Source organism: Caloenas nicobarica, chromosome 8 (genome assembly GCF_036013445.1).
Source record: "Caloenas nicobarica isolate bCalNic1 chromosome 8, bCalNic1.hap1, whole genome shotgun sequence".
In the NCBI taxonomy this organism is placed as follows: domain Eukaryota; kingdom Metazoa; phylum Chordata; class Aves; order Columbiformes; family Columbidae; genus Caloenas; species Caloenas nicobarica.
This window is the reverse complement of record NC_088252.1, coordinates 22,406,752-22,477,951: the sequence shown is the minus strand read 5'-3', so window position 1 is coordinate 22,477,951 and position 71,200 is coordinate 22,406,752. Positions and strand designations below refer to the sequence as shown.

At 45.7% G+C, this 71,200-nt stretch overlaps 1 protein-coding gene across 2 annotated transcripts; it reads left to right on the top strand.

The window, feature by feature from the left end:
- Positions 1–17,748: 17,748 nt before the first annotated feature.
- On the top strand, positions 17,749–66,554 carry IL1RAP (interleukin 1 receptor accessory protein). Of its 2 annotated transcripts, none has more exons than XM_065640375.1 (11): positions 17,749–17,822; positions 34,803–34,870; positions 46,664–46,949; positions 47,703–47,895; positions 49,630–49,795; positions 50,580–50,651; positions 51,732–51,861; positions 52,822–52,970; positions 55,776–55,925; positions 56,638–56,781; positions 59,492–62,842. In XM_065640375.1, the coding sequence occupies exons 2-11, from the start codon at positions 34,804–34,806 to the stop codon at positions 59,887–59,889; spliced, it is 1,755 nt and encodes a 584-aa protein (XP_065496447.1). In that variant the 5' UTR covers positions 17,749–17,822; position 34,803; the 3' UTR covers positions 59,890–62,842. The 2 variants fall into 2 exon arrangements, with proteins under 2 accessions (XP_065496447.1, XP_065496446.1); XM_065640374.1 differs by lacking the exons at positions 17,749–17,822; positions 59,492–62,842 and adding exons at positions 18,060–18,171; positions 65,830–66,554.
- Positions 66,555–71,200: the final 4,646 nt, after the last annotated feature.

Below are 71,200 nucleotides of genomic sequence, written 5' to 3'. Positions count from 1 at the left end.
GTCCCCTAAAACTCACTCTTAGATTTCCCTACTGACTCCTGTTTCTGCTCCCTCAATTTCCCTCTGGCCAAGCATCATCCTAACAATATAAACCTTCCCAAGCTCATCTCCTCTCCCTAGAGGTCTAGCTCAAATCCACCAGAAAACCTCAGCCTCTCCTGAAGCAGGTTTTTATAATCCTCCCATCTCCCACAGGCCTTTGCAGCTCTGGAAGCAAAAGGTGCAAACAATTAGAGCTGCCCTTAAAACAGGTGAGGGTGGTTATGTAGGACCTATTCATTAGGAGGGGAGAATGATCTCTTTCCCTTTTGCTCTGATTATAATCTCTTTCTTCTAGAGTAAACAAACACCAATGGGACACTTTTGTAAACACCTTCCTTATATTTGCAGCTAGGTATTTTTGTGCTGTAATAGTATTAATAAGTGCAGAGTGCTAGGGGCTGTGTAAATGTAAAACTCCTGATACATGTAAGAGTCTGGATGTCAGAGAAATTACAATCTTCTCAGTTCCACCTGGATAGCAATCAGCATTAGATATGGATCTATTTTTTAGATCTCCTCATTCTTACAGGGTATTTCTCCTGTTCCACCTCTCCAAAAGTCTCTCCAGTATGCTACAGACATCAAGTAGCCCCAATCCTATAAGAGAAGAAGAAAATACTTAGCTTATGTTGCCTCTTGGGATGCCTGAGCACACTGTTTGAGGGACTGAACAGAGCCTTCCAGAGACTCGGTGGCAGTGCTGGGGCTGGAACCCAGGAGTGCGAGGTTCAGCTGTGTTGTGTTAAGCATCATAGCCTGCACACCTAAAAGGTGTGTCTGAGGAAGGCTTTCCAGGGGAACATCCTTGGAGCAACACTGGTATGAACACTAAAAATTGCACCTCAGACACCCACCTAGTGTCCTGTGCACAGACCTCATGTTCCCATGCCCTTCTTACTCTTGCAGGTTCTGGTGTCAGGGAGAGAAAGAATAGGTCTAAACCTGCAAGATGCAGAGCTGCCAGTGCCTGCAGGCAGGGTGGATGGTGCTGGGTGATCCTTGGCGTTAAACCTGGGCAGTTTGCTCCCACTAGGGAGGATGATGCACCACAGGCCCAGCACTGCACTGGCTACAGCCAGTGTGAGCAGAGTGGACCCTGAATGGAACACAACCATCTGTGAATTTACTATTCCTTCTCAAATGCTAATTAGTTATTTACATAAAACTTTGGAACATTTTAATTAGTTGCGTTAATTTAGAATTCACAGAAAGAGAGCTATAAAAGTCTATTATATGGGATGCTTATTCAAATGAAGCTTGAAATGGCACATGGTGATGTACTCTCAAATCTCTGCCAACACAGTGAGAAAAAAGAAAGGATGGCCAGGATTTGAGTGAGGCAGCAGGGAGACTGGCATTTCTGCTGCACTGACTAAAGCCAGTCCTGGTTAGGGAGATGGTCCTTTCGCACTCAAGGTCTCAAGTTGATAGCCCTAGACTCCTGTTATCCCAATGTCATTGTATTTGACATGTACTCTTTCTCAGGGAAGCATTAACACTTTTCTCTTTTCTACTCGTCAGCTATTTTTCCTAAACTTGCAGGAGGTCACTATTATGTTTGAGTTGATCTGAGATGGTTCAAATCAGACTGAACACAGCCAGCAGTTTGTGGAGCCACAGCAGTGAGATGGATGGATATCAGTCCATAAGTCATACGATCACACTGCCCTGATTCTTTAGGAAATGAAGTGATGCAAACAAATGCACTTTCAGTATGGACTTGCCAGGTGGACTGTAAGATCACCTTGGATTGCTTCACGAGGTTTTGCCATTCAGCTCAAGCCCTGGGATGGGCACCACAAGGCAGCAGACCTCCCTCCTGCTCTGTGTACATCATGAAGGCAACCCTCTGCACGACCAGACATCATTCCCCTGCCATCATACCTGTGGTAACCGTCTGCACTGGCAATAAAGGCAAAGTGTGGTCCTGCCTCAGCTGGACATTTATTCTCAAGGCAGGTGGAGAACGACTTTCTTCCATCAAGTTCTTGTTTCTCCATCACTAAATTCAATTAAAGCAATGCCACCTGTATGTGGCTAGACTGATAACTCTGTAAATCCATCTGTCTCAAGTTGTTACAGAATCTAAATTACACCATCAGCATTAATCACAAGATAAAGAAATGCCAAGCAGGGCATATAAAATAAGAGACACTCTGCCTTTACATTTCATCTGGCAAGGAAAAAGTTTTCTTTATAAAATACAGTACACGTTACCTCTTGAGGTTAAAGACTTGATTCAATAAATCTAAAATTACCCCAAGTATACTTTTACTTGGAAACTGTCATCCTTGAAAGAAGGTAAGTTCCAGCATCATACTCAGTTGTGATGGAGCTGCTATCTGCCTGAAGAGCCTGAGGACAGCATGGAGTGAGGAAAAAGCAATACTATATGCAAAACATTACAAACAGAATTCATGGGTGGTGAAACTAAAAGCAAGAGGGAGCCACGAACTCTTCTCTGCTCCATGACAAAACACCTGTTCTCTTGGGGCTCACAAGAAGTCTTGGAATATTATGTTATTTTCTAAAAATCAACAGAACATTGCACTAAAACAGATCCACTCCACTAAAATCAATGGATTACCTGGACTTCCTGTACTTCTTTGATGACCCATAGTTTGGCATTTTGCAAGCTGTTGGGCAAATAATGCTTGAAAGATTGTGTTTTCAAACCAGAAAGAAGGGTCATCTATTACTCTGCACAAAATGTAAATGTAAACATAAACATAAATGAAAGTGTAAATTTTCGCTCACAGCAGGGAAAGTCACAGAGGACTGTCATGAGAAGCAAGAGGTAACTATCAGAAGCAAATGACCTGTTCATCTGTCTATGGGTTATGCTTGCAGGACAAGCAGCAGGGATAAGTCCTGCTATAAAACCTGTTAAGAAGAGGAGTGAAGAAGATGTGATAAAGTTCAGCTCTATGTTGTCTGGGAAAGCAGGTGGACCACTTAAGGATGGACTAGTTCACCTGGAGATGGAATAACTGACCTGAAGGTAGCTGCTTCTATCTTTAACATCTTTGGCTTCGGGGGAAAGGATTGGGGCAGAGCTCAAGACTGTGCAATCCCGTGGGAGTAAATATGTTGATTTGATGCAGGCCAGCCTAGGATTGTTGTTTCAGTCTTTGTCAAAGATGAAGAGCCTGAAGATACTTTAAGAATCACTGCCACCATCAAGGCAAACTTGGAATATTCTCTGGGCACGAATTTGCTTGATAGCAACAATGGAAGAAAAAGAAGCTAGAAAGCACGGGCAGCCAACTGGCAGGTAGTTCATGGGTATCAAATTCCTTAATACAATCTTTCAAAGCCCATCAAAAGATTTTACAGCCAGTATACAAATGTCCCATGAACATACAATGCTGCTGGAAATTATCGAGGACAAGAGCCAAGCACAATTTAGAAAGAAATCAGACATCAGCATGGAAAAGGAGAATTTGCAGAACAATTAAGTGGTTTCTGGAAAGCCTTTCCATTTTGGATGCATAAACTAGATCCATGCTAACAGAGGTGCAGAAGAAACATAACTCATAATTACACTTTTACTTTCCTCTGGCTGTAGTGGGAGCCAGGACACCAGAACTGTGCTCAGCAGAGCAATCCCTATGTCCAATTTTGGGCTCTTGCTGTTTATTCAGAGCTCGCCCATTGACCCATCTTCCTGTCACAAACTGATTAAGTGCACATGTCAGAAGGACTGCCTGCAATAGGAAGCAATCAGTGAAAAGGAAAAGGGAACTGGAGGGCACAAACCAAACAGCTTTTTACAAGCGACTTCACCGTGAAGGAGCTGGAAGTCACAAAAGGGCAGTGGCACATGTCAGGATAGTCCAGACAAAAGCCATGGAAATGGTTGAGGAATTCAGCCCAGAAAAAGCACCTGCAGCCTTGTGTTGGCCTGAGCATTGATCCTCTTCTCCAGGTATATAAAGGCAGGTTCCCAAGGTGGGCTCGGAAAGGTAGGCACAGCATCACCTCATGGTGCACGAGGTCCACCCCAAACCTCATTCCTATCACCCCCACCCCTCACTGGTCTGTCTCAGCCTTGCCTGACATGAAAGCCTACATAGAGGACCAGCTCGTAGGAGGCAAGGACACTTTACCTGGTGGAAGGAGCAGGCCCTCTCTCATCACCACAAAATTAATAGCCTTGGTCTTAACACCTTCCACGTGCCAGATTCAAACTAGTTTTAATTAAACTGAGGAGGAAAGGACAGAGGCCAAATGATAAAACAGGATTTCAGGTGTGAAGGTTGTGGTTTTGTTTCGTTTGTAAGTTCAGTATCTTGTGAACGAAGAGAAGTGGAACAGCATGGCAGAAACTGTCTCTGGAAAGTGTTGGTCCATAGCATCAGTGCCAGGGGCATTAGGAGACAATGTCCCAGTGCCTGACATCTGTCCTGTGCCTCGAGTGACAGCTTTGCCACCTCCCAGGCTAGCCAGGACTCCCCAGGGCTGCAGCAGGGTGAGAGGAAGACCTTTAACAAAAGGGTAGATCTTTCCTCATCAGCTGTGAAGGATGAGTAAATCTAACTTTGCACTTCATCAGAAAACAGTTTCGCAAAGCTTGCGTACTCAGGTGATGAAGAATCGCACTTGGCAGATAGCAAATGCACATCACATCCCGTAAATCTTTCCTAAAAGGGCATCACAAATTAATCTCTCTGCTGGAGTTCTTCATTTTTTTAAGAGCATCATTTATCAATTTAATGTAACATTACTTCTGTTGCTAAGGAGCCATGATTGGAAACCACCAAACAGGTTTGAACACTAATGTCTGGTCATCTAATTGGAAAATATGGAAAAAATGAAGCTGAAATCTACCCTGTCCAGCCACACTGCACACAGAGACATGGCAATGTTCCCTATTATATATAATAACACTGTTTATCAGTCAGGAGTTGTAATTGTTGGAGAGAACAGCAAAATCACAAAAGGTTCAATAAAAGTGACTTGCAAATTAATCTCATTACATTTGAAATTGAACTGCTTTCCATGCTCTTGGCAGAGATTCCTCAAGGATACCAAAATTGCCTGTGCCTCTACATTGCATTTCATATCACGATCCTTCTGCTTTACATGGTAATGCGGTAAATCTCCATCAGGCCAGTGATGGGAAGGGGGATGTTTACTTACTGATGTGTGAAATAATGAACAAAACTTCAGGAAATTTGGAGGGGAGAGGGCAGTGACGGGAGAGCTTTATTACATTATTGAGTCACCATCAACTCCAGAAATCCAGAAATTTTGCACACCTTTCAAATAATGATCATCAAACAGGAGAAAAAAACTAAGGTTCAATGCTGGTTCGAACTTCTGCATGTCCGAAAATATATCTTCATTTCAGTTAAATCTTGACCTATTTTTAATCAAAAGACCCTGCTGTGTCTTGCTAGCTCAGAAGACTGGCATTGCCAGCAGGATGCTGAAATCTCAGCTCCTGGCTCATCGGGGCAGCGCGGTGCTGGGGCAGCAGGCGGGAGGTTCGGCTGCATCCCACATGTGTACGAGTGCCTCTCCTCATTGCCATCGCTGCAGGGGAGAGCTAAGCAGGCACAAGGAATTAAAAGACTTATCTGGTGTAATGCAACAGGTCTCAGACATACCAGCAACTGGAACCATGAGAATGAATCAGGCCCGTGCACAGCACAGGCTGGGGCATCGTGCTGAAGCCCACCTTGGGGTCACAAAAAGGGACCTGAGCTGTCAATGAAAGGGACATGATAGAGAGACAGGTCATTAACTTTTCTAGATAAGTATTTTCAAATAAAAAGATAGAGCGATGTTTTGAATAAGTTCCTGTGACATAAATCATGAATAAACAATATAGTATCTAAATACAGATATACACACATATACACATGCATTACAAAGAGCTTTTTTCATTAATTCTTTTGGGAGTTAGAAAATCACAGCTGAAAACAATTATTTGTATGCAGAGATAGAATTTTCTGGTTTTTACTAAAGTAATACTTTTTGGGAAAAAAACTTAATGTGGACCATAATAAATAATTTTGTCTGAAAAAGAAGGAAAAGATATATTTTTTAAAAGCAAGGAAATAAAATGCTGATTGATTTTCCTATTTTCGATTTCATGACTTTTAGTTTTATAACACCATTCTCAAGACCTGACCAATTCAACCTTCGCATAAGGCTTATAAAAAAACTGACTGTGTGTTTTGCTAGGAGTCGTTCAGCATGAAATAGGTGTCAGGGGGCGCTCACCAGAAAAAAAAGTCAAACTCCCCAAATCTGATTTTTAAGTGGGCTTAGACCAATGATTCCGCTTTTTTGATTCATCTTCAAAGGCAAAACACTCCCAGTTCTCCCAGGCATACTTGTGTGTCTGACGACTGGCCAGGTGGCCACGAGACAGCAGCTCTGCTTGCTCCTGCCATTCCCTGCTCGCACCTCCAGTAGTGGTGGACACAGGCAGTTCCACTTCTGCCCCACCACTTCCATTTGTGCGTTGCATCTTCGAACCACAAGGCACGAATCCTTGAGCAATACTAGTTTATCTGCTATTGCATAATCTGTTGAGTATATAAAAATTGGGAAGACCAGAATCGTGTCTACCAGCAGAATGAATTTGATGATACTGAATGATTATTAAAAAAAAAAAGGATATTAAAAAATTAAATGCTTTCCCTGGGCATTGGGAGGATGAAGTGCTCCCTAACATTTGAAGTGACTTTGAGTCAATATTTCCTGTAGTTTCCCTGGCCTTTTGCTGCATCCCCCTGACTTTATTTCTGATCTTAAACACTGGAGATTTAATCAATCATTGCTTCTCCTGCTCTTGGAATCAAAGTAGTTCAAAGCACTTGCATTTACTGAATGTCATTAGGTCACAGTGACGAAGTAGCTGTGCTTGTGTCCTTAATCCACTCCTTATTACAAAGCAACACAAGATAGAACTGTCTTTGCCCAGTACCTCTTTACCAAGTAAAGCCTCAGACATTGTACCAAAGCACAATGATGGGAGGTGGAAAGGACTGACCTTCCACATTTCTCTGGGATAATCTTAAAGGTTAATGGAAAGAGCACAACAGATTCCTTGTGAATTGTTGCTTTGCATATGAAACCTTCTTTCTCATGTTGAATGCAAGGCTGAGATGTTCCTTATTTTGCTACAGAAACTAGTAGTCATTGATTTTATGCATAGTGCCACCAAATTTTATCTACTTCATGCCTAGAGAGTTGTTTCAGGAGGAGATGACAGGTGCTACTGGCAATAACAAAAGTACATGCCCTTTGGATAGGTAACTGAAATGTAAAGCGCTCATCTAGCTGCTTCCAGAAGTACAAGCACACCTGGATACAGCTGGAGAGAAACACAGAGAGCTACTCCCTGGGGATTTGCAACAGTTCCTTTCCTCTGCAGTCAGGCACACGGGAGGCCTGTGGGATTCACCAGCTCTGTGACACTGGGTGCACTTACTGCTGCTTTAAGCAAGTCTCTAGCAATCCACCTTGCTTGGTTTTCCACTATCGAGAACAAGCCCCAGTGAAGACTTACATGCTGTTTTTTCCAGAGACCCTGTTCCACGGAGCCGCAAAACCTCACGGTGCCAAATACTCCCTTGTTAGGGCTCATCAGGAGCTAAACTAACATTAATAACTGCCATAAATACTTTCAGGGATGACAAAACTTCACCCTGCGTTGCAGCTGTTGAGTTGTTGGCTGTGCCTTGCTGTTTGTAAATACGCACTGAATATTTTGAACAAATAATTTTTAAACTTCAGGTTCTGCCCTTCAGGACATTCCCTAGTGACCATTTGTGCTTCACATTGAAAGAAACTGATTCTTCATCCAACGAATGAGGTGTTTGCCGGAATGGCATATTAAGAAACCAAAGTCTCTGGCCCTTTATCACCAGGCACGACCTGGCTTTACCATCCTGTGGAAGAGACCCAGCTCAGCATCCTGCAGAAACTCCCCCGAGCCCTCCCCCTGTGCGCTCCTCCCCTGCATCACAAACAAATACCTCCACAGACAACGTTTCTGAGGTAGCCATGGCCCTTGGGGACCAGACCTGAGATACACAGAGCAGAGGTGTCAGCCCAGAGTCATTTAGAGTCCAAACCACACGAGTTCTTTCCCAAGAAGATGCAACATCTCTGAGCTGTTTTGCCTCGAACACCTGGAACATTTATTTTGCTTGGACAAATAATCAAATAGGTGATACCCTCACTGTATGTAAAAGAGCGCTTAAGTTTGTCCTTAATTTGCAGGATAGTATTTAAAGTTAAAATCATGTTTAACAATAAGCAATTTTTTTTCTTTTAATTAAGATTTATACAGGTTCCCATCTGTAGACTAAGCGATGAAGTCCTAATGAGCAGAGAGTCTAATTATGATCATTCTGTAATTGAAATAATGGTGTGCCTCAGAAGAAGACCATTATGTTGCCAGATAATGGACTAATGAGCTCCAAAGAAGGACTAACAAAGGCCTGTAAAAGACTCTTGAAGTTCTTATGAGGACATGCCTACTTGGAAACACCTCCATAAAGTATTCAAACATGTATAATGTAATATATAGTGTGATGTGTCCAAAGATTTCTGTCAAGCTGTTTGTAATGGCTGAAGGTCAAGGTCATGCCAAAGGCAATAGAACTAATTATTATTGCAAGATAGAAGAAAATAAGCCAGAGAATGCTGCATGAAGTGGTGTAGGAGACAGATTAAAAGTATTAAAAGGGAAGTCAGCAGGAGTCAACGCCAGGAAAACAATCAACATCTGCCACAATATTGGTCCCATTAGTCGAAACCAGCTCCCTCCACGCTCTGATTGATGGAATACATTGCAATCCAATATTTTGTCTTGCCTAAATGACCATCTCTAATCACGAGCTCCACACATTGCCGCTTTCTTCATCATTCAGCTGGTCAGGAAAGAAAAGATAATTACAGAATGTTTGTTTAGTAATTGTCTGGTTCTATTTTGGAGTTTGCTTCTGGTGCTAACAAATGCGACTCCATTATGTCATTTATCATGTGAACAGCCAGGTTGAGGAACATTTTAAATCAGGAACTATTTTGGTTTGCATGAGAAATAACCCCACAGAACAACTGACAGCATGTGTGAGCAGAAAAATTCCATCCCTGAAAATGATAGGTTAGGTGATTTCACCAGATAAAAAGCTTAAGGAAATATCTTTTTACCAGCAGATCAGAGCATTCATGGGGAAGGGAAGAATTGCAGCCCCACATTTATCCTCATGAGGAAGTCTGGATTACAAGTTAGTTAACTGGCTTTCTAGGAGACTTTTTTTTTCTGTTACCTTTTCTACTATCACTCATTGCAAGGGAGAGCTTTTATTTAGATCTTGAATATGTGAAAAATTATACTCTAAGCCTAACTTAAGTGCAGGTGACATAGGTCGTCATTATATCTCAGGTGTGGCAAAAGCAGGAAAGTGGAGTTAAGGGGAGGCACCAGATAGACACAGAACAGATATTAGTACATCTGGAAAGCGATGGGGAGTCACAACTCCTGTCCAAAGAGCTCCTTCCCCATAAACCACGTTTGAATCAGAAACACTAAATTCCCCACGTTATACTGTATACATCAGGCACACAACTTTTTCCTGACTTAATATGGCCCAAGGTATCTCCCATGTATCCCCCATCCTATGGACAGGTGTCATTCTTGGTGAACCTGAACAGGGCAATGTGGGCTCAGTGAAGAGAAAGGCAGCTGAGAGCACACAACCATGTGAGAACAAACTGGAAATTTCCTCTAAGGGTGTTTTCAACCTCAAAATAATGTGCTAACTGATTGCACAACTGTGGGTTGAGAAACCTGTCTGAAGTGACTGGTCAAAGAAAAAACATCCTTTTAATAGGGTGTCCTCCCAGTAACAGTGGAACAGAAGTTGTTTGACAATACTTTGGGCAATATCTTGAAGACTGTAGGTGGCTAATAATAGCAGTGCCTTTTTTTTCCAGAAATATGAAAGTCATAAAAATGATGGTTTAGAGGGACCAAAACTATTTATAAACTGAAGAAGAATTCAGTGAAGAGTTTTGACTAAAAAGGAGTGGAGGGGGGAATTTTAATGTGCTTGAAATAGAAGTCAATTCTTAAAGAAAAGAAATGCAAATTTAAAGTATTTTAAATTGTTTTTAAAAAAGTTGATTGGCTCAAACATGAAAGGACACCTTTCATTTCAGTTCAGATGAAGATTTTATGTTTACCAGGGTGAGCAACCTTGCTTTGAAACGTCCTCTAATTTCAGCCTTCTGAGCATGTGTAGAGGGCTTCAGTTCACCCAGGATCTTTCATCCGTGCTATACACAGAGAAATAACAATACAGAGAAATTTAACTGGAAAAATGATATAAGTTCCCAGGAGCTTTGACTTCCATCATACATTTTATTGTTCCTTTCCTTTTGGCCAGTTACTCTCTTCAGAAGTTTCTCTGGCATATTATGAATCCTCAGTGTTAAACCTAGGAGGTTGTTTAACTTGCAACCTGTCGAGCACATCTTTACATTGCTGGTTAACGACTTGTGAACTTAATTGTCAGATGCTGCTTTGCGACTTTGCATCTCGTGGTTGATGGCTCTCTGCCATAAGCCGAGCAACTGCCAGGGCTCGAGGGTGCCGCTCGCCCTTGTGAAATTCAAGTTCACTCTTTTACTGCTCCCCTCGCTTTCTCCCTGCAAATTAATGACTTGCTAACAAATGTGTTGCTCTTGATTCCCTCCTCTTCAGTGATCTTTAAGATCTCTCTATTTCATAAGGAAGAGGCAGGTGGGTGATCTGCTTAAAAAAAAAAAAAAGTTTCCCTAAGCGTGGCTTGTGTCTTAAGGCTGCCTATACATCTAGCCAATTTTGGTTGAATTAATTCAGTCTTTTTTTGTCAAATTACAGAGTGGTAATTAACTGCCCTAACCAAAGTGTTTTCCTCAAGGTGCCCACATTCCTGTGAGAGCTGTAGGTTGTTGTACCCACACACACAGGCAGCACCCTTTCATCATTCTTCATACAAATTGAACACTTCCTCTGCTGATCTTTATAGCTCTTCTCCGGATACCACCCGCAATTAAGGAAATATTTCTATGGCTTACCCATTTCTTAAAAAAACCTTTGTCCAAGCTTGTTATGCTCTAGGAAGCTAACAATATTTATTGCACCTTTGCAAATTTTGGCTCATTCCCTCTTCATGCTACAGGAAAGAAAATAGTCTTAAGGGCTTCTGATTTTCCCTTGAAGATAGACATGGAAACCCAGGACTAGAAGCTATCAGGAGTATCCCCGAGTCCTGCTCTCTGCTTCCACAGAGCTCATGAGCACATTTATAACCAGACCGATTTTCATTTAAAAATTAATCGATCTGTTAGGCTTTTTTACCCTTCCTGCATCTGCCAGCAGGCTGCTCCAGAATCTTTCCTCCCTGGTGCTTCAGGAGGTAATGATGAAGGGGTGGGGTGCACCTTTAGCAGAAGGCACCCACGTCCAAGCAGCACCTTTGCTGTGACAGTGCCAGCAAGGCCAGCACGTCCCCCTGCTCCTGCCACCCAGCTGGACCACCGCAGCTGCACAGGGCTGCGTTGTGCTGAGCCTGCACCTGGGGAATCAATAGCAGCCGGGGTGGCAGGAATTACAGCACGTTCCTAATTATTGTGCAAATGCAAATTTATTACTCCAAAGTCTTCTCTAATGTAAATCCACTGAGGTCAATGGAATTAGGGCAAAACTGGCGACTCTGTTTTGTCTATTACACTCATTTTTATAATGATAGATAGCAGCTATTGAGGGAAAGAAGCTTTCAAATGCCTGGAAATACACGAACCAAGGAAATGATGTGCAAGGATGCCAGGAATCATTCCTTGTGCAGATTCTGCCTAACCACAGCGCTCAACATTGCCAAAAACCTCCAGCAGCGTGAACTGCTACAGCTCCATTAGCGCAGCACTGCTTAACAGGAACAGAGGGTCCTGCCCTTTGGTCAAAACACTGTTACAGAGGAATTCCCAATTTTGACAAGTAACAGCATCTCCCTACATTAAGGTCTTGCTAACCTGCAGCTGCACTTCCCAGGGATTGTGTAAGGTTTTTTACATTTTCTTGAGTTTGCTCCTAAAATATTCTGTTGCTTGTGTAACCCTTCTAAGAGTTACACAAAAGGATTGTTTTCCTTAAGAAATCCTTAACTTATGCACAGATAAACCGAGAGTCTAAAGGTTAATGTTGCTTCATCACTGCTGAAGTGAAATCAAAGATTGAAAAGGCCATTCTGCAGAATGATCTTGCATTTTTAGGGGAAAAAGTAAACTGTTATTGATTATAATAATAAGCTTTTGGAATTTGCTAATGGATTTTTTTATTCACCAGGCACGATGCTCTCTTTTTTTCATAACCATTGCAGTTCATCACTGGACAGTTTTTCAGAAAAGCTGGGCTTTGTTCAGAAAAAAAAGACTTGAAAAACTATTAAACCATTGAAACATCTGTATAAACTTATGTCAAGACAGGAAGAGCATTTACAATGAGGTGGGATAAAAACATGATGTATTAATGCTTTTCTTGCTTTCTTAAGATCTTTTAATTGGCTCCATTTACTGAGGAAAGACAGTGTGTTACTTCAGTGCCTTTTCCCTTTTGCAAACGGTGTCAGCAAACCATCAGCCAGAGGAGCAAGGTGTCTGAAAACAGCTCCAGAGACCACTCCGTGCAGAAACGCTCAGCAGTAGGGAATTGCCTAGATGACCAAGGCTGTACTCAAACCACCCAGCTTTATTAGTCTGCTGACAGCCTGACGCTTCTCAGTGGCATCAGTGAGCAAACGAGGTAAGCTGCAGCTAATTAATGCCCAGGCTAGATGCTTTCTTCAAAGACTGTTTGAGACAGATGCTGGTCTTGCCCAACTGAAATGCTAGCTCAGTTCAAGTGTTCCTGCAAATTTCACATTCAGGCAATTTACACAAACTTGGTATGTTGGAATGTGGTTTGCAGAAGGATGTTCAGGCATCTGAAACACAAACCGTGTCCAATTTATGTGTACTTGTGGGTCAGATACCTACCAAAAATTGAAGCCTTTGGCAGGATGAGAAGATATTCCTCTCCATGGATGACTTGAAATGGTTTTAGCTTATACGAAACATGGACTCATAGGACTAGAAAATATCTCCAGCCTTAGGCTGCATCAAAACATTTGTGACAGAAATATGAATGGACTTAGGTGCAAGTCACGTAAGGTCAAGTTTCCATTTGAGAAGCATTTGCATTAGCAGTCCTACCACCACAGTAACAGGGAAGAAGAGACACTAATGATATTTAGCACATGAACATGGACAACAGCTATTTGCTACATCCTCAGGAATAAACATAGATGTACTCATAATGGAGTTGTGCCTCCAACCCCTCCTCATTGTGCAGGGTTTTTATAGAGGTTCACACACATACCTCACTGGGGAGTGAGATGACTTGAGATCTAGTTTGGGCTTAGTCAATATGGCAAATACACAATCTGTGTTAGTCAAGCTCACATGATACAGATAGAATTGCAGCTCCTCATGCATTTTGGTGAATGCACAGCGCATACCTGTCTGAAAGTCATGTGTGCCTGCACAGCCAGGCACAGGTTTCTTACTGGAAAATGGTCTCAGCAGAAAATATTCAGCCCTTACACCCATGTGTGGGTAACCTCAGCTTCCTTGACAGAAGCAGATGGGAAGTCCATGTGCTGCAATTTTAGAAATGTCTGTAATTCTCCCATTTCTTCTAGGTCCTGTATCTTAGGTTATCAGGCGTGCTCTTCTCAATGCCAGTTAAAACGTAGGTGTAAAACACAGAAGGCACGTTCATTTATAACTACACAGACTATAATTATATGTAGTCTAGGGCTTGTTTCCTGAACTAGGAAGAAGGAAAAATAGGTTAGGTGGGTGTGAGTAAAGTAACAAGTGGGAACATGTCTTTTAGAGGTTATAAAACTACATTGATCTCCCAGTATCAGAAATGCTGGCTAAAAACGAACAAATCAGAAAACTGTGTGCAGGCTGGGACTTGGGAAAAATGCAAGAGAATTGGGAACTAACAAGGGAATAGTAACAAGTTTCTGATCCAGCCTGGAAACTTAGCATTGCAAGCAGAAATGGTGCAGAAATATGAGATTGCTACTGCAGATCATTTGCGGAAAGATAAATGCAATTTTGGAATTACCAAGTGAGATATTCCAATGAGAAATGGGGACTTTAATGTCATTGTATGAAGAATCAGTGAGACCTCTTCCCATTTAATACCGTAACTGCTTTTGGTCATCCATACGCACTTTAAGATTAACTGAAACCAGAGCAGATGGAGGTCTGAGGTGAATTGAGAGTCATTTAGGAAAGAAGATTGAAAAGCCAGTTCTGTGTAGCTCACGGGGGGTGGAGGGGCAGGGAAAGGAGGCAAGAACCATCTCCATAAAAATACCTGAGTAAGGAGCGGTGAGCAAAACAGCTACTGAAATGAGAACCTATGCTGGTGACAGAATATGTGGGACTAAACTGGTGATGGAAATGACACTAGGGTTCCTGACCATCAGGGACATGGACAGTCTGAGAGAATCTCCCGGAAGGAGTAATGGGCAGAAAACACCAACTTGTTTTAAGTTGGAGCACAGTCCTTTCGTTAAAATACCATGAACAACATTGTGCCTGACATGGCAGAGAACTGGGCTGTATGATCCGGGCTCCTCCTGTGCTTCTAGCTCTAAATTGCCTAACGGGAACAGAGCAGCAGCAAACCGAGGCCTTTGGCCACTTGTTACTGGAGATCTGTGGAATATTTTCTCAGCAGTTGCAATGCCAGCAGCTCCAGTGTCCTGGCTAAAAACCAACACATTCCGCTGCTATTTAAGTCCTCCCTGTGGTTTCACTTAGTAATGCTACTCTTTGCTCCCTGCCCAAAAATTGTGCCACAATGCTGCTTTTTTGTGCTTAACAAATATCATCTACTTACTGAATTGCTCTCCAAACTGTAGTATAATTCACTCTAGTGTGTAACTGTGTTGCATTTTAACCTGCACAGAAATAGCATGTGCAAGTGTGGAGAGAGGATGGGAGAAAAAAATAGCAACATAAAAATTATCCTTGTGACAGCATTGAGCCCAAATGAGCAATATTACCCTTATTTTACAGTAGGGAATTGCCAATTCTTTTCATCTATAAGCAAAAAGTTCGAAGCCTTTCCCATGAAAACAAAATAAGCAGGTGTGGTTTGGGACTTTGCTATCAGCTATAGCCTTAAAACAATCCTGGAAACCTAGTCTTGAACCTTAATTCGTGAGCCTTTAAATGAAGCCCGAAGTTGTATTCTGGCTTTCTGTCAAAAATCAGAGAAAAATTAATTATGTTGGTCTAAAGACCCTAATTTGCACTGGCAGGCTAGAATTTTGGAACAATATGAATTTCCCAGGGTGTATGTGTCGATGACTGTTAACCTGCATGACCAGTATTGCAACAGGGCCTGGATCCTCCCAAACAAGCATAACGACATGTGCTATCCCAGATCTGTATCTATGGATGGCAGGTATTACATAGAACAAGGTATCATTATTATTATTGTTATTTAATTCTTGTAACAGTCACTGGAGCAGCTGAGCTACTCCCACAGCTGCATTAAATATCACAACTAAAATATGCAATCCTTTTTTTATTTCATCTTCTATGAGAAAAGTGGACTGTCGTGTTTCGACAGAAGATTTTAAGCACATATTTCTCTGTAAGTGTGTTGGAAAATACAGCTCACAAAATGCTCCTTGCTATTCCAGTTTTGCCTATATTCAGTAATGCAGCTGAGTGTGTAAATACCTAAAGCAGCTTCAGACAAGATATCTTGGATCCTGGAGCTGTGCAGGTAGCATGGAGAAAAACGCAGACTAACCTGTCCTAAGAGTGGGGTAAATTAGTCTACACAGAGCTCTGCCTCATCGAGTTACTTTAATACTTGGATGGGTTTGGGTTAGAGATGGCTTGATTAGAGCTGACTCTAAGCACAAGCCGAGTAGGCAGATTTTCAAGGGTATTCACAAGAAAGCTGCTGAGATAAGAAACTTTCTGCCTAATTTTGCTGTGCCAGAGCCTTGGGAAGAGGAAAGAGGTACAGGAGGAAGAGCTATTCCTGCTGGAGCAGTGCTGGCTTCCCGTCACGGCTCCTTCATACCCTGTGGCACAGCCAGACCACAGCTGCTCTTCCTCTGGGTGGGGAAGAACTTCAGGTGTGCCCTTGATGGGCTGGCGAGGACAGGGACCTCCTTTCACAGCAGCAAGTGTGTGTGCAGTGGTACCTCACACAGCCTTGTGGAGAAGATGTGGAGATACATGCTAGTGGTGGCTGTGAGTGATTGCACCAGGTACAACTGGCCCTGCTCTCCAGGACAGGTTTGTTGCAGCAGAGCTTCACAGGGTGGAGTGAAATTTGGTCTCCTAGATACCCTGGAGCCACCTTCTGGAGATAATGACTGAAATCCCGAACTCAATCCAACACGGATGTAGTATTACAAACAATAGTGCTAAAAAGCGCTGCAGCACTTTGGACTCATAGGAGTTCCCTTAGCGCGAAAGGCTTCGTGTCCAGACATACCGCTTCACTGTCAGGCTGCCAAGAGGTGACAAAAGCACGAATAATGTCAGGTCACTTGCTGCCAGGGTGGAAGAGCCTCCTGGACAACCTGAAGGGAGACGAAGCTTTCCTCCCTGCCAGGAGCAAGGGCACTCTGCATGAGAGGCTGCACTCCCCAGGGAGGTGTCACAGCCCCAAGTCTGACAGTGTTCAAGAAGAGACTGGACAATGCCCTCAGACACACAGTGTGAACTGTGGGGTTGTCCTGTGCAGGGACAGGAGTTGGACTCGATGATCCTTGTGGGTCCCTTCCGACTCAGGACATTCTATGCTGGATGAAGCATCCTCTTGTAGTTTACACGATTCTGTTTCTAACATGCTTGCTTAGCACTTGCCACATTCTCCAGCACAAATTTCTGTAGATTCTTCTGCCACTCCTCAGACTCACTATTATTTCCCTTAGAGTCCATTTCAGGTGTCTGCTGATTGTCCAGCAACAAATTCAGCCTCACCTTGCCTGCCTCCGTGGCAGCGATACAGCAAAAAGGTGTCGCTTCTCTGGGACGAGGTGGCATGGCAGCACCCAGGGTGCTGTGCAGTGCCACGGCTCTCGCCAACGAGCTCTTCCCTCCAAGCACATCACGGAGGGGAGAAGGAAAACTTCGCTTTACGGGGGGGCAAGTGACCTGCAGAGAGCGCAGACGGCTGCAGCAGCATTAGGGCTGCGCACGCCATCTCGCTTTAAAGAAACAGGCAGAAGGCTGGCTCCAAATGTCACTTAATGGCTCGGGGTGACGGGGCGCTGACTTTAGCCAGCAGCCTCCAGTTCAGCTCCGACCAGGAGAGGGAGCCCTGGCCCGCGCACGGCCGCGTAACCCGCCTCCTCCCAGCGAGACCCTGCAAAGTGCGGGAGGGACAGCGCGGCACCTTCCGCGTTACAAACCCGCTTTTGCTCCCCCCATCCCGGCTGCTGCCCGTTCTCCGGGGTGACACCGGGGCCGCGCTACGGGCGGGGGAACCCTCCCCGTGCGCGTAAGGAGCGCGGCCGGCGGGGAAAGGGGCGGCCGGTGAGCGCGGGGTGGAGACGGGGGAGGAGGGAGGTGCGGACCGGGGAGGAGGAGGAGAAGGAGGAGGAGGAAGAAGAACAAGAAGCAGCAGGAGAAGGAGAATACGGCGCGCGGGACGTGGCAACGCGCGCCCTCCGCGTTCTCAGGTGAGCCCCGGCGCGTGGGGGCGGGCGGGCACACGCGTGTTTGTGCGGGCGTGGGCGGTGGGAGGGAGAGAGGCGGGGGCAGGGCGGGGGCCGTCCCGTCCCGGCCGTGAACTTCCCGGCACTCGGGAGGGAAAGTTTCTGGTGGGGAAGGTCGTTTCCAGCCCGGGCGCTGCGCGGGGTGAGGCGGGGGGGCCGGCGCGCAGCCCGCAGGAGCTGCCGCTCGTCGGCCGGCGGGGAAAAAAAAGGTGGAGCGGGGGAGAAAGACGAAGAGACGCTCGGGAGAGCCCAATGAGACTTCGCGGTGCCGCAGCAGCGCCCGGCATTTCACGGCTGGAGGCGCCTCTGCACGGTGAGAGCGAACGTGCGCGGCCGCGTCCAGCCCCGCCGGCCCGGGGTAACGGGAGGGAGGGAGGAGGCGAGCGGGCGCTGTGGCGGCGGTGCCGCTACCGGAGCCGGGGAACCCGCCGCCGTCCCTCGGTAATGGACGCAGTCGGTGTGGAGGCAAGTGTGAGTCGAGCTGCAGGACCGCAGATACGTGTCTCTGGCTGTGTCCCCGGTACCCGAAATGCGGAGCGGTTTGCTTCAATTCCCTGCTTCGGGCCAGGGAAATTTGGATATTCCTAGCGCTACGTGCACTGACGAATGCAACTTGATTTTCATCCGCATTTCAAATGTGTGGACCTCTCATACCTGTTCTGCTGTCAAACAGAGCCTTGAAATGGAAGGGGGAGAGCAAGGGGTCAGGCTTAAACCGCAGCAGGAAAGTAAAGTGGAATAGGCACGTCCAAGAGTACAGCCTGAAAGTGATTAGGTGTTGGCAGCAAGATGTCTTTTGATGTGTGTTTGTTGAGGTCAGCTGCCCCCTTCTGCGAAGCATTTTGAGGGGGTGTCTGGATGGAAACTGGATGTTGGGAATGCTGTCCGGAAAAGGAAGGAGGAGGGGGGAAGAGACTGTCAGGGCTACAGTGCTTCAGGTGGCCCTTTTCTGTGCCAGTGTCGGTTCCCTTCGGTACAGTGGCAGTGCTTGTTCCTCAGCCTGTCTGTACAGCGCTTGGCACAACGGGACCCTGATTTCAGGGCCTTAGGATGTTACTGTAAACTGGACTATAAATACACTCTCACATGCACACTCTCTCTTTCTGTCCTAGCTTCTGCTTTGTGAATAGCTGGTTATAATGCTTAGATAAAATTCTGTTTTCTTTTGCAGATCTTCTTTTCTTATAAAATGATGGCTTTTGTTCCATGCATTTAGCTTTTTTGACCCAAGAAAGACTTTTACTTCTGGATTTGGAAGATTGCAGTGAACTCATTTTTTTTGAAAAAAATATTTGCTATGTAATTAAAAGGTAGTATTTTCCTGACGCTCTGTTTTTAATTGCGGCCCCTCTTGGGTAAGCAGAACTGTCACTGAACTTACACTTCCATACAAAGAAGGATTGCGGGGTATTATTTATTAACTGTGCCATGGAGAGTCTATATCTCATAACTTAGAGAGCCATTTATAACAGGTGGCTTTTGGCAGCTTGAGAAGATTTACTTGCTGTCTTGTGTCCCTTGCAGGAAAAGCCTTTCCTGTTTGTGTGGAGAGCATCACCCCAGTGCAAGGGCTTTCTGGTGGGAGGGTTTGCTGCTGGGAAGGGTCCGGCTTTCTGCCCTCATTGCCTGCCTGGCTGTGGTGAGCAGGGAAGGGCAAGTGGAGAGGATTAAGCTCTTGAAGTAGGTGCAAAGTTGTTCCTGTCACTGGGAACACCTTCTCTGAAGGAGCAGTTAAGGATGCAGAATAACGTGGGATGTGGAGAGTAAGGCTGTGAGGAATTGTGGTGGTGGAAGCATGCAGGTCACTGAAATGATCAGGAAACATTAAGCTGGGAAGATGGGAGATGCTGCATGGAGGTGAAGCAGAGAGCTGTGGGGTGAGAGGTTAAGTTTCTAGCACAGTGCCTCTGTGTAAGGCAGAGAGGTCTACACATACAGAGCCCTGTGACTTTCTTTCCGCGTCTCTGGATGTAGCTTGAGTTCAAAGTTTCTATGTATTACACAGGAAGAGCTGTGCTTGCTCAAGTCTGCCCATGTCTGGTCCCTCCAGAGTCTGTGATGAAAGCTTGTGTCTGAACACTTCAGGGCTCTCTCTTTCCAGACCTCTGGGGTTCTGTGCAGGTATCCTGCATCTGAGTGTTAGTTACTATGCCGCAGGGATGAGGACTGTGCTGGTCCGGGCTTGAGCAGACTTGTACCCTGGGCCAGGTAGTGCTATGACAAAGTGTCTGTCAGGAGCATATAGATAAGAGAGACTTGAGAGGGTTGGGAGAGTGGTGAGGTGGGATGGTGCCTGGACACATGGAGGTATGGGAAATGCCTCCTTGCTGGCACTGGTACTGTAATTTTATACTCTGAAACACATATATAGGAAGGAGGAGGCAGAGGGAGCTTGTCCCAGCTTTATTCCTTCAACATCTGCGTGTGCCTGGTGCCAGCACCATGGAAGAAGCATTTTACTCCTTCAGAAGGAGAGGCCAGAATATGTTCTTTCCTTCTTCTCACTTATTGTTTGGATTTTTATGTTGCTTGTTTCGGCAGGCACATGCTCCATATTCTTTTCCCCATTTGTCCTGAGTCTCCTGTACTGCTGTCAGATGTCCTCCCATTTCAGCAAGACTCTTGACTCGCAAAAACTTGCCACAAATACAACCCTTGCAGCTGGTGGTGTGTGAGAAGAGGTGTCCCAGCTTGGCTCTCAGAGGTTGCATTAGCAAGGTGGACAGTTAGGAAGATTATAACCAGCATGTGAATGTGTTCATGTATCTGTGAGGATCCACACTGGTCTGTCTTTTCATCATACAGCGATGGGAAATGCTTTGGGAATAAAAATAGATATATGGAAAAGCCTATATAAGCTGAAATCTGTGAACAGCGCCACGTTATCTGGGAACTGAAACACTTTCTACAGTGGAGCTCACAGTTCAGACATTGCCTGTTCTCCTCCTTCCTCCCCTGCCTTTCTCTCGACACAGCTCATGGATTTTACTGTCCTCATAAGCAGAGCCAAGAGCTGTCTCTTCTGTGCTACTGGGCTGATCTAGCTGATCCAGTAGTATCTCTGTACCCAGTGGGCAAGAGCTGCTGTTTGTCCAGCTGCACGAGGTGGAACAGATGCAGAAGGAAGGCAAAGCTGTCGTGTTTGCAACCCTTGAGCTGACCCCCCTCTCTTGCACCAGCTCTGCACCCTGGGTGTAGCGTGGAGGCCCACGTGCAGGTGGGTTTCTTTCCCTCCACAGTTTATAACTGCTTTTTTCTGCTCTGCCATCAGCAAAATGTATGGCTGAGATTTGGTCACTGCTAAACTGGAACAAAACAGCTTCTTTTTTTGGGAGGTATTTTAGGATCTCTCTCCACCCCAAAATGTTTTCTCAAAGCAGAAGGCTAATCTTGAGTTTCTCAGCCACAGTGGTGTTATGTGTACGGCTTTTGCTTGTGACTGAGCCACACGTATGTTCAGAGAGAGTGCAAAAAGGACACTGATTTGGGGAAATGAGTTCAAACGGTATGTACTCCTTTGGGAATTTTGATCTTAGCCAGCGCACTTGCTACCTTCAACCTTAGAGGTCCCAATGAGACACAAGCACAGATCATGATATTAATAAATTCAGAGTCTTATTCGATAGAAAATAAAATACAAGAATATGAATCTACAACTGTGCATATTTTGTTATAGGATTTCTTAAAAATAGTTGCTGGTAAAACAAGATTTCTACTGGAAGCGAAGAATCGCATCTTTAGTCAGTCCTTTGTTAATTTTGCAACTCTCATCAAATGGGGGCTACATCCCCAGGAATTCCTCTGACACAGGTTTCCCCTGAGTCTGGATGATTATCCAAGTACAATTTTAAGAAAATTAGAGCAAGGATAACTGGCTAAAGATAGAAGTCTGTGAGAACGTTAGGGAAAGAGAAGGAAAGAGTGTGAGAGAGTGAGAGCTTCACTTTCTTGTGTAAGATGAGGAGAATTATACTGGTCCTTAACTTTTGCAGTGGGTGGCATCCCTGGTGTTGGGTTTGGATGTCTTGCTTTCCATCTTTCCTTCTACTTGTTTCTCTGCTATTATGTGCCAACTCTGTATGAAAAAACTACATTGATTCTTATGGAGTCTTTTTAGATTTAGGTGTGTTAAAGAGACTGTTAACTTAGAAGCTCTGTTTGGGTCAGAGAATAAGAGATTGTTATGAAGCCTGGGCAGAGTCAGAGGGGTGGTAGGTGGCTCCTTTTCCTGGGAACACCAGAGAGGTGCCAGAGAGCTATTACTTTGGAAATCACACCCAGAGCAGGGTCATCAAGAGCTACCAGCTCTCTCTGGGTGTCCACAGGAGACCATAATAAGCCTGGAAGGAGAACTGGATGGTCATGTGTGCCCATCCCATATCCATCATGGGTATTGGGATCCCTGAGCTGGTGTGGGAGAGTGTCCAGGTAATTCAGAAGCATTTGAGACTGCCCTCAAGCCCCTTTACTCTTCTTTATTGCTAGCAGCTGGCTTAGGTGTTGCTGGCCAAGCTTTAGTGTTTAATCCTTGTGGCTTTAGATGTGGCCATGGGTCAGGGGCTGGTCTGGGCACAAGCTGGGAGGTCTGTGCTGCAGCCTGGAAGTACCACGAGAAAAGGCTGATTGTTGACTTTGCATGAAGCTCCTTGGACAGTTTGTTCGTGTGGCTGAAAGGCAAAGATGCAACATGAATCATGGACTCCCGCAAATAGTTAAGAAGCCTCTTCAGCTTTACTAAGCCAAGGTGTTATCAGAATTAGAGGAGGACTTTAAAAAAAAAAAAAAAAAAAGTAAATTTTAATACCTCTCTCTTTAACTAGAAAAGCTGCTGTGTGATGATGTTTGGTGTTTTTTTTTTTTTTTTTTCCCTCAGTTTTGCTTAATCCGTTGCGTGACTGAAATAAAAGTGTAATGGAATATTGACTCTCTTGGGCCTGATGCTGTGCATTTGTAGGGATGTGATATTTTCAGATGTTCAGAGCATGATTCTTATACATTCGATCAATTTGTCTGTAAAAGCTTGCAAAACTGTGACCTAAATGTTTATCCTTAGCACTGACAGGATGCTGGGGAGCTGTTTAACTATATATTTATAACAATTATGTTTAACTATATATTTATAACAATTATGCTGCTTGGCTAGAAAGACGTGACATATTCTTCTCAGGGGGAATTTTTGCTTTTTTTTGCCTTTTTCTGCCTGTGATTTGTGGTTATAATTGCCTTTCTTTATCATTTTACCTTTTGTCCTAGATGTAAATAAAGAGCTAATTACAGTTAATCTCAGTGCAAAGTAATGAAATTTTTAGAGTGCAAAATAACTCCCATCTGTTAGATTTGCAATAGCATTTTGGGGTTTGCCTTCTACTCGGAAGGAAGCCAAAACTTATCTTGCTCAATTTAAAGTTTTCCTTGCAATATTTAAACTGGATTTTTAATCATTCGAAAAACAAACAGAAATGGAAATAACTTTTCAAATTATGTTTGGCCGTGTTCTGAACGTGCTGGTTGCTAAAACCTGAACAGCTCTGTCATATTCCTACCAAGATGAATTGAAATCCTACTACCAGGTTCTATAGGAACAGGTGTGAGACCTTATTCTGGAAATGCATTTATTTTTCATGGTAGTATATTGCATTTCTGTGTTTCCTGCCTACGGGGGCTCCATGTGGCCAGCCAACCAGCCCCAAAACATCTTGTTCCAAGGGAACTGCTGCTTACGTAGCTGCCGCTTAAGACAGGCTCAGAACCCAAGTTTTGTGTGGTGGGTATGTGGTGCATTTAGCCCCATCAGCTCCAGTGAGTGCTGAGCTCAGGGAATTAATCTATACTTTGTATTCATATGTTATCTTTCATCTCAGCATCTCTAAGCACTTTAGAGACATTAAGATGCACAGCTGTGATGTGGGGTGGGGAGAGGCTGTTACAAATGTGGCTGGGGAAACAGAGGCACAGATTTCAGAAGCCTCTACTGATGTGCTCAGTTCGGGGGACAGCCATTTATTAGCTCTCTAATGCCTGATTACCAGGGAGGCACTACAATTTTTCATGCACTACAGTTGCTGATCGATGCCTCTGTAGGTTTCATGTAGATTAACGAGAAACTCATATTGCTACCCTAAACTAGTAGACTGTTTTAAAATCTTCAGCCTTAGAGACATATAGGAGCATAGTAAATGGCAGCAGCAGGAGCCCAAATTTTTAGTTTGTGTTTTTTTGCGGTTTGTGTGGTTTTTGGGGTTTTTTGGGGGGTTTTTTTGGTGGGTTTTTTTGGGTTTTTTTGGTTTTTTTTTCCCCAGGTTAGCCCTATGCCAAACAGCAAATCTCACAAGGAACAAGAAGTAAAACACCCTCACCTCCATCCCACCATAGTAACATCCAGGGCCTCGCCTACATAAGTTTATGAGCAATCTGTTGATTCAAAGCTCTGAGATCTGTAGAAAATACTTATTCTGACAGTAAGAGCCATACAAATTCCCTCTAATACAAATAATTGGATTTGTTCTGTTGAGAAATAGCTGCATCCCCACTCTTCCTTCAGGCACATACACCTCTCAGCCCTTGTTTAGAATCACAGAACCTTAGGGATTGGAAGGGACCTCAAAAGATCATCTAGTCCTATCTTCATGCCAGAGCAGGAACACCCAGATGAGGCTACACAGGAAGGTGTCCAGGCGGGTTTTGAATGTCTCCAGAGAAGGAGACTCCACAACCCCCCTGGGCAGCCTGGTCCAGTGTTCTGTTACCTTCACTGAGAAGTTGTTTCTTCTCATATTTAAGTGGAACCTCTTGTGTTCCAGTTTGCACCTATTACCCCTTGTCTTACCATTGGTTGTCATGGAGAAGAGCCTGGCTCCATCCTCCTCACGCTCACCCTTTATATATTTATACATAGGGATATATATTTTAGAAAGGAGAGATATATTTATGTGTATATATGTGTGTGTGTATATATATATATATGTATATGTAGGATATGTATATGTAGGGTATATAGATATATATATCCCTATATATATGGGGATATATATTTTAGAAATAGGGATCCGGATAACAGGAGGAGGATGTATGTGCTGCTCACCAGTCTGATAATGTGGGCAGGCTGTGGAGGGCTTGTAGGGCTGCCAGCATCTATGAATGAGCACAGATGTGCTGCTGCATCCCAAAACACGTTGCTCTAGCAAATTGTGCTGGTTGCAGTTGAGCTGGACCAGGCTGATGTGTTTGGGTGACTGAAGGACATGGCAAAGTTCAGACTCCACTAGAGTAACATCGCCGTGGTCTGGGTTGTCTTTCCCCCTCATCCATTCTCCTGCAAAAATAGCCACAGCCTTAGTGCATTTACCTTTCTCCACCTTCCTTGTTCTCTCTCATGTTGCCATGTGGACTTCAGGGTGAGTCTTTAATTCTGGCTCCTTGGGAAGTTGCACATGCACAGACACGCTGACCCAGGCCACGGAGAGGTGGAAATGCTTTTCTCCAGATTTATTTTGTCCTCCTCTTCTCCCATTGTGCAGGGGAGCTGTTTCTTAGCTTTTCAGCCCTGCTAAACAGCTCTGGGATGTAGCTATTCTGGAAGGCAGTGTTTTCCCCATTCTAAGTTGTCGTGGCGGTTTTTTTATTTGTTTTGGTTTGGCGGTTTTTTGTTTGGTGTTTTTTTTTGTGTGTGTGTGTTTTGGTTTGGTTTGGTTTTTTTCCCCTTCCCTTTTCTGCCAGGTGCAATGACTCTCTAGTTGTTGCCAAGAAGTGTCAAAGAGCAAAAGAGAAGCTTAACTCAGCTTTCCAAAGACACTCAGTGATTGCTGCCTCTCGGTGCAAGGAGGTGAGTCAGCCCAGGGCTGGGGTTTGTGCAGATTTGAGAATATGAAGGCATCTACTTCCTGGCATTGAAAGTCCTCAGGAATGAAAATTCTCGAGACCTTTCAGATTTTTGGCCCTTTGCAGCAGGGTTTTAACACGTAGCGGTATTTCCTCCTGTCACTGCTCCTTGTAGCCTTTGGAAATGTCAGCAGGGCATATATTGCCTTTTGTTTGTCATTCAGCTGGAGAAATGAATTCATTGGACTCATGAGATCAATCATATGCTCCCCAAATAATTAATATTGATGACCATCACAGCATACTGCTGCCTGCAGCTCCCCCTCAGCCTTCCCACTGTGTAGGTGCTGTGGGTCACAGAGCAGACCTCGCAGGGGGCTCCTGGCCTTGAAAATTCAGGGTGCCATTGTCTGAATGTCGAATTTAGAGTTGCACTGATGAGGTCAGTGCAGGCAGAGCCCAAGCAAGTGTCCTATGATGGCACAACCAAATATTTGCAGAAGGAAATGTTAGAGACATGGGGAGCAAATGTGATACACGTGGCATGGGAAGGACTGTCTTGTTCTGTTTCCCTTTTGCTCCTTTGTTTCTGTCTGTACCCAGATTTTTCTAGTTCCCTTTGCAGAGTGCAGCCTGTACTGTGCTGACCAGGATGGGGCAGGCACACAGAATAAAGTTGCCATGAGAGTCACCAGGAGGACCAAGTGGGTGGAATGGGAAGATGGAGGCCTGTGGGAAGGCTGGAAAGAGCTCTGGAGAACTGCTTCCAAGTGGGGTGTTGTCTTGGGGGGGACAGGTAGCTCCTGGGCTTTCAGTGCCTTTGCTGTTCCTTTAACTATTGCTTTAAATTTTGCACAGTTACAGAGCAGCCTATCTGAGCTGGAGGAGAGGGAACGAAGCATCTCCAAGTCCTGTTCTTGTTTGCTTTTTCTTATAAATGCGATTAAATTAACACGATTAATATAAGTGCCAGGTGTGGAAACACTGTGTGGCTCAAACTTGAAACAGAAAAGCTCAGCTGACTTGCTTTTACCCATGAATGTGTTGCTTCAGGATACCTGGAGTCACTTGAGGAAATCCTTCTCTTACGCTGCAGGGAGAGTTGGAGATCAGGTCTTCACCACTCACAGCAGCATGGGTAAACCTGCTAGCGGTGCCGGAGACATTGCAGCCTGGGGATTTTGTGGCAACGGCACAGTAAAAGAGATGCTTGGAAAGGGGAGTGAAACACAGTGATGTTGTGCTCTGGAGCATGGTGGTGCTTGGAGGCGTTTTGCCTGCTGTGTCCTTCTCTGAGGGAGCAAGAAGGGGAAGATATTGGCTGAATATAGAGCAGCCATCCTGGGAATCTGATCTGCAAGTGCTGAGGGCTATAAGGGGAGGAGATGAAGTTAAAGTGCAGGTATGTAGCTGGCAGCAAGGGCTTGAAGTTAAGAAAAGGAACTCTTGGAGTGTTTTTTGAGACTGAGAGCCCATTACAACAAGTGCTCAGCAGAGCTGGGTGCAGCCCCTGATGTGCAGTGGGGCTGCAGAGCTCTTGCTGTGCCAGGCTGGGCTTGTCTCTCCTGGGAAAGCTGCTCTGGGGTTCAAGAGTCCCAGGCCGGTCATGCAAAAGGCAGTAAGCCCAGCTGATAAACCTGCATGAGTCTGCATTGTATTCTCTGGATTTAGAGGCTCGGGCTGGGCTAGCTTGGGGTTGCTGCTGTGCAATCTGTTGCACAATGTGGATGTGTTGTTATGTCCACAGGGACAGTAGAATAACCTCTTGGGGAAGGCAGTGGAGTTGCTTACATCTAAAAGCCATTATAAAGGTTAGGAAGCAGAATGTGTAAATTAAATGCTTCTCAGATGTCTCCAGGGGCTCCATAAGAGCTAATGGGGACTCTTACAGTGAGGGAGGAATCTCACTCTGGATTCCTTAAGTATCCTCGGGTGTTTGAGCCATGTTGGTTGCAGATTTCTTTTTTTTCTGCGCAAAGATTAGTTTGTCAGTTTATTTTCCTGTAGCGCAATATGTGGCTATTTCTCAGAGCTCTCCTTTTGCTATAACATCACTGTCCAAAATAGAAGCATTGTGTCTGGCTTCATGGAAGGTCTCAGCACTCTTTGAAGCTCTGTTGGAAGCTTTTCATTCTCTGGCTATTCAGGCTTAAAAAATAGACTATCTTGGCTGGATACCTTTTGCTTGAGCACAGAAGTGCTCTTGTAGATTGGTGTTTGAACTGCTTGGTAGCCAGCATGTATGCATTTGTAATCCATGCTGTTTGATTTCATAGCTGTGGCTCAACCTGCCCCTCTTCAGCTCACTCCACAGATCTCTCGGTGAGAGTCCCAGCTGTTTATTTGTCTTGTCCAGGTGTGCATATATTTCAGAGAGGTGACAGATTGAGCTGGTTTATTTTAAATGTATGAAATGTAGCATGCTCTGCCTGCTAAACAGCTGCCAAATTATACTCAGCAGCACCCTGGGCTCAGGCAGAGCAGCGTGCAGGATCTGTAGCATTTCTGCTTTGCCAAGCACTGGGAGGACCCCAGGAGAACTGAAAAGGAAAGGAGGGGATACTGGCTTTCTTCAGATTTATTTTCGAGCCCCCCGCACTTCTCACCACATGCCTAGGTTGCACTTTTCCTTTTCTCTTGAGACGGGGGTAAAAGTAGCTTCTTCCCTTGAATATTGATTATTAGTGTAAAATCTGTTGAGCCAAAAGGACACCAGGAGATGGTATCTAGATGCCAACAGCAGATCACAAGTTGCCTGCCTGGCATTCACCTCTGTCCCAAACATTGGCACTGACAGAAGCAAATCTTCCACTACCAAGGGAGCTCCCAGAAATGAGTCACTGTTAATGAACATCTCCCCACTTTTCCCTGAACCTCTGAGCTCAAGGTGGGGCTGCTGCCTGCTCTGCCCACAGGAGCTCTTGGTGCTCTTTGAAGGTCGGCCTTGCTCCTGCAGTTTGCACTGCTGCGTTGAAGGAGAAATAGCTTGGGACCACCTCCCAGGGTGACCCCTGGAGTGACGCACTGCTGGGTTGGTTCATTCCCGTGTTGGGGATTTAATAAAAAGTAATTAGTAAAAAGACAGCAGACTGCAGCCCTTGGCCTGGATGTGCAGCGCAGGAGGCCAGGAAGAGGCAGCAGTGGGTGACGGGCAATGGAGCCACCTCAGATGCCTGGTGCCATGTCCTCAACTGGCGAAGAGCTGGCTGAGCCACTGACTGAGAAGATTGCTTCCAGGTTTTCTTGTTTGTTTTGTCTTTGTGTGTGTGTGTATATGTGGTTAGTTGTGTTTTGGTTTGTGTTTGGTTTGTTTGGTTTGTCTTGTTTGTTTCTTGTTTTTCCCCTCTTCTGGGTACCAGTAGACCTGGGTGTAAAACTGCGTATGAGCACCGTAGCTCCCCAGTGCCAGGAGCCCGCTCTGGGCAGGGAAGACAGCAGATGATTTGTGCTAGTAATGGGGGAGACTAGGGCAGCTTTCCATCTGACTCCCGTTAGTCTAATTCTTTTTTCCCCCCACCTCTGCAAAAGCAAGTGTTTAATATTTGCTGTGATTCTAGCTAGTGACAGTTTCAGTCTGCTCAAATCTAAGTGTTTCCTTTCGTTTTAATGATACAAAGTACTTTTATAATAGAAACATCCCAGAACAAAATCCTTTAAACCCACTCTGTTAGGCACGTGATAGCTTGCTAAGTGCAGCTACCCTGGGAAAAGTGAGACTTCAGCATCCATTTCGCAAGTCCCTGACTTGGATGTGTCACTATTGGGTGTGCTGAATGGGTCTCACTGACTGCTCCACAGCATCCCTGACTGTGGGCCAGGATTCAGCCCCGGCTGATTCCTGCCGAAATGTGCCTGGCTGTTAGGGAGCTGCTGCCAAGACAAACTGGGCTCTCTGCCCTTAGGAGAGATGTGAATGTTTTCCAAGGACAGTGTCGGGGGCCCTGTGCTAGTCAGTGTGCCCATGTTTGAAGTGATGAGTGTGGCGAAGTGAGCACGAGAGCAGGGAAAGTGCTCTGAGCTGCTTATGGCGTTAGCCATCAAATTGCTGTTGGTTTCCTCCCCATTCATTTCTGGAAGCTGTCTGGGAAGGAAAACTTTAATGTGGAAATTCCTCCTAGAGAGAAAAAGCTGGACTTCCAAAACCTGTCACCTGTCTTTTTCTACCCACGTCTTCAGGGATTTTGGTGTAACGTTGGGTTGCTCGGGAGGGCTGTCTGCAGGAGCGGCTCTGCTTCGGGCAGGAACACGAGTGGACACACTGGTGCTGCAGCAAAGGGCGGTGCTGTGCAGTGCCCAAAGGGCCTCCAGAGGAGAGGCAGCGTCTGAGAGATGCTGCGCAAATCCCAGCTGAGTGGCACCAAGGTGGTTTATGCTACAGTAATTCCTTCCTTTGTCTGACTTACTCCTGCACATACTGAAAAGCAAAAGTGTTTCCTGGAGGGCTGAAGGGCCTTTTCCCACTTTCCATTAGTGTTTGTGCTATTACTTTTCTGCAGCTGCTTTTGCATGCTGCCCTTTGTCTGCCTTCTGGATACTTTAAATTTACTTGGACTTTACATCTATTTTCCCCGTAATAAAACCCAGCAGGCTCCCTAAGCAGCTGTCTCCAGTGCTGCTGGGTGATGATGCAGAGTCGTGGGCATGCGGTCGTCCTGAGGGGCTTTTCCAACCTAAATGATTCTATGATGTGGGAGCTGAGGAGCTGTGCCCCTCTCTTGAGCGCCAGCCCCACGCTGCAGCCCTTCAGCCCCAAGTCCATGTGATGTGGAAGCAAAGTATTTCCTAAGTTAGCCCACCCCGGGTTTTGTTGGCCTTCCTGTGTCTGCATCCCTTTTCCTGGGGCCAGTCCTGCACTCTCAGATGCTTTTGACTTGGAGGGGCTTGGTACAGAATTACAGAAAGAAAATAATATGTAAGACCTGCTCTGGCCAGTGTTATTTTTTTCTTCTTTCTGAAACTGGTTTATTTTAAATGCCCTTTCAGCCGGAGCACTTAGTGGCGAGGTTTTGAAGGGTGCTTTTGTTCTGCGTGCCGGGGTGTGACTTCTCAGTGAAAAGCAAAAAACCTGTCAGCTCTCCCTAGGTGCCTGTGGTTAGGAGGGACAAAGGCATTTTCTTGGAAAATGCAGCATTGTTCTGTAGAATTGATACAGTGTCTTTGAGAATAGGTGTACAGTAGTTACTTTGAGTGCAGCACTCTTTGTTAATTATTTGACACCTGTCTTGGGTTTTATAATTGCTTGGAAAGCGCGTAGGCTTTGCAAGGTCCATGCTGCTAAGGGCAGGAGTGAAAAATTCTTTGCCTAGATCTGTTTGGGAAGGGTGTTTTATTAAAAGGTGTTTTATATGAATAACATTAATGTTTTTTTTCTGACATAAAGGCCACTGCTGGCCAGTATACAATGAAAAAACAAACCTTTCCACCACCTCTGCTTTTAAGAACAGGAGACACTTCCATGACCTTGTTCTTCCCACCCCGCTTTTCCTGGCTTCTTAGTAGGCAGAAGGTGAAAGTTTGAAGAAGAAAATGCTCAGGAATGAAAAGTAAACAATTCCTGATTTGGAACAAAATGAACATTTCAAGTAAATTCCTTAAAAAAAAAATATGAGCAACAGCAGTGATGAATTGTTTTCCCCAACTGCTTTTTTAATTATTACTATTAAAATCTTAATTTCAGGAGAGATTAAGAACACCTCTGAGTATATTGGTCTCATGAGAAGTTCCTGGAGTGCTGAGAATGTACCAGAGCTCTCCAGCTGCCTTCTGGCAGCTCTGCTTGCCTGCTTTTGATTTGTGGAGTGATTTCTGAGCTGGTCCGCACTTCTGCTCGCCAATTTTACCCCTGGCTTCCTTTAGCGTTTGATTTTTATTTTATTTTTCTGTATACTAGAAGTGAGGTCTGTGACCTTTCTGGGTGGATGCAGTTGGGGGAACCCCTCCGCTTCAGCTGGCGTTTTGCACTCTCTGACTTCTGGCTCCTCTGATTGCAGCCAGAGTTGCTGGTGTTTCCGTGTAGCAATACCAAATTGTGCAATAAGTTAATCAGACACCGCTACAATTGCATCATATACAGGCAAGATGGCAACATGCTTTCTGATGACATGAAACAATGCAGCAGGTTGCTGGAAAAGGCTGAGTGAACTCTTTGGTTCCTGGCAAGACCAGGGTGTGTTGTAGTCTTGTGGCGTCAGGTTCTTAGAGCATTGCAAAACCCACCCTCTCTCTGCGGCTGAATGAGCAGTCCAACGCTCTTTTCCTGGTGTCACTGGCAGAATCACGTTATCCTCCCTGGGAAGAAATGGTGACATTGTGTGACCACAGGACTACTGTGGAAATACCTTTCTATTTTGGAGTATATCACAGATTTCATGCCATTTCAGTCAAAGCATCACAGTGCTAGCAGTGCTAGTACATAAGAGTTGGTCCATGTGCTGCATTAGTAGTACAAACCATCAGATTCTGTGGCATTAATTTGATTTTTTTTTTTGGAATAATCATATACCACAGGAAAGGAGCTGGACTGCAGAAGCCATCCTGCCCTACAGTCCCTTCTTTTTTTAGTTCATTGTGCATGCAAGCTCTCAATTTCTTCAGCAAAGTGGGAGAATCCTCTTCCTTATCTCAGCTGGCAAAAGCTGATGTGGTGAGGGCATCCAGGAGGTTGTGATGACCCGCCTTGACCAGCCCTTGACTCTGCGCACATGCCTTCCATGGCCCTTTGTATTTTGCATGGTGTGAGAGCAGCCAGGGCTGTGGTCAGCTGAGTCCCATTCCCATAATGGTGAAATTGCTGTAATCTGACAGGCTCTGTGTCCGTCTGTCTCCACTGATAAGATCTCTGGAGAGTCTGGAATGAACCAGAAGTGAAATCACACTGTGCAGGGCTTCTTGTTTCATGCTCTACCCAGCTATAAAATCAGAATTTTCCTACTAGCAGGCAGAGTGTGGAACACTTGGATACCTTACTTGTGGGAACAGAGACCTGGTGGCTCTTTGAGACAGTCAAAAGGAACATGTTCCTATGAGCATAGTTAGTGGATGTAAATATTGGCTTGCTGCAGAGTTCATGTATCACCGAGTGAAACGTAGTAGTTTATTTTGGCCTCAGGCCACGTAAATGGCCTTGCTGTAAATGAGAGAAACTCATCCAAAGTCAGTAGTTGTCCCTCCTTGCTTCAGGGCTGAATTCAGTCTGATTTGTGCAAAATGCAGGAGAGAATCACTGGAAAATAAGGGTGAGTTAGGACACTCTGTGCATTTATCTAATAACAAACAGAGAGGGAACCATGAGGGATCTTTATTGTGGGAACGATCCTCCAGCTGTTTACATTCCCTCTCTTCCAGCATCTGAATTACCCAAAGTTTTTAAATTCCAACCAAAAATGCAGCATGTTGGTTCTGTCTGATCTGATGGCATAAAGATGTTCCATCTTTCTGCAGCATTTCCAGGGGGTAGGAGTACCTCAGTTTGTTTCCTCCATATGGAATCATCTTAAGTGGCGTTGGGAGCTGGTTGTAGATAGCAATAGAGAAGGGTTTGATTAGTAGTTGGCATTTCAGTTTGGAAGAAGGAGGTAGGCATCAACCAGCCCTTCCAGCTGGACCCCAGGGAAGAAAACTCACCTTCTTCCCAGCTTCTTGCCTGTTTCTGAAGGCATTATGGCTTCTGAGGCAGTCTGCAGCCTTTTGCATGGACTGTGTGGGGAAGAGCAGGCTTGCTCCAGATTTCCTTTGTCTCTTTGAGATGAGTCCAGCAGAGGGAAAGCATCATACAAAGGCTTTTCAGATGCCAGCATTGAAAAGGAAGGATTCAATATCCGCCGCTGGATGTGGAGTAGTACAGTTCACACATCCCATTCTTGTTAATCTCTGCAATCTGTGCAATTTTAGGTGCTCTCTGCTTATGCTTAAAGCCCTCCTTTGTAATGCATATATTATGGACAGGTTTATGAGAGACACGTTTAAGGGAGCTCTGCGATTTCTCTCCCCACTCTGATGGAGCAGATTTCCCTGTCATCTCATGAACATGTTCCTGACAGTATCACCATGCTCATTACTGCATCTGCCTGGCGGACCTGAGATGCTTTGATGAAGCTGAGCCTGTTAACCATCTCTTCTCCCTTTGTGTTCTGACAGCACCTGGGAATATCAAGTGCAACCTTCGCCCCATTAATGAGAGCATCTAGTAAATGTCAGGTTCTGTGACTACCAGCTTATAAGTTGCACCCTGGAAAACCTAGAAACACAGGGAAATTTAATTCCAGTGAGTGAACAGCTCTGAGAGCTGAATGCCAGATACTGGAGCAGGTGACAAGTGAGACTCTGGCAGCACACATTTGTCTCAAATTACAGGAAATCTTGCTCCATAGCAGGAACGGAGGAGTCTGGTATTGTTTTTTGCCTATTAGTGCTGCTTTGAAAGTATAAACCTTTATTCAGATAATTTTCAAAAAGCATACAAACCTGGCACTTGTTTGCTCCTGCGAGGTGGCTGTTCCAAGGAGGGTTTGGCTGGAAAGAGCTGGTGGAGCTTTGTCCTGCCTCAACCTTCAGGAACAGGGTGAAGCAGTCAGGACCCTGGTAGTGGCCTCTTCTCAGGTCACCAGCAGGCAGACCTTGCAAATTCAGGCTGCGTCAGTGCGGTTGTCATTCCAAACTATTGGGTGTGTGTTCAGTGCAAATGTGCTTCAGCCACTGCTCGCAAATGCTTTTTGTGCTTGTTCTTAGAAATGAGCATGTGCTCTGGCAGAGTGAAGTCTCAGCAAAGGATCATAGTGGCTTGGGAGTCAAAGTTTGGGATTTCTAGCCTGCAAGCATCTACCTTACTCCTCGTGCTCATGGGCATAGACTATTCCAGTGACTGAAGTCAATGAGCTTGGCTGTCCTCTTCTGAGCCGACACCTCCCAGGCTTGGAGAGCTCACACAGCTGCCTGTAGGCTGGACAATGCTGCCATACAGATGCTTTTCCTAAGGAATCCTAATGAAATAAAAAAAGAACATACCAGAATTAAAGGATCATTGGGTGAGCAGAGGAATAAACGCATACACTCAGGGTTAAAAAATTGTCTGCAATGATGAAATATTGTAAACTAACCAGAAGCTCTGTGTGTGCCTTGTCTCAGCAGGATGAAGATGGTCAGTGTCCTGCCGGTTACACTCTGGCTGTGCATGGTCACCCTTGGCAGCGGCTCTGGTAAGAACGTGGCACACGATGGGTCTGCTCGCTTATTGTGGGAAGAGGTGATTTGAAACTGGAGAAAGAAAACTGGCTGCAGTGATTTTAAGCATTTACAGTATTCCTGGATGAAATGGTAGTGTGTAAAATTCTTTAGCAAAATGCATGAACGCTGTTAGTTCTGTGTGGGTATTGTATAATGCTCATGTGTAGGGGCTGAGAGGATGGTGGAAATGGGGGCATAAGCAAATAGCAACAAGCACCATCTCAAACTAGAAGTGCTTTGTAAATTCAAGCTGCCTACTTGGTCAGTATTGTTAATCCCCTTCTATGAGGGGTGAAACCAGGGCTCAGCACATGGCACTGACTTGTCACTGAGTTGCACGCAGGACCTGGGCTTGAACCTGAACTCTGCTATTCCCAGTTAGATCCGGAGGGGGTTGAAATTCCGGCTCTCGGATTCTGACTCGTGCCTCAGCAATGCAAGGGGAGAGGGGAACTTCTTGAGTGAGAGGAGCTCTCATACCCATCTCACTGAGTCACTTTCCTGACAGGAAATATGTTGTAATGCTCGCAGCTCCTCTGGCACATGTTCAGCCCAGCTCTTGTGAAGAGGCAGATTGTGTGTGTCTCGGCTCTGGACTTCCTATTTGGGGGTGGAAGGAGACAGCATGATTTGCAGGAGGCGAGTGGAAAGGGGGAGGGAGGAAAGAACAGGCGCTGGCTTTATTAGGGGGAAATGTTAAGAAATAAGGGCTGTGCAGGAGACTGGCAAGTCCCCCCATGAGCCCTTGCCCCTCTGCAGCGCTGGCAAGCAAGCAGTTATAATATTCTGAGCAGATGAACAGCTCTTTTGTCATTATCTCTTGGACCACGCTGAGTTATCGGGGCCAGAATCACAACACTCTTCTCAGCAAGGTTCATCTCAGTGTAGGGCTCATCGCAGAGGCTGAAGGCTGGGAGGCTTTTTCTCCTTGGGTTGCTCTCACAGTGGGCTGTAGTCTTCAGCAAGACATGTCCCATCCTGGCTAACAGGGACCTAGTGGAAGTGGTGAGCAGTGGGGAAACAGCAAAGGAGAAAGAATATATGGCCCAGATCTCCTCTGCTAAGCCCTAGGTGGTAGAGTTCCTGGGGAAGGAGAGACCCAGACGCAGATTGCTGCTGCTCGCTGGGAAAATCCCCGCCTTGCGTGTGCTTCTGAACGTGCTGTTCTGCTCTCCACCAACGCAATATCCTCCTCCTGCTGAGGCAGCGTTACGACACCCCACGTGCAGTCATCTTGGACTTTTTCAGAAATGGGAGGTAGGTGCAATTGAATCAGGGCTGCCCAGGAAATGTTCGAGCAATTCTAAAAGCTGAGGCTGTCAGCTGGGAGCTGTGAAATGAGCACCCTGGTGTTTGGGTCACGCAGGCTTGTGCCAATTGATCTGGCAGAACCTTCCATGCATTTCTGTGAGGTATTTAGTGCTTTTAAAATATTCCTCCTTTAGCAGGGGTTTTCTGTACAGGATGGGTAGAGTCCTTGTGGAGTGCTGCAAGAACATTTGTCGAAGGGTGATGCATGGGATACATGATCAGTTAGAATACATTTCTTCTGCAAATCCACTGTAGTGTGTGCATTTAATTTTCTGCAGGTCCGTGGGCGACAGACCCACTCTTTGGTTCAGAGCTCCCTTTTTGTTCCATGGACATCATAAACTACTTTGGGCTGTCAAAACATCTTTTGTTATTCATAACAGGCTTGGATGACTGCTTGTACTTGGATGGTGGGGCAGCTGTCTGTGCAGCCCTCTGTTACACTGGGGGGTTTCCTGGAACTGGCACCAAAAGGCAACTGGAGCTCATTTCACCCTTGCAAAGTCGTAAATACAGAGCAGCGTGGGAGACTGGACATGCTCTGATAATGTTACAGCATTTGGACTTGCTTTTTCTTCTCAGAGAGGGGAGTGTAGGTGGAGGGAGCAGAGCAGAGGTTATCTGGAGTGAATGCAGATGGGCTGTGCGCAGTTTGCAACTGCCCAGTGGTCTCCTAACACCAAGTGAAGCCATGGAGATGGGTCGCTCTCACCAGGGAACCTGGCTCCTGGGATATTTAAGATGTGTAACTTGGTAAGGGATCTTTTTCTGTGCTTTGCTATAGCAGTCATGTAATGCTGTATTGTTGGGACCAGCTCTCTCTCCAGCCCAGGCTGGCTGGGGGCTGGAGAAGGCTGGAGGCAGGTGCAGGAGCCCAGGACTGCCCAGGCCAGGGGTACCAGCCCTGCTGAGTCCTGAGCTCTTTGGGTTTACAGATTGGATGAGGAGCCACCGGTAACTAGTTTCAGCTGTAAAACACCAGCACTGCTCTGGCTATAATGCAGACAGCCTTTCCAGAGAGACAAATCCATAAATTTTATTTCACCTGCCAATTTCATCAAGAGCACTGTGGCTTTAAACATCTGTTCTTTGGGCTTGGCTGTTTCTACTGTGTATGGAGGCTGGTGCTGAAACAAAATCATTTGCTGAAAGAGAGCCGCAAGCTGGAAGAGGAAAGAAATGTGATCTGAGTAGTGTAGAGTAAAAGACTTGGAGTCTGAGGCTGAATTTATGCCTGAGTCTGCTACTCACTCATGCTGTATGTGTGGGCAAATCTCTTCTGGTCTCGAGAATATACATGATCTGCAGTGCCTAGGTTTGAATTCCTTACTTGTGACGTTTGGGACATTGTTTGCAATGGTACTCAGGGTCTTCTGCTTTCCTCAGCTAAGACATCCTTAAGATGGAAATAAGGCTTAGATCTCTCTGCTTGTGTTGTAGGATGCTTAATGAACCCAAATGTTCTGATATCCAGACAAGCATAGCAAAAACCAATGAAGCCAGTTTTGGTCTTACAGTGATTTCTTTGGCACTACTGAAGTCATGTAAATATACACTGGCTTAAAAGCGACAAAAAACCAGTAATACAAATAACATAAGAGTCAGTATGAATATGGAATAATGTTATCTTGTTTGCAGACAAAGCTGGCCAATCTTAGGTACCACCCTATTTAGGAGATGTAGCTGTAGTTGTGCTCTTTGTTCCATTTTTCTCTCTCTGCTAACCAGGCTGTTCTCCCATTCTCCAGGAGCTCCCAGCTTTTGCAGGGTGAGGGCTGGGAAGGGGATCATGGTTAGGAGTATTGTTTTAGGGAATTAGAAAAGCAGAAGGATATTGCTGCCGGGAGAGGAGGAGCAGCCTCATGCTGATTATCTAAAGGACCCACCTAGTGTGAGCTGGGCATAAATAGCCCTTTGGTGGGAGGAAGCACTGTGTTTACATGGAAAATTCCTCTGACAGCTCCCTCTGGGGCTATCAGACCGGCTGTGTGGTAGGCTGAGCCCAGGACTGGGGCTGGCTTCTGCCCCAAGTGACACCCCGACATGGCAGGCAGTGGCTGTAAGGCAGCCAGGAGCCTCATTCTAGGAGTTTTATTTTGGGCTTTGCTGTTGTTTGCTGGGTTTTGAGCTTGTCTCTTACACTTCCCCATACCAGAGGCTCTCAGGCACCAGTTTTGTCCTCTCTGAAGTCAGCTCCAAAGTACCAGGCATCACCAGTGCTTCTGGATTCAGGTGGTGGCTGGAGCACTGAAGGTCTGACCGCAGCAAGCCAAAAACTGACGTCCAGCCCCAGAGGTCAGAGCTGCCGCCTGCACCATCTCTCCTGAATGCCGATCTGCACTGTGTGTCTCTCTTGTGCTTAGCAGAGAGGCAGAGTAGCTACTTATGGCCAGGGGAAATCTGCAGATTAATAAATTACTGTCTGTAAAACACTTTGAAGATGGAAAGCCTTGCGCGGCTCCTCAGGATTATTACTATATAGTCCTTATTCTACGGATGGGGTTCCAGTGGCCTTATTTTCCTTATGATTTGTGACAGCCCCAGAAGCTGAGCAGCTTATTTTAGTGTGTAAAGTCAAAAGAAAAATAGATTAAACTGCATTATTGTTTTCTAAAGAGACTAAATCCCTCCCCCATCATCTTTTCCTGGGATTTCCTGACTGCCTCCTACTCTTCCAAACTCAGCTTCTTGCTGTCCTGATTTAGGACATGATTTTATAACTGTTCATACCCATCTGTGAGTTACTGCAGTTGTAGAAGTTTATGGTGCTTGGGGGCATGAAGTTATTCAACACCCAGGGTGTTGACAGGTGCATAGCCCTGAAGTGGTTGGAGATAAAACCTGCAGAGCAGAGTTGGCCTGGGTACAGATGTGCAACTGCAGCCGCCAGCCTCCCTCTGCACCAGCCAGACTTGTGCCCGCCGAGGGGATAAGACCTCACGTCTACTTCTTGTCAGCTGAGGAAAGAGGTTGAGGGGTGAGTTTTGTGCAGGCATCAACATGACATGACCCATCTGCGCTGAAGTGCAGAAACGTGTGGAGGAAAGCAGCCCATTTTGTGGGTGTTGCTGATGTGATATTGGATGGTCACTTTTGCTCCTCCATGTGTATCAAATAGAGCATCAGGGGACATTGGGGACCTGTCTCGTACCCTCCTTATCCGTCAGATCCCCCCCTGCAGCTGCACAGTTGTGCAGTCAGTCTCCTACACCTTATTGCACACAAGTGACTCCTGCCAGGCTTATAGACCCTTACAGTGCATTTAACTGTCTGCTGCATTTTCTGAGGCCAACTGCTGTAGTGGGTTTTTATGCAGACATCCCTGTTGATGTCTGGTGGGCAGTGCAGAATTGTTGACTGTATCTTCAAGCAGGATGGGAGGCAACAGAGCTTCTAAGTGCAATAATTAGGTTGCATGGGTTTAACTAAGCAAGCCCGTGGCAGGGCCAGGAGTTGAGCCTGGACCTTGTCAAGTCCCAGTCTGATGTCCCAGGCACACAGGAGGGCCCCTGCCAGCTTGAGCACAGCTCTAGGGTGACGCTAATCAGGTAAACCTCCTTTTCACGCTGCCTTCACTACAGATGATTTCGCAACAGATTGTTCCATTTCCTCTGTCTCTCCTCCTCCCGTGCTGCTCTGCTTTGCTTCGTGCAGCAATTTCCTCAATGAAGCGGGATGGAAAGTAGCTATTTGCTCCTTTTCTCCTTCAGGCTTTGAAGCAGTTCATAGCCCTACCTTTATCGTTTTGATCTCAATTTTAAGAAAGGCCTCCAGGAAAGCATGTCTAGCTTGCTAGAGAAAACTGATTTTTTTTTTTTTTTGACCCAGTTGCTGGAGGTAACCAAAATACTCTGCCACATGCAGTAAACACAGCTTTACGCACAGATACAGAGTGGAGGCATGGAGCTCCCTTGTAGAGGAGTTTTAAAAGACACAAACAACAACTACCCCTCCCCATGTTACAGGCTGTGCTTGATTAGATAAGGAAATTCGGAGTCAGGAGCTATGAACTCCATTATAGAATCATAGTTTTTTGGATGTTGTGCCTTGGCTGCTTCTTCTGAAGTTCTGGCTGTGCTGAAGTCAACACAAGTTTATGCAGTCAGCTTGTTTTTGTGAAGCTGGCAGAGATGCAGACCATCACACCTGTTTAAACTAGGCTTTCAGAATCTAAGGGTAACCACAATGTATAACATAGAAGTGCTTTTGGAAATGATGAGGTGTCCTGCAACAGGAAGTCCTTTTCCTTCTTCCTTTCTCATTTGTCCTATGTATTTAAATGATAAAAGCAGTTGGAGAGACAGAGAGACTCCATCCTCATGTGCAGCATCCAGTGGATCTGCTTCCACAGGGGCATCACAGCTGAGCAGCAACACGGCATGAATACAGTGAGACTTGGGAGAAGTGTAAATCCACATTGCTGGTGCCATTGCAGCAGAACCACAGGTACAGAGCCAGGCTGTGTCCAAGCTGCTCACAGGGAGATTTTTGCCAGGACCATTTCCATTTGCTCTCTTGGAGAGGCTGTAGAAAGAAGGCAGTGAGGTTGTGACAGGCCCTTTTTTGATGTATTCCAGCTAAAAGTCAGATTATAAATTCCTGCGGAGTTCATGCAGCTTCTAGGTTGAGCATCCAAGGCAGTGCTGAGCTCCAACCACTTTTTAGGCATTCTCTAACCACCATTGCCACTGCAGAGGTGGTGGGAGCAAAAAGTGAGAAGTGGCTGATCTTGGCTAGGGCTAACCCAAGTTCTTTGTCATTCCCACTGATTTCAGTACGTCTGGGTCTGTGCCTCTTTTCGTAGTCCAGGGAAGATATTCTCATTTGTTTTTTCTCCATGCCATCCTCCTTCCATCAGGTTGCACAGTCAGATGGGGTACAGACAGCATGGGGAATGCTGCCCTGCCGCGCTGCCTCGTTGCTCAGCTGCTGAGCAAAGCACATGGGGGAGTGTGATGCTGTAGGGGTTCTTGTGCAGGATGCACGTGTGAGAAGAACAACACAGATGCAATGGAAGAGTGGGTGCTTTGGGCACCGGTGTAAGTGGAAGGTGCACCCACGTGTGGCAGCTGACTACAGCTGGTACCTCCTGTGCTCGCAGCGCTGCTCCTTCATTCAGCCCAAGTTCCTCTGCTGCCTTCTCACTGACTGCTTTGAACTTGAAAGAGGGTGGAGGAAAAAAAAAATCAAGGTAGTAATGATTAATCCTCAGTTAATTGCTTTGCATGACAAACTTTTTCTGCCTGTTGATGCTGATTCTTGCATCAAGCTAACCACTGGCCTGACTCTGCTCCCTGGGTGAAGGCTGACTCATATCAACTTTACCTTCAGATAATGCAGCAGGGGCAGCTGAAGATAATAGGAAGCTGTTGAGATAGTGCAGCCCCATCTGATGCTACTGCTGAAATGGCGTGGGGAAGAGTGGTCTGCAGCGTCACTCAACCAGCAGCATCGATGGCTTCGTGTCCTGCTGCCACGGCTTGGTCCCATCTGTGTGCAAGGCAGGCCCCCTCCCAAAATTAGAGACGATTAAGGAGGTCACATCAATTTGGCAAATGCAGGGTAATTTGTGCCAGCATGATAGATGGCCTCTCATAAGGATGGTTCTTTATTATTTCTCTCACAGTACTTTTAACTAGGGGAAGCCTTGTTTTTGTAGCCTATGGGGAGGGAAGGAGTGGAGGCGGTGTGGAGTGGGTAGAATTCTGGTGGTTGAGAATTTTTTTTGAAATGGTGGTACTTAAAATGACTGCATAGAAATGCCAATCTGTGGACAAAATGGGACAGCATTTCTTGATGTGGCCTTACTCTAGTTTTCTTTTTTTGATCCATGGGTTAAGCAGTTGTCTTTTCTTGAGAAATCCAAATAATTGCACCGATTTCATCTCTGTTTTGACTGCGTGGGTGCTTGTAATGGGTGCTGCCAATGCATTTCAAAATGGAGTGTTTCAGGCGTGTATATTTGGAGCTCTGTTCCCAAGGGGGTAAATCAGTGCAATAAGTGAAAGGTTGGGAAAGGTTTCCAGAAGTGTCTGTTTTCACCTTTATGTAGCTGAGCAGCAGCATTACTTTTTTTCCCCCCCCCCGCCCCCCCCACTTTTGATTTTTTACTCTGCATCTGGAGGAGCCACTTTATTCAGCTTCATTTGGCTTCTGAGGAGTCTGTTTTGGGATGCCTGATGTTTAAGCGTGTTGTAGCACCAGCTTTGGAAATGGGAAAGATCTGACTATTTCTGTATCAAAATAGGTTTCTGTCCCTTGTATCAGTAGTAGATACCCCTGTGAACACCCATTGTGACATACAGTCCAAGCAACGAAGACATTTGGAGTTATCTTTGCCAGTTCACTTGGTTCCTGGTGCACATCAGGAGGAACAGTAGCGCAGCAGCCCACTCTTTATCTCAAAGCACGTGAAATCAGGATGAGCATCTTCATCCTGACTTTTCTGCCTGTACTTTCTCTTCCTGTGCTGGTGGTGGGTTTTTCCCTCTGCCATGCAGACTCCCTCCAGCCTGTGTAACTCTCATCCCTTTTTCCAAGGAGGGCTGTGGAAACAGGACCACTTCTTACCTTTTTCCTGCGTTGTCTCTCAGGGGTAGGTATTACGGGTCATAGACTGCCCTGCTGTGTGACTGCAGAGCAGCCGCTGGTGAGAGGTGTCGGTTGAGGCATCTGCACCTCATTGGTAATGGGAGGAGGGTGGTTTCTTTGAGAAGTATTTTGCAGAGACATTTCTAGAAAGTTGCACTTGTGGGATGGTGGATTTTTAGATTATTTTGTTGTGTCCCTCAGTTATGTGTGTAGTGCTCCATTCCCTGCAGTGTGGAAGGGACCATGGAGTTGCATGGAGCTCCCTCATCTCTTCACTGGTTTCCATTTGTCAGTGAACCCCTGAAGTCAGAGCATCAATGCAATCAGGAGCTGCTTTTAACCCAACGGCTGTTTTGTGCGAGAAACATTTCAAGAGAGCAGAAACTCATTTCCTAGGCTTAGCCAGTGAAAACAAGTGTGAGTTGCTGCCGTCACAACATCATAGAAGTTAGTGCTGTTTCTCACAAGTAGAATGGCTTCTTGCATCTTCTTTCTGCAGTGCTCTCTTGAATATTGTTACTGGAGTCAGGATGTATCTGTCTGTGTGTGTATATATTCTTTTTTTTTTTTTCATAATGGGAGCTGCTCTGTGTCAATGAAGTTCACTGTGAAGTCATTAAATTTGTTCAGACTATTTCCAGTTCAGACTGACATCCAAGCAGCTGCACGCTGGTGTTAGCAGCAAATAGGCTCTGAAACTCCAATGAAGGTAAAAAGAGTGGAGAGGGCACAAAACATCACAGAGAGCTGTTACAAATTAAATTATAGCAATAATAATGCGAGCATCCCCTCTGCTTCATGTGTGTATGAGGAGTGCAGGCGGCTGTCTGGGCTCAACCCACCTGCTGCAAAAGTGCCACCACAGCAAAGGATGTTGTTGGCACAGGGAGAAGAGCCACATCACAGCTGAGGAGGAAGTGGTTCACAAAGGTGTGTGTATGAAGGATGCCCTGTGGTCCCCTCATATACCTTGTCAGGCTGAGCCCAGCTATCTCGGGTATAAAACATCCCAAAAATCATAGTAGTACTGCTGTCAGCATGACATGGGGAGGAGGGAAGTTGTGCAAAGCACCGCAACTCCTGGCCTCAGTGTTTTCTGTGTGAAGGAGCTCTCTCTCCAGCCCGTGGTGTTTCTGCCATCTCTGCTGTGAGCGGTGGATCAAGGCTTTGCTCCCTGAGCCTTCGGGGCTGTGCTGGGCTGGCTTTGCCCCAGCAGCCAGAGGAGTCCTTGTCAGCAGGGTGGCAGGCACAGCCTGCCATCTCAAGCTGTGTGGCTGCGCCTGCTGTGTGGTGTAGCTGCTCGTTACCAGCACAGTTATGAGATATGTTTGGGGTTCAGCTCAGAGCATGCAGCACCACAAGGCAGGATGCACATGGGGAGCCTCAGGACTAGCTGTTTGGTGTGACAGTGTTCCTGAAGTCAGGTCTGAGACAAAATCTCCAGGTACCGTTCTTATAGTAAAGAATAATAAGTCACCTCTTCCCCAGCCAAGACAAGACCCATACATTGCTTTTGAGTAATCTAGAAAGGAGAAAAAAAATAAAACAGTTGTATCTATTTTTGGTAACTCATTCAGGTAGAACAGGTAACTAGTTTTATAATGCTGATTTATGAGCTGTTGCAAAATGCAAGAGCTGTTCACGATTGCAAATTTCATTGATCCTGACTCCAAGAATTTCAGTACTGTAATGTTTTATATAGTTTTCTTCCTCTTCCGTCATGCCATTTGAAGTAATACGGACAATTTGCCTCTATGCAGCCAAGAAGAGACAGCAAAGTCACATGCTGGGAAGAGAACTCGAGTGTCCTGATTTACAGACCTAGGTCTGCCCCTTACAGAGAGGGAAAGCTTTTCTTTCTGAAAACAAATGCCCCCCCCTCCATGAATAGTAAGCAGTACTTTGTCATGCAATTAGCAGGCAGTCTATTGCAGGCCCATTTGTCTGATTTACCACTCTGTTTACCGCTTGATCATGCTTAATCCAGTAGCTTGACCCCACCAGCATAAAGCAGTGTACTGGTTCTGGTTGGCCTTGACCCTCATGGCAATTGGTGACTACGCACCTTCCCATGGTATAAAGCTTCCAGTAGTGGTTTGTCTTTCAAAATGAGCCCTGGTGCTGGCTGTGGTAGCAACCGTACTGGATGATGCTGTGCAGATCTAAAAGAAACATCTATATGTTTTTTAGATGACAAGCAATGGCACTTTCCAGCCATGGTTTGGGGTTCCTAGTAGCAAATACTTGTACCTTGGGTGGCTTTGCTGCCTCTTCCTAGTCCAGTTCACTTTCTTCCTCCAGAAGCAGCACTCTGTCGTATGGGTGTTTGGCTTACCACAGGAGGAGCAGTGCAGTTTGCATTTACATTTATGTGTAAACCTGCCAGAAAACATTTCTGTTCTTACTGGCCCAGATTCCTCCTTGCTGTGACTAACCATTGCTGAGCCACAGGAGTCGGTGTTGATGCCTTAAAGCGCTGGGGCCAAGCTGCATCCCAGTGTCTATTTAAGGAAGATAAAATGCCAGAAATCCTGCTTAGGGCTTGTGAAGTCAGTTCAGAAGAACAGGTCTCAAAGAGTGTATTGTATTCCGTTTTTCCTCTTAGTCTGAATTCTTCTATAATAATATCTGCAAACTGGAGAGGCTTTGCAGTGTCGTCTGTGGTGTGCCTGTGATACGCTGAGACACCTTTCCTGGAGACGGCTGCAGGCAGCATATCCCTCTCCTATTCAGCTCATTTTGGGCTCTCAGATGTCAGGCTGCCCCAGCTAATGCCTCCCAGCAGCTGCAGGAGATGCGCTGGATGCTGCCCTGCCACGCTCTGCCTCGTCAGGGCGGGGAGATGGGGGATGCAGTGACAGCAGCTTCTACGTGTGTCTCAGCTGGTGCTGGCAGCGCAGGTTGCCCTCAGGTTTGCTGACACCCTGGTATCGTGCTTTGCTTGCACAGAGTCCCTCCGTGACTGGGCATCCTGATGGGTAGGAGGAATGGAGTGGAAAGGAGCTCTTGGAAGAGAAATGGGTTTTGACTTGTGCTGTTTGGCCTGAAACTATTCACTAATGACAAGAATAAATTAAAAAGAAAAAAAGGCACCGAACGGCTTTTTCTCATGCTGCCCTGTTTCTATGTCGGCCTGAGTCTGCAGTGAGCTGTGCTGAGCCTATGGAGCTGAGCTTGGGGAGTGCACCTGGGGGCTGCCTGGGGATCTCCAAGGGAACCTGCTGCCACCTCCATAGTGTCCCTTCTGCCCCTCAGCCTCCCTTCCCAAACTTCACTATAAACAGTTGCTACATGTCGCTTGTACTCTTTGTGTTACCATGGCAGGCGTTGCGTGAATCCATCACAGGAACGACAGCCCTTGTTTCCAGAACCCACAGTCCAGCTTCTTCTGGCAGGAGCAATGGCCCATAGCTCCAAGGGAGGGTTGATGTTCATATTATTTCTCTTCTTCCAACACCTCTATTTCCATCTTCCCTGTCACTGTGCCTGGATGCACATACACCTCTGGCATTGTTTTTGCCCAGATTTCATCTTCCTACACTGGTTATTTTTAGGGTTGGATTTTCTTGGTGCTCCCCTGGAAGCCTGGTGTTTTACGGCAATATCCTGTCATATTGTCCTGATGGGGGATAAATAGCTTGGAAGGAGGTGTATAAAGGAAAGAAGAGGTTTGCAGATTCTCTAGAAATGAACACAGTATTCTTGCTCTGCTTTATAAAAGCCCAGTTTTCTTCCACTGAAAACACCACATATTTACCTCTGATTTTAACAAGGATGGGACTGAGGGCTGTGGGGAACATGGGCAGAACTGTTCTTCTCCCACAGACTTGCAAGTTAAGATACTTTGTTCTTCCTGTTTGCAGAACGCTGCGATGACTGGGGTGTGGACACCATGAAGCAGATTCAGATTTATGATGGGGAACCTGCCAAGATCAAATGCCCGCTTTTTGAGACCTTCTTGAAGTACAACTACAGCACAGCCCATTCTGCTGGCTTAACCCTGATCTGGTACAGGATCGGGCAGGACCGGGATCTGGAGGAGCCCATTAATTTTCGTCTCCCAGACAATCACATCAGTAAGGAGAAAGACACCCTTTGGTTCTGGCCTGCTCTTCTCAATGACACGGGGAATTATACATGCATGCTCAGGTAGGTTATGCAGTGTGGCTTCTGCATGTCTTCAGCATAATCAAAGGACTTTCATGGAAGCAGTAAAATTACACTGCTAGCACCAGACTTTTCTGTAGGGAGAAGACCATTTACATAAGCATTAAAGGGAAAAGAATGTTACAATTATAAGACCGCTCAGTGCTGAGCCAATTTACATCGTAATAATGCTTGGAGCCTTGCAAACATTAATGAACATGCCTCTCCTTTCTAGCTGCAAGTGTCCATGAAAATATTATTGCTGAGCCCATGGCAAAATCCACAGGCACTCACTATTAAGAAGTGGTCTGTATGTCTACAGTAAAAACAGCTACAGATGCAGGGGTAATGTTTTGACTGCATGCTAATTTGGCAAAGATTCATGAGATTCAGACTTCTAGGAAATTAAAAGTGTCTCTAAGTGTAATACAAAATGGACATAGCATCTGCTATGCACTGAGTGCAAGAGCTCTTTTTGATCTTCCTCACATAATTTCTTGTTCGTGTCTTTGACCCTATTATCTGCTTTACCAGCAGGGGAGTGGATGTTGCCTGTTAGTTATCTTTACAGGCTTTTCTGAGCCCGTGTGGCCATCTCTGGTGTTTTCCTTCCCATTTATAAATGAGTCAACTAAGGCTGTATATGCCTCATCAGTGCTATGATGCTCATTATTGCAGATGTGATTTTTATTTCATTCCACTGCAATAGGAGAAAACAAGTTTCAACTAATCAGCCCTATCCTCCTCTCTCCTTAGAAATACCACTTACTGCAGCAAAGTTGCATTTCCCTTGGAGGTTGTTGCAAAAGACCTGCACTCTTGTGTGAGCCATTCAATAAGACCTGCTGAGCAGATGTTCTACTTGGAGCACAACAATGAGAAGATCATCTGTCCAGATATTGATGGGTTTTACCCTGCTAGTGTAACACCAACTGTCAAGTGGTACCTCGTAAGAAGGACTTTTTGTGTTTGTAGTATCTGAAAAAACAATGGTTGGTATGAGAATCGTGGAGCTATATTTCAGTGTCTCCACAGCAATTAAGCTGTTAATGCAGCTTTACTAATTCTAAGAGCTTTGTTTCCACTGAGTTCAAGGGTAAAACTACCCTCGGAGGAACTTGGATAAAATTGAGAGCTAACACTGAATTATTTTACCAGCATGCACGAGTGGAGAATGCTCTAGCAGGGATTTAGGAACTTCAGTTTAGCTGCTGGCGGTACACCTGACCTGCTATGTAAGCAAGGCACCATTCCTGTAAAGGAAACCGTGTTTCATATTCCCTTTTCTGTAAAAAACAAAACAAAACCCAAAACCAACCAACCAAACAAAACCAAACACCACCTGCTAATGAAAATGGCATCCTTTCCAAAATCCTTTGAGGTCAGGAAATGAAGTTGTACATCAGGCCTCTGCAAGGACCATGGATGCTCTGTTTGACACAAACCAGCAAACCTCTTTTATGAAGATGGAGACATCCCTACCCTACCTGCTCTGATAATTAGGCTGTTTCCAGCCATCCTCAGGCTCTTGCCTACAGAATTGCTACTCAATTTTATTAAATTTTGACCTCAGGGTTTTTCTCTAGGTGGATGCCTTTAGTCAAGCAAGAATAAGAACTCTCAGGGGATGTGCAGCCAGAGGCTTATGAGACTGAATTCTCTAACTGCTTATAAAGCGCTTTTGGATTTCTGAATAGAAGGTTCTATATTAGTGAATTTAATAATAAAGTTGTTTTTTTTTAAAAAAAAAACCTACCCTAAAAGAAAAAAAAAAACAACTCTAAAACCCTTCAGGAAAAGCTTACACTTTTATCCAAGAGGAGCAGTTTCACTCTAGTAGTTGAAATGCTTTAGTTGCACCATTAATTGAAATTCACATCTCAACAATCAATTAGCAGAATGAAACAAAAAGCCCCATGGAAGTAATTTTTCAGGCAGCAAGTCATCTCATGCCTAATAAAAATCATTAAAAATGGTATATGACCCTTGCCTTAAACTGCCTGTTACGATGTATCTGATTTGGAAATGTACCATTCAGAAATAATCTCTTAGAAAATGTGCACATCTTTGGGTTTTATGACAATCAAGATGTCATCTGCATAACCCCTTTCTGAAAAGGGATCTCTAGCTTGATACTTGGCAGAAGTTTCCTGCCTCGCCTGACAGAAAGAGAAGAGTTATTAAGGCTTCTGTGCTACAGATTCTCATTTGCCATTTGCCAATTTTGGGGCCTCGATCTCAGCTGAAGTCACTCGGGGTAGCTTGATTAGTCCTGAAAGAGTTAGATGTGCTGACATCAACAGGGAACAGGTCCTTTAGCCATAGTATCCATTTGTGAATACACTGTAATTTTCTTCCTGTCTCTTTTTACATTCCCTCTTTGCTCGAGGTGCTCACCTTGATTGCAAATGTACTTCTGGATCAGAGATCTCTTTTATAAAATTGTCTGTATTTAAGGTGGGGTAAAACTATTAGGGTCATTTGCTTCATCACCTCATTTTCAAGGTGAACATACCAGTTTTTTTATTCCAACATGCTCAAAGTTCATGGTATTTAGGTCCGACCTGCATCACAATCCCAAGTATCATAGTCGTAGTTTAAAAACAGATCTTTGTAGTAGCATTTAAACAAATATCTTTACTTTTGAGTCCTAAAACTCAACTGTTTTTCTGCCTGACTCCAGAACTGCAACTTGGTGGATAACTTCTATGAACGATACCCCCAAGGGCCCAGGCTTGTCATCGGCATTGTCCGCAGCGTGCACGAAGGGAATTACACTTGTATTGTGACGTTCAAGGACCATGGAAGAGCCTATAATCTCACCAGAACCATAAAGATGAAGGTGGTGGGTAAGAATGACTTTAAAATATGTAAAATGCATGTGGATAACTGTAAAAGTGGTGAAAACAGCTAAAAGAGGCTGTCACGGGATCCATTTGTGGTTGTGCTCAATCCGCATTACCCAACTGACGTGGTATATTTTTGCTTGCTGGGGTCAGCCTTGTGTGTCTGCCCAGGACATGTTGCACTAGAGGTTCTACCCACCACCATGTCAAATGTCCCAAGCAACACAGAAGGTGACCAGGCTTAGGCTGGTGAGGTGCAGCCCATGACATGGCCAGGGGTACCCTCTGCTGGCATGTGAGTGCATAACCCTGACATTCTTGCTAATTTTTGACTCCTGTGCCCTTTGATTGACATTACTTGTGGGGTCGTCCCATTATAGCCATTCTGAGTCCCATAGCGACTGCTTCTTTAAGATCTGAATTAAATACTTGTGACAGGAAATGATGTTTGTATCTTGTTTCTTAGAAGCAGCAATAAAAACAAACTGGTATAGGTTGCGTCTTGTGGGAGATGAGAGGGGTGTGGAGCTCTTCTGATGTGAAAGGCCCAAAAACTTGTTTCTAGACTTATCCACACTGTGGAGGAGCCTCAAAATCTGGGTCTGGCCTTGAGTTTTGGGACTAGGATTAGATTTCTCTCTGTATGGAACTCCGCGGCAGGATTGTATCACAAGTTAGACTGGGACGTGTGCAGCGGGGTGTGAGGGCATCATGAGCGAGGCTGCAAAGACCCCAGGTTCTCATGAAGTCTGGGTCCCCATGGGGGGCTCTCTGTTCTTTCCCCCAGGATCTCCAAAAAAGGCCTTGCCACCGCAGTTCTCTTCTCCAAATGAGAAAGTTGTCTACGAACTTGAAGCAGGTAAAGTGCAACGCTCTCTGCCTGCTGTCGCCAGCCTGCGGGGACGGGGGGACCCAGCCAGGCACAGCAGCTCTCCCCTTCCACTGCATCCCTGGTGCTTTCCCTCACAGAGCACACGAGCTGCTGCAAGTTGCCTGGCAGACAGCGTTGGGTGCCAGTTTTTTATGCCGGAATACGACAGCACAGCTTCGAAGTTTATTTTTGCAAGCACAAATAAAGATAGCTATTCAGGCACGGAGATGCAGGACTGCAGAAGCAGATGAAACAGGGACTCTCGGCTGCTTAGAGAAATTCCTGTAGGACCTTGTCTCAGCCCTGTCCCTGGCTGTGCTTTGCTCCAACCCTCCCTTATTCAGCCCCTCAGTGGCTTCAGCCTTCTGGCCACTTTTTGGCTGATTACTTCCTAATTAATGACAGCTCTCCAGCATTGTGGGATGGAGTACCACACCCCTTCCCCCACCCCATCTGTTTAGGCTGATGGCTCTTTGAAGCAATGCCCTATATTGAATGGATCATGTCCCATTACATTGCTGTAATAAATGTGGTGCCGATGATGATGATTAGCAGTAGAGTTTTCACTTTAAAGCACAGCTTTTTTGGCTCAGAAAGTCAAACTTCTTCCATAGCCACTCTATAAGATAAAAACACAGGCTGATCACAAAGATGTTCACATTCCTAAGCCTAACCTTGAGGGGAAACTAAATGCCTGAACAAGTGTTCCCACACAAAAGTGCTTTTGTGGAGCTGGCTCCTTCGCTTTATGGCATCTATGCCTTGTGCAGTGGGGATGATAAACACAGGGAAGTGGCTGGCATGGAGCATCTCCCTTTGGGTGGGTCACTTGGTGCAGTCAAGGAATTTTTGACATATTTGAGAAGGCAGGATTTTTTTTTATTTTTTCTGTCATAAATCAACATGTCTGGGGTGCTAAACTGTTACCAGATGTCTGAAGATGGATGCTGGCCTCATTCCCTCCTGAAGGGAGGCAGAGCTCAGGCTGGTAAGATCACTGGAAAGCACAAAAGCCAGGGTGATGCTGTTCCTGCTTTGCAATACCTCGCTATGGTCCTTTCTTCCCAGGAGAGGACCTTGTTCTGCCCTGTGAGGTCTTCTTCACCTTCCTGAAGGACTCCCGGACTGAGGTGTGGTGGACCATAGATGGGAAAAGCACAGATGACATCATGGACCCCAAGATAAAAGTCACGCAAAGGTAACATACTAATGTGAACCTTCATTTGTATCTAACCCTCTCTTGGGTCCTGCAGAGGGGTGTGAGCACAGACATGCGACTCCCATTTTCTCTTGCAAGGGAGTGTGGAGTCCCCTGTGTCCCTGTTAATCGGAAACTCCTGTGTCTGCACCGTGTCGTGTTGAGCACCAGGAGCTCCAGGGAGGAGGCCTCCAGACCTCGACAGCGTCTTGTCTTACGGAGGTTTTTGAGGGAGCTTTGTTTACCAGTTCACATTGTCACTTGTTTAGGTTCTGGCAGTGGCATCGACAGCTGGTGCTCTTGTCGGACTTCTAAACCGGGGGCAGACACAGTTTTATTTAGAGAAATGTTCCCAAATAGCGTAAGTGGTAAAAATGTTTAAAAAAACAGAGGCTGAAAACAAACCCATAATATGATATATAGTATTGATTAGCAGGAATAGACATTCAGTTAGAAGAAACCCAAATGAGGTTCAGAGTCCCATTTGCTGGGTGTCAAGGGCAGTCGCTACCCCAATCAGTTTGCAAACCTATGTAGAAAAAGGAAATACTATTATCCTCATCTTGCAGATGATCAATTCAGGCAGAGAGAGACAAAGTGACTCATCCAGGATTGCCCAGAGAATGCGACGTGGCCTCTGAAGTCTGAGTTCCTGAGATCTTGTTGCTTCGTAGGCAAAAACTTTCTTTATCTGTAAAATGCAATGTGACACAGCTGCAATATGAGAAAATTATGAGTGGCAAAATAAATACTAAGAAAAAAACAGATAAAGGAACAGCTGCAGCTGTATTAAAATCTGAAGTCTTATCGATTTATAAAAATATCAACTTAGGTGGTTTTTTGAGTGGGTTTTTTTTTTTTTTTTAGAGAGTCGGGTTATATCAGGGAAAGGACTATTTGTCACTAAGAACCTGCTGCATGTTGTTTCACATACGTAATGCTCTAGTTTTTCTTTTACAGTGAAATTACTAGAGCTTTTGAAGACAAAACTATCATAAGGACTCTAACAGTTTCAAAAGCCACACCAGAGGACTTGAAACGGAATTATACTTGCTATGCCAGAAATGCCAGAGGCGAGGACCATAGCCAGGCCGTAGTACACATGAAAGGTAAAAGACTTGCAGAGCATGAGTGTGAGATGAGGTTTGCTTAAAGATGGCTGTCGGTCCTGCCTTTAGCCTTGCCCTGAAAAACAGTACAGCAACAAATAATTCCATCAGGCCTTTTTCCCCAGCACACACTGTTCTCTCCACACCACTGTGTTATTGCTGTCATACTGCACCACTACTTGGAGACAAGGAACAAAGGACATGAGTCACATATATCCTACCATGGTAAAGTGCCTGAGGAGAGAAATGGGTGGATAGACCTCTTGTTCTCATCCCATCTGTGTACCACAATTGAAGCAGACCTGAGGGGACAGGCTGCTTGAAATGATTTCAGGTTACTCAATTGTGTGACGGTTTTGCGTGATGCAGCAGCTACCGGTTGTCATTCTCCAGAAGGCAGACTGATCTCGCTGACATTGCTCAAGGAGTGAGACAGTCTAACCACAACTCTCAGTGGTTTTACTCCTTGCTCTCATGATGCTCCAGTCTAGATACAGCCGCATCAGCATGGATGGTATGGACTGATCCAGCTCTGAGTGTGGGTTTTTTCCTACATCTTTCTTGCATCAAAGATCTTGCTCGCGTTCTCAGATCCACCTCTCAGTAATAAGAACTGAGCCTTCGCTATAAGTGTGTGATGTTTCCTGATTGCGGCGGATATTTCTCTTGTCAACCTCATCTAGAGCTTCAATACCTGCTTGCTGTAGGTCAGACCTTCCCTCTCCCATGAGGGATGCTGTGGAGGGATGGTTAGATAGTAGGGGCTATGTGAATTTAATACAGTTAGCAGAACAAGAGTTAGATAAGCAGCGAACCCAGCTCATGTGAGCCACAAGCAAGACACTGACCTGGCAAAATTATAAGGACCTTGACATTTAATGTGTAACAAACAAAAGCCTTGCTGTTAGAAGTTCGTTGGGAAAAACAATGTAGAAACGAAACGAATCTAAGGGTGGAGCTGGCAGTTAAGTTGTAACCAATAATGAGCTTGCGTTTTGTAATATGCATAAGCCAATTACTGATTATACTGAATATCTGTTGCTAGACGAATTAAGTTAATGTAATCCCTAGACTTTAGCCAATCAGGTTATGACTAGTAGGCATAATTATTGGAACATGTATAAAAGTGAACTGCTCTGTAATAAAGCTGAAGTTTGCTGATACTTATATTAAGTGTTTGCGTCTTCCCTCGCTGCGACAAATGCGACAGGATGCTTTGTGTAGCTCATGCCAGACACGTCCTTCCTCCCACTCTGCCCTTTTAACATGGGAAGGATCACAGAGTTCTTTCCTGGACGAGCTCTTTCTCTTCTTTCTTTGTACTTATCCTCCTTCCTTTTTAGTCCCATTCCATTGAGACAAACCTTTTCTAGATCACTGGGAAGGATCGATAGACCAAACACACAACTGACAAAGGCTGGAACCATCTGCCAGTGTGTTCATCCTACATACATAATTCTTCAGGGATGGTGATGTTTGTACATGTAGCAGAAGCAAATCTAAAATCTTCAGATTATTTCTCTTTACAGCAGTACCTAAATGCTGGTTTTTAGTGGACTGATCTGTACTATCCTCTCTCTCCCTCCCTCATCGGCTCTTGGACAGTTGAGTGGGTTTGCTCAGAGCAGATCTGGTTACTCATCACCCCTCTTTCGTGCTCTCTTCCAGAGCAAAATCCAAGAACCTTCCGCAACCACTGCTGGCAGAACAGCCTTAAACTAAGCTCACTGCAGACCATCCCACTGTGCATAGGAACATGAAATATGCCAGAACCTAACCCCTCAGCACTTATCTTCCAGTTTTTAGCAAGTATCTATATATGTTGGCTCCAACTCTTTCATTACATTAGGTTATATACATTTCCTGCTTTTTCTGGATGATTTCCCTCTCCTTCTCATGTACTTCTGCTGCTCATTACCTAATGAAAGTTGTTAAATTCTTTCAGTTTTCTTTTTTTGTAATTCAGTTTCTAGTAAAATCTTGGAATTTGATGATATTTCTACTCACTGTTGTTCTTTCATCGTGCAGTTTGCCAGTGTGCATGTCAGCTGCTACCTGAATTGCCATGAAAACAGAGTTGCCCAGGGATACAGTTAGAAGAGTTATTTTCTGTCCTTAATAAAAAAAAGCAGCAGTGGTGCGACAGACACTGTACAAATTGGAGGGGGATGAGGCTGTGGTGTTCTGGCTTGATGTCCATAGGTTGTTCTATTTGTTTGCGAGCATTTCAGCTTTTCTCTAAGGAACTGAGATTCTTCTTTCCTGGCAGAAAACAATGAGGCCATGGCCATTTATATCCTTGCTGTCAGTCTGGGGCAAACCACAAGAACTGTGTGTGTTTGGGGAGGGAAAATGGTGGCCATTGCCTTTATTTTGCAGCAGGTGAGCTTTGGTTGGCTCTCCTAGAAGTAAATGCTGTTGTGTTGCCCCAAGAGTTTACATATACTGCTGAGAAGGTCACATTCATGAGCTGACTTTGGACTGTGCAAGTGGTTTCCATCAACGGGTTATTCTACCATCTGGCTGCTCCCAGGGTCTTGCTCAGAGACAGAAGTCCAACCTGTGCTTTGAGTTGCTCTGCCAGCCCAACCAGACCTAGTAACCCAGAATGGGGACTCCAGGGTGGCCAGCCATCATGTGTCCTGCCAGAAAAGCCTTGGTTTGGCCACCCTCCTCTGAAGGGCCAGCTTGGCTCTTGGCTGTTCCTCTATGGTGTTTGGCTGCATGTGACACAAGCTTGTTTCTGCTTAGCTGAAGGCTCAAGCTGTTTGGTAAACCAGATCTCCTCTTTCTTTTCGAACCCAGTTGCAGCACCGAAGTACACCGTGGAGCTGGCCTGTGGACTGGGGGCAACTGTCCTGCTCGTTGTGGTGCTGATAGTCGTCTATCATGCTTATTGGCTTGAAATGGTCCTCTTCTATCGGGCTCATTTTGGAACAGATGAAACCATCCTAGGTAAGGAGTTAAAGGGCTTATATTTATTTTAACCTGCTACAGGCCAGACCCTTCATGGGCAAGATAAGTCATCAAGTTTCAGTAAGTCCCTGGTTTCTCTAGTGACTCTATGTAAGGATTTACAAATCCAGGGCGATTTGCTTTAACATGTGGGAAGGCATCCAAAAGGATGGATATGGAAGTCACTCTTTTGTCCTCAGTTCTTTCACAGCTTCCGTGTTACTGGGAGTTCATCTCTTGGGACTCTGAGCTGAGATTTCTTCCTCTGTAGTATGAGGAGGGTGTTCAAGCCCTCACAGTTTGTGGTGTGAACCTGCCAAGGGACTGCGGTCGCTCTCGGAAGGTGTAGGCAGGGTGCAAGTTGCTGTCTGGTGGGACCGCTCATGTGGATAGACAGCAATGAGAGGACGCAATGTCAGAGATGTCAAAAGACAAAGGGACACTGGACAGAATGGGTTGACCATCTTGCTGTGATCTCATGCTTTCAGAGACCCAGCAGTGTCTCAGTACCTTCATGTTCAGGCTGAGTAGTCAAAGAGGCAGCACTTCTGTCTTGTAACTATATAAATCGATGTGTCTCAACCTGCGATGCCTGGGTTCAAAGCAAGCTTTCATATCTGCTTTTCCCGGGAAGCAAGTCGAGGGCTCAGCATGTGCAGTATCACAAGTGTCTCTTCTGCCATTTGTGTTTCTCTGTGCTCCCAATGCTCAGACGGGAAGGAGTACGATGTGTACGTATCCTACGCACGCAACGCGGAGGAGGAGGAATTTGTGCTGCTGACACTGCGGGGAGTCTTGGAGAACGAGTTTGGGTACAAGCTGTGTATCTTCGACAGAGACAGCCTCCCTGGGGGAAGTGAGTATTTCACAGAGGGCTGCGTTCCATGTGCAACCTCTCTTTATTGTTCTTTGAGGTACTGATAATTGATAGGAACTGACCTATCCAGATTAACTTTATCCTTTGGTTTTTTTCCCCATTTGCACAAACACATTCTTGTTGGTATCTTCTAATGTTTTTGCTTCATGTGACAATGTTGCAGATGCTCTAGGCCACCAAAAAGGCTGCAGTGGGCAAGTGGTGGTTGTTGGTCATTTGAGTTGCTCCCCACAGCAGTGATGTGCAGGAGTGATTGATGTATCGACATGAGGGAACTGGACCACTGACCTTCATGCAAACCCTCTGAGCTGCCTTAAGAAAGGGGATAAAGTCAAGGCTAGAAAGAAAAGAGGCAGGGAGAGTGTGATCCTGGACCAGACTGGTAGTTCACAGCGAGGGTAATTATGAGTGTCTGTAAAAACCAGGAGTGTCTGCTGCAGGGAGGTGTGGAGAGCACCGTGCCAACATTACTGAGAAGATCACATGCCCTCCCAGAAGGCCTCCCACTCACCCTCATTAATTGTAGTGTCTGTGTCTAACATGGCATACAATTAAGTTGCTATGATTAAGAGTACTTTGTTGCAGGTAGCGAGGCTCTTCATTAAAATGTAACTTTTTTTTTTTTCTGTTTCATGCTAAAACATACAAGGTTCTGGCCACAGTGTGTGCTGGAGGGATGCAGGGAATCACTAAGAATGGAAGCTTGTGAAACTCTCCAGATATGCATACGGTCACACAGGTGCCACAGCAAGGGCACAAATCTAGCCAACACTCCTGTGTCCTGGGGGTGAGTGGGCTGTGTGATCCCTGATGCCTACTAAAAGTTCAAAGCCTGAACTTTTGCCAGTGCAGACCACCCCACTTTGAATTCACGGGCTTTGGGTCAGGACGCCATTGATGACAGAACCTGGGCTGATAAAGTCCATTGGTGTCTCTTTGGGTAGGACAAGAGGGACTGTTGGAGTCGCAGTCCAGCTGCGTGACAGAGGGAGCGGAATCAGTCTGGGATCTTCTGTCTATCTCCTAGATAATTGCTAGGACACAGCACATGTAAGTTTGAGGGCAAATAAATACATGTGCCTCGGGGGACAGAGCTACAGCTGCAGTCCTGGTGCTGTTCCTTCTAGGGAGAGCCTGGATGACATGGCAGGGCACCCTCCAGCCTCTCTTTGCTTGATGCCAGCACCAGGCTCGTAGGAGGTTTGCTGTGAGCTTTTCTTACCAGTTGTTCCTCAAGACATACATCTCCCTCCTGTTCTCTCTGCTGCTTCTTGCCATCCTTCCCCTTTCCCTTTGGAGGGTCTCATTTTCCTTCCAGCACAGCTCTCCTGGGTTCCCTGCCCTTCACCCGTCCCCACTCGCCGTGGCCATCACTGCCAGCCTCAACACAGCACCAGCCTTCCAGAGCACTGCCTGGGTGGCTTGTCATCGCACAGCCCTTTGCAACACTTCTGGGGCTTCCTCATTGCTTCTTAGCTTGGGATTTGACTAATGTCCTTCTTGGGGAAGCACAGCAGGGTAGGGAACAGCTTTTGGCAGCTGGTGTCATGCCTCCAGAGTGTGCATCTGTGTCACAGGTAGAGAGTTATGTTGTCCTTGATGAAGAAACAATGAGAGATGGATTATCCTCCGAGTTTGCTGACAGGAACTAATGAAATGTGCTTGACAGCTAAATGAAGTTTCCTATCAGCGTTACTTTATTCTCCATTGTATTTTCTGACCAGTCAAGAGTGTTGCCTTGTCAATGAAGTGTGGGAGATCCTGCAGCAGAGAGTGCAAGCGCTGGGATTCACACTTACAAGGAATTTTCACATTAATTACAGAAAGGTACCTAAGGACAGTCTACCTGCAGATGTTAGAAAATTAAAGAGGATCCACAGTCGCTATGACATGTCTCTAGCTCAAAGGGTGTCACTTTTGGGACACTTCATTAAAAGTCCTCAGAGCAGTTTACTTGTCATTTCTGGAAACACTCAAATCTGCTTTCGTTGATGACATCAACAGGAATAGCTGGATGAGTAACGGGGGTTGGGATGGTAGTATTTCCAAAGCAAATTAACCCATGAGGATGCTCAGGGAGGGTGTAGATACTTATTGTGTGTTCTTGATGTGGGGAAACTGAGGCAAGAGGAGTGAAGGGATTACCCAGAGTCATTCTGGACATCTGCCAGAGGAGGATGTAAGTGTAGGCATTCAGATTTCCCAGCGCCTCTTCAGGCTGAGTCTTTTCCTTGAGGTTATGTGTTGTCCAGCTGGCAATTTTCCTGCTTAGCTCCAGAGCACCTCTTTTTTCACTCTCACCAGAAGGAAGCTAAATCGGAGCCTATCAGAGCATCCCTCTTGGCTACCTGGCATCCTCACGGCATTGGGTGGTGTCATTGCCATGTGGTACAGTGCCTTTTAGATATAGGTACCTCAGGCATCTCTGTGTTGCATGGGAGGATGAAACATCCGTAGGCAGCCTGGGGCTGTGAGTAGAAGATGTCATTGTATGGGGCAGTGGGTACCAGCTGTGGTGTAGGAGGCCCTGCGTGGAATCGCTTGCAGGGTTGGGAAGCACCAGTATGGTCTCTAGAGAGGGCCTCCAAGAGATTTTATTGTCCTTTTCAAGAGACACGTGGTATCATGGCAGCAGCTCACCAATACGTTCTTGGCCATCACTAACTGCCTCAATATTTCTTTCTCCCAGTTGTCACAGACGAAACCCTGAGCTTCATCCAGAAAAGCCAACGTCTGCTTGTTGTCCTGAGCCCCAACTACGTCTTGCAGGGGACACAAGCCCTGCTGGAGCTCAAGGCTGGTCTAGAGAATATGGCCTCCAAGGGCAACATCAAAGTCATTCTAGTGCAGTACAAAGCCATCAAGAAGAGCAAAGTGAAGGAGCTGAAGCAGGCCAAAGCGGCCTTGACTGTCATTAAATGGAAAGGCGAGAAATCCAAGTTCCCAAACGGCAGATTCTGGAAGCAGCTGCGGGTGGAAATGCCAGTGAAAAAAAATAGCAGGAGTTTGAGCCTTGATGGGCTCATACATATGCCTGAAAAATGCTTAACACCAAAACAAAACAAACCCCCAAAATCCACAAGTTAGGCCAGGGAGTGGGAAGGAACTCAGGGTTTTTGCCACGAAGGACTGTGTCCCAGGCATTTCAGAGGACAGTCATGCCTCCCTGCAGCTTTTCTACTGCCCTGGCAGTAGAGAGACCAAAGATGCATACACCTCCTCTCTGCAAATGCATGTCCTTGTCATCAACCGCACAAGCCCTGGGTTCGGAGTCTAAATCTGGGCTATCCTGGTGGGATGCAGCCAGCACCTTGTGATAGCGTGGTGTCTGTATAGGCCAGTACCCCTAATTCCCATGGGACCTTTGTTAGCATCTGGGACAGAGCTCCTTTCCTCTCCTAAATGGATTCACTCCTTCCTGGTTGTTGGTCCCTGTCTCAGAGGCTGTGGAACAGTTTGAAAGGTGGCTCCAGTATAGAGCCTTTCATACCTGTCCCAGCTATGTAGTCCCGATCACTGTGGGATCCCAGGTTTCTGCTTCAGTGGGGGTAGCATAGACTCTTGAGGCTTCTCATCTTTGCTCCCCACATTTCTGTAGAATCAAGTACATTCTGGTAGTTTGGCAATGTGAAATGGCTGTTACTTGTATTGTAGCATTTCTACTAATAAGTGGTCAGTCTCTGGGACTCTGCAGTCTCCCAAGTACCCCAGAACCTTCAGGGCTGTAATGCTCATAATCCAGGGGAAATCTCTCATTAGTACAGGCCATGGAGCGTGTTTGAGAGATGTTTCTTTGTAAAGCAAACTCAGGGACTTCACAAGCACTGCAAGGAACCGCAATTTACTACTGAACCTGCCTACTTTTTCTGTGCTGCTGGCTGGGGGAAAGCACCATGCAAGGTGCTGCTGCGGCCTCTGGAATGACACTGGGTATATGTCCAGCTCCCCAGGTGACCCTACAAACTTATTTGAACTTATTAAAAACTACTAGCTCTGTCCAGCTGGGTAAGACTATGAAGAAAAGCCGAGAGAGTTGGGGTAGTTCAGCCTGGCAAAGAAAAGGCTCTGGAGAGACCTTATTGTGAACTTTCAATATTTAAAGAGGGCTTATAAGAAAGATGGGGACAGACTTTTTAATAGGTCCTGTTGTGATAGGACAAGGGGTAATTCAGGGCTCAGGTTTAAACTAGCCTTGGCTTTGCAAAGCAAGTCTCCACCCATCCTGTTTCCAGCCCAGACCTGCAGAACAGAGGTTATGTCTCAGCTTCTGCAACCTTTGCACAAAATGGAAATTAAAAAAACACTGAGCACCAGTCCTTGCTTTCATGGAGGCAGCAGGCATAGGAGAGGACCTGGTGAATTAACCCCCTGCAGACAGGCTTTTCAGACCGAGGAAGGGGGTGTCCATTCCCTTGTAGGACAGACCAAAGCACAGCGGGGCTCTGGCATTGACTAGTACTGTTGTTCACAATGTTTTCACATAAAATTACAAGCTCTGGAGGTGTCTCCATACTCCTGTAGCTCCCAATGCAAGGGCCTGCCCCCTTCATTGTGGAATTTAGTATTACGCACACTAAGTGCATGCTTTTTTTTTGTTGATAATGGTTGCTCCTGAGTCACCTCTGACGCATGCTTTCGCTCTATTAGTGTCCAGTGGGTAAAGCATAGCCATTCATAATGGCATTAAAAAGGCACTACAATTTGGAATCTCTGCACTGTTCCTCCAGCTGAGCCAAAAGGTTCAAGGGCATCCCAGTAAACAGCCCAGCTTTAAAGGTGTGGGGCTGAATCCTGGCATCAGCAAAGCCTCTTGCTCTTAGCATCATGTGATTAATAACATTATTCGATGGCAGTGGGGAGCCACAGCTACCCATGCTGTTGGATGGGTACTGTACAAACGTGGAACAAAAAAAGCTGCTTTCTCACCACCTTCTTAATCCTTCTACCCCAAGTAAGCTGTGCTCTAAGCCAGTAAAATTGCAGGCAGCTTTTCTGAAGGCAGAGAAGCTCCTCATCTGCTCAGAAGTGCTTAAAAGCTTTGCTGTTACGAGGTTTTCTGCTGTGGCTGTCTGTGGAAGAGCAGAGCTGCTTCCATTACTCCAGAAAGCTTCATTTGTATGAGATAGTACCCAAAACCATGTTCAGCTTTGTGAAGCCATCACAGCTGTGTCATTTTGCCCAGCTTCACCTTTTTGTTTGTGTTTTCAGCATTCCTGTAATCAGCTGCCAGATCTGCAGGCAGAGGGAAGGCCCTGAGGCCAAAGCAGAATTGTGTTAGACTCCAATTTAATTTTTAAAAAATTGACTCAAAAATATGCATAAATTCAATTAGCATCCCAGACCTCACCACATCACATCTCACTTCTGGCTGAGGTACCAAGAGAATTTCTGCTGATGCTTTAGTTAGCCTGGTTATTTTAGGAAGTTAAATCCACCTTATTTATTTTGCTGATTTTATTCAAAGAGTTTTCCAGATAAACAATGGACCAGGACCTTCTCTGGCATACATTGCAGTGGCCATTGGTGCCATTGCGACCTCAGAACAGGATTGCTGAGAGACAACAGCAGAGCACCCAAAAAAGGTGTGATGATTTGAAGGGGGCCCAAGAGGTCCAGAGAGAGCAATGTGGAAGGAATAGTGCTGGAGTGGGCTCTGCTCCCCTGGGAGCTTTACCACTGGCTTTGCTGGGAGCTGTCAGGCCAGGGGTAAACCCCAGTCCCAGCTGTAACGCAGATCTGCAAAGCAGTTCAAATACACCTGCCATTTCATCCTATGCTACATGTGGTTTCCATCGTGGGATTCTGTCACAGCATCTGTCCAGTTCAGTTGATTCATTTGGGTTTCTGTGCTCTAACCTAACATTTATCAATATGCAGCTCATACGAAGTTCCTCATTGTTATTTCATGGGGAAACAGCGTGGCACAAATTGGAAAAAACATCTTCCCTCCCTGTGCCATTTGATGTTGTACAGCTGTTCCAGAATTTTCCCTTCTCTTTTCTGTATGTTTTTTTTGCCTTTGTGTTATTTGGTCTGTGAAGTGTCAGTATTATTTTATTTTGCTGTTCAATAAAACATTTTCACTTTTGCATTTCAGTCCTTGTGCATTTCTCATAAGTATCATTTTCCTCCCGATTATGTCTGCAAAGGGCTGTTAAAGAAAGATGCCTGTGTGTATTCCAAGTATCAAGATCATCTGGGGACACCTTCTTAGAGGGGGGCATTTTCCTGGTTGCTTCATGGTGTGCCTGCAGAGATCCTGAGACACCACCGCTGCTGCCAGGGCCATGCAGGCAGAAGCACAGTGACACACAACATTCAGGTGTCGCCCAGGAGTGGACACGCACACATGGAGAGTCTCTGACCTGAAGAGTACTCACTCGGTAATCACAAGATAGAAAGATGGGAAGGAAACACCATCTCTGCGTGAGAGACCAAGCCAGGGTGTTTAACAGAAATCTTGGAAATCTGCCATAACCACAGAAATGAAACTCACTCTTAAGCTGCTTTGCTCATCACCCTCCAGGTAGTTCGGTAGAAAAGGTTCATTCAGCTTCATATTTTCTCATCCAAGCCACTTTCTTGGCTTTTTCCCTTGTTTGCACGCTAGCAGGTAAGTAGAGAGAGAGCCTAGCACTTCCACAACAGGAGCAAAATGGATTATTGTGCCAATCTATGGATTTGTGCTCTATGGGGTATGAGTATGGGATCTATGACCCCACAGCTTTTATTGATCTGGGACAAATGTGTGGCTCTTCTACTCCTTGTGACATTTCTGGGGTGCATTAGGGGAGACACAACCAACAAAAATACGCGGTGTCCTTTGTAACCATTTAGTAAAGGTGGAATTTTATAGTATAAAGCTCTCAAGAGTATCAAATTTCCAGCTCTGTTGGTACCCAAACCCCTGCAGCATTCTTGCTGCCTGTCCCATCCTGTGCCATTGGTATCACTGGGAGGAACCATCCTGTCTGCACACTGTGAAATGGCCAGTCAGGATTTTGTAAACTGAACATCCCAAGGTATCCTGCTCAGTCAAGTCTAAATGCATCCCATTCTCACAAATAAAATCTATTTTTGGGAATTTGAGCATTTTCCTTGCCAAAAAAATACTGAGTCTCAAAAAGCGTTGCAAATTCAAGATTGATAAAAGAAAACCATCACTGTCAGCTCAATCAAAACATTTTGTTTTGGCAGTGTTGGAATCCTTCACATTAATTGAACCTTTGCTTTTTGAGCAGGCAGGTAGAATAGGTGACCTCCCAGGGGCTGCTCCTGCCTACGTTTTGCTGTGGTTCTACAATTCCAGTTTCAAAAAGAAAGACCTTTCAAACCAGCAAAGGAGCTTTTTCTTTCAGAAAGTGTTGAAGCTTGACTGATTTCAAAATAGATCTCAACCAGTTATAGAAAGATTTGAATGAGGACTGGGCTCAGTAAATTGAGAGATTGCTGCCAATTCTTTGTGCCTTTGAAATAGGGTGGTAAGAACGTTTCACAGCATTAAGTGACAATTCGGATAGAACTGACTTTATAATCTACTTGCCGTTTCAATGAATCAGTGTTTTCCTGTGTGTGTCAGGGAAGAAAATCCCCCCAAACCTTGTACACAAGATAAAAATACTCCAAATACTTTTAAATTCCAATATTATGTTAATGAGCCAAACAGTGCTTTACTTTCTCCATTAGGATATTATTGTTCAATCATTTTTCGTATTCCAAGTTCTTGGTCCCAAAATAACCTGGTGACAATGAGTTTTACAGCTAGTCATATATCTTTGAAAAAAAGGTATTGCTCTGGACAATATTGAAATAAGATGCATCCAGGTGCAATATGGTGCAGCTTCTACTGTGAGATAAGGAAAGAGGCAGCCAAGTGCTAGAAGAGTAAGAGGCATTGCCATTGCAGGGAAGGAGAGGTATTTTTATTTATATAAAAGACTAGTGTTTCACTGACAGGGAGGGAGGGGAGTCTCCAGACTGAGGAATCATGGCTTTAGCAGTGTGAAGGGTGATGGAAGCAGCAGGTAGCTCTTGTCCTCAGAACAGCTCTTTGCAAGACATTCCTACGTGGTTTTTCTCTCTGTGCAAGAGCTCTTACTCTAGTGTTCCCTGTCCTGCTTGAACACCACCTTGTCCTCAGGTCCATCTCAGGCACCAGCACTCAGTAAGTGGGTGGGTTTTAAAGTTTTTACAGTTCTGTTAATCAGCTTGGGTTAATTTGCTAAGTGCCATGGCCCTATTAATTCTCATCCTTTCCACTGCTCACCCATTAGCCATGACACCTTCAATATGCTTACTGCATCCCAAGCCATAGATAGAATTCCAAGGACATCCTTCAGGTTTGCTGCTTTTCAATACTCATAATAAAAGAGATGCTGCCCTTGCCTGGCACCATTCCAGCTCAGCATCTTGCTGAGCTTTACAAACTGCAATTAATCCAAATAAATGCTTTGAAGGACAGTATTTTCACCTCCCATCACAGCTAGAGGAATGGATGGAGATGTTTAAGGCTGAATTTTTTGCTTTCTAAGTTTGGAGGCTTCCTTTTCCACATGAGAGAGCATGAGAGAGAGGGAGGTGGGTCTCAACCTTGACAGTGCAAGCTGTGCCACAATTACATGCTTGCTTCACTTTGTTCCCCTCTGTGTAAAGGGCTGTCAGAGCTATAGGCAGGTGGTTCCCAAACAAGACCTGCCCTTTATCAGACACCTGCACTTCCCTGGGCAGCAGTGATGCCGTGCAGGGCAGAAGTCAGAGTATGGTCCTGGCTTATCCTACCATCCTGTCTTCTCGTTCACCACTTCAGCCTTCTCAAAACCCCACTGCAAAGCTAAAATGCTGCTGCTGCTTCTGCAGTCCCTGCCGGCAGGAGTGTGGGAAAGTCAAAAGTCACTGACTGGGCTTCTGCCAGGTTTCTCTCTGTGGGATGGGGGGATCTGTGCAGGTGTGCCACCAGCTTCCTTCAGCTTTTCTCTCCCTGCTCCCTCTCCCTTGCACACCCCAATTTCTCTGCCCTTGCACTCTTAGATACCACTGAAGCCGTGTTTGACTTCATCCAGAGGAGCCGCAGGATGATTGTGGTCCTGAGTCCTGATTACTTGACAGAGAAGAGCATCAGCCTCCTGGAGTTCAAGCTGGGCATCATGTGCCAGAACGCCATCGCCACCAAGCTCATCGTGGTGGAGTACAGGCCACTGCAGTGCACCCACCCCAGCATCCTCCAGCTGAAGGAGTCTGTCTCCTTCGTCACCTGGAAGGGGGAGAAATCCAAGCGCTCTGGCTCCCAGTTCTGGAAGGCGCTGCGGCTTGCCCTGCCGTTGCGCAGCCTGAGCGCCGGCGCCGGCTGGAACGAGAGCTGCTCCTCCCAGTCGGACATCAGCTTGGACACTGTCCAGAGGAGAAGGAGCCGGTTGAAAGGGCAACCTGACCCACGGGGCACCATGACAGGGACTCTCGTTCCTGGAGGAATAGCCCCAGCCCCTGAGTCAATGGCCAAACACCGAGCCAAGCACTTCTTGACATGCCGGTGTTGTGGGACCTATTGCAATGGTGGCAGCAGACTCAAGCGCAAGCATCGGGCTGCGGCTGAGCCCAAGTGGGACACTCATCTCTGCAAGCCAGGCTCAGCCAGGCCCACGGCACAGGGGGTTCAGGGCAGAAGTCGACCTGACCCCCCGCCGGTACAGGGTCCCGCTCTCGCCCTCTGCCATTACAGTGACCTGTCGAACAACAACGACTTCTACGTACTCTAGCCAAGAGGCTGAGGGCATCGCAGGTGCTGTGCCTGCAAAAGAAACTCACTGCAGCCCCAGCTAGGATGTTTTAATGATACTGCAGGCTGACGTGGTGTCGTTACCATCAGTCTCATGCCAGCACAGAGGACTGCAGCAATATCACCGGTGCTGGTGATGTGAGCCACTGACCTGCAGCTGCACACAGAGCAGCGGCTGGGGGCTGCACGCCCGGCTCCTTCTACTTAATTTAAATTGCAAAGTGGAGCTGAAAATGTGTTTCTCTGGCGTTGATTTTCCCCAGCTGTGGTCGTGTTTGCCGCAGGGCTGCTGCTGGGATTGGATGCAGGAGGACAGCTTGGGGTCAGGATGGAGGGATGGGGAAGAAGCTGTGCTCCTGGTGGTAACTTCTGGAGAAGGGGGAGCAAGGCTGCATTTTGCAAAGGATAAGACTTTGCAAACGAGGGCAACGGGAGCCCCAGCCAGTGCAGGAATACACCAAGCAGTATTGTGCATTATCCACTGTGGTTTAAAAGAACTTGGGTCAAAAATTTTAAGACAAGTCCCATCTCTCTAAATAAAACTGATTTCTTTAACCTGCTGTTGTTGAAAGTGCCGTGGGAACTGGTAAACGCTGGAGCCTTGTTCAGCAGCTGGTGCCTGGGAGGGTGGTTTGCCCAAGCTCGCCCATTCTGAGTGCTGCCAGTGGGCTCCTGGGCTCAGTCCCTCTCCTGGCTTTCCTGTATGATGAATTCGTTCTGTCAGTTGTGTGGCCTTTCACACAACAAGAAAGAAAACCATTACAAATCTAGGGAAATATGATTTTGAAAATTTTCTGAGTAGTCAATGAGCTCAGGGATAGGAGCAAGGTCTAAAACACTCATCGAAAACCTCAGGTGCTGGAGCTGAGGGGTCAAAACTCAACCACACTTCATTAAATAATCGAAAGAGCCTTTGAACAGTCTCCCTGGGGCTGAAGTTTCATCGGCCCATTGAGCTGGCTGTCAGCAGCGTTTCCCACTCTTCATCTGCAATGAAAACTTCATTTGTCTCGTTCTGCTTTGTATAATGACTTGTCTCCCCACTGAGGAAGGGTGCTAATCCTGGGAGTCAGCTGCCCAGCTTCCGCTGATGCCAGGCTAGGTGATATACTGCATTTGGTTTTTTTCCCTGAGACAAAAATAATGGTCTCCTTCACTGCTCTGGTCAGTCTGGTTGCTGCTTCTCAGGTCGGCAAGTAATAGTTTTTCTTCTGCCTTGGAAATATGAACTGAGCCCTTGGGGTACAGTGTCTGTGGCCTCTGGGACAGACCCTTATCTGATGTCCTCAGATGCAGCCTTAGAGAAATTGCTGGAGCTGTGAGGAAGGAAGGGGCCTTGTCTTGCCCATTTTATTAGCGCTGAAGCCCAGTGATGATTCACTTCCTTCCCTCAGCAGCCCCGCTGCCCCAGTATTGTTCCCACTTTTTCCACCCTTTCTTTCTGAGATCAAGCACAGCTGATGGCTCTCCCGTTACAAGTCTCCGTGAGCTGAATCCTAACAGCCCTGCTGCAACAGACCGAGAACACAGAACTGAAAAAAACTGGTGCTGAGTCAATCTAAATAAAATAAGGGCAAAAAAACCCCTACCAGCTCATAGGAGTTAGAAATTCAGACTCCAGAGAATTCTCCAGGCATGGTTTTCTTTGTAATTTCAAGCAGATGCATTTTAAATAGCTCAGAAAAGTTTTGTCCATACGTGGCCATTCTCAGTGATCAAAGAGGAGCAGCAGGAATGAGGTATTTGGAAAGTTAGCTGATAAATTGCCAAATGCTTGGTGAGAAGTAATCAAAATACCACTAAATGTTGAATGGTTCCAGTTGCTTACAGCTAGATGTGGAATGGTACTGTCAATGAGTCTGGTAGAGCTGAAAACACAAGCTATAAAATACAAATAATTTGCAATCAGTCAACGTCCATAGTGAGCGTATTTGTTATTTTTTTGTATTTAAACAGCTTTTATTTACAGACTTTGCCCTTATTTGACCATGGTGGTGTCTCGGTTGACTACAGTAATCCAAAGATGCAGGAAACAACAGCTGGAGCTTGTAGCAGATGTATAAAATGGCCAAACCCAGCCTTTTTAGGTAGACTGTCATCTCTTCATGAAAGAACAAATGCAAACTGGTAAAAACCATTGCTTCTCCTGTTGTTTCAACAGAGCTAGCACAATTTTACTACTCCTTTTACTACCCACCAAACTGATCCAGGGTTTGGGCTGCTCTCATAATAATTACTGGGACACAGCAGGTTTGAGTATGTGCAGAGCCTTTGCCCCTAGAGGCCAGGCTCCCAGAGCCTGAAGCCTTGCTGTGCTGGACAGGGTGTCTCAGCAAGGACACAGGGACTAAACCCTACAACAAATGTCAGTTGTATTTGAGGGTATTTCCAAGCAACATTCTAAGCATGTTGCTTGGAAATAACCCCTGAGCATCAGCACAAGGTCCTGCTTTAAAACCAGATGCAACTGTTTGCACAGGGTTTGAAATCTGCTCTCTGAAAATTAGTGCAAATCTATTTATGTCCTATCTGACACTGACCGGTGCAGGTGGACTGTAGTCACTGTTCTCTTCTCCAGTACACATGTATTTGTCAGTTGTATACAAAAATACAATTGTTTCCAAAGTTAACGATCAGCACAATGCTATCATCCCCTTTGCTCACCCAGTCCTCACAAGAGAACGGTTCAGAGGGGAGTAGAGTTAGTACATATGGAAAATTTCCACCATATCCTAAAGTAAAAACTCCTTGTATATCCTTGTATATCCTACCTATAGCATGCAATGGTACAAGGCTACCAGGTCATAATGTGCAGAGCCATTAGAACAATATTTCCAGTGCTACCCAGAGGTTTTAACCTATGGAAGGCTGGTGGTGTAGTGAAGACACCGAGCAGAGCTAGCCAGGCAGTTGGGGAACACAAGCCAGTCACTTAGTCCATCGCAACACCAACTTGTCTTCACTTTAGTGACTGCAAATCTCTGCTACCCAGGAGGTCTCTCCCTGGCAAATTCCCCTGGACGTGCCAATAACGGGCTGCTCCTCACATCTGAAATGCTGGATGGCTCAATAACCTGCAAGAATTTACACAAATACTCTTCTTCACAAGAGTTTTGTTCTTTTCTATTACACTAGATGCTGATCTCAGAGCATCTGATCTAAGTGTATTTATAGCAGACATTTTCCCAAATGATGACAAGACTGTGAAGGAACAGACAGATGCCAGAAATAGGGAAAAGATGCTTCAAATCCTTAATCCTTGCTCTATTTTTTTTTCCTGCTGTTGGTCTACCACAAATCTCTGTTATGGTACCCACCTCTGGGATGGTGTCTGCCCAGTGTGACAATGCCCAGTGTAAGAGCATATCCCAGAGCCACATCAAGCAGGCAAGAGAAGACCATAGGAGGCTATGCAAGAGGGTGCACCTATTGCATGGAGCTACACTTGGAGGACATAGGTGCTCCCTGCTCACCACCCAGGCACTCAGCCCCATCTGGCACCCAGGAAGATGCAATGCTGTTCTAGAAATGCATGAGTTAAAACTGTGGCAGGAGCAGGCAGCAACACTAATGAATGACCCCATAGCAGCCTGCCCAAATCCATGTGAAAGAGGCAAGGCTGGACTCTTGTTCATGTGGGTGTTCATGGTACGCACCATTACTGGTCGTGCTGTGGAGAGGCTGTGGCTCTGAAAAGACAATAAATACACCACTCAGACCCCTTTAGTAAAGGTGTTAATGAGACACATAAATGTTGCAGAATAGTTTGTAGAAGAATATTACTTTAATTCTGCATAATACCAGATAAGGTAATGGTCAGACACAGGTGACACAACATTTACACTGATAGGTCTGTAATCAGGCTAATGGTTTGTACTTTGCTAAAACTGTGCCACGAAGTCATTTGGCTTGAAAACATCAAAGAGTTTTCCAACTCATCAGTATTTGTTCAAGCGAATAATCAGCTTCACCCTTAATATCATGCCTGATTGTTGTTTTACCTGTTTTTAGCTTCTAGACAGGGTTCTTGTTCTACCTTCCCCTGCTGCAGCAAAGAGAGTTCTCAGGGATTTTTCTGTCCGTGGGGGCATTTGCAAGCTGTTGCCAAGTCGTCTGGCAATCCACTGCCCATGAAAGATTTATTTGCAAGTTTTCCAAAAGGTTTTCTTCCTTTTCTTTGGTGTTTAATTATTTTCAGATTGCGAGTGGCAGAACGTCTCTCCTGTTGCCTGGGCTGTACAAGGAGCTGAAGTCCCTGACCCACAGCTATTCACTGCTTCCCACTGACTCTTTCCTTCATGCCACCACATCTCAGTGGGAAACCAGACTTCATTGCTCATCCACTCCAACACCTTTTCCAAGGAGGTGTTATGGCTGAGGTGCCCCCCAGCACTCCATTGGCATGATCTTAGATGAATTTTTTTGTTATGCTGCACTGTATCTGCTTGGGGCCAGTTCATCAGGCAACCCAGATCACGTTGTATGCTCGATGAAGCGGGAAATAGTGATGACAGATAATCTTTGTGCCATCTGCCATGGTTATTAGCAAATGATGTTTTATTTATCTCCAGATCAGCCATGAAGACGCAGACTCCCATTAGAAACATGTTCAATGGCAAGTTCTCA

Coding starts and splice junctions, on each gene's coding strand:
- IL1RAP (XM_065640374.1), top strand. CDS start 34,804: ATGAAGATGGTCAGTGTCCTGCCGGTTACACTCTGGCTGTGCATGGTC. Junction 46,950..47,702: donor AATTATACATGCATGCTCAG/GTAGGTTATGCA, acceptor CTCTCTCCTTAG/AAATACCACTTACTGCAGCA. Junction 56,782..65,829: donor AGACAGCCTCCCTGGGGGAA/GTGAGTATTTCA, acceptor TTGCACTCTTAG/ATACCACTGAAGCCGTGTTT.